This window comes from Rhamphochromis sp. 'chilingali' (genome assembly GCF_963969265.1).
Source record: "Rhamphochromis sp. 'chilingali' genome assembly, chromosome: 16".
In the NCBI taxonomy this organism is placed as follows: Eukaryota; Metazoa; Chordata; class Actinopteri; order Cichliformes; family Cichlidae; genus Rhamphochromis; species Rhamphochromis sp. 'chilingali'.
The window spans coordinates 11,212,122-11,284,210 of NC_137943.1; the positions used below are offsets into that span (position 1 = coordinate 11,212,122).

At 43.9% G+C, this 72,089-nt stretch overlaps 1 protein-coding gene across 1 annotated transcript; it reads left to right on the forward strand.

The window, feature by feature from the left end:
- The first annotated feature begins 3,976 nt into the window (after positions 1 to 3,976).
- Positions 3,977 to 43,371, forward strand: ephb3a (eph receptor B3a). Its single transcript, XM_080906612.1, has 15 exons — positions 3,977 to 4,549; positions 10,281 to 10,345; positions 13,364 to 14,036; positions 16,105 to 16,260; positions 19,464 to 19,799; positions 20,546 to 20,670; positions 26,987 to 27,143; positions 27,330 to 27,438; positions 27,747 to 27,799; positions 29,386 to 29,508; positions 30,186 to 30,433; positions 35,004 to 35,219; positions 35,509 to 35,658; positions 38,450 to 38,643; positions 41,605 to 43,371. The coding sequence occupies exons 1-15, from the start codon at positions 4,486 to 4,488 to the stop codon at positions 41,714 to 41,716; spliced, it is 2,781 nt and encodes a 926-aa protein (XP_080762738.1). The 5' UTR covers positions 3,977 to 4,485; the 3' UTR covers positions 41,717 to 43,371.
- Positions 43,372 to 72,089: the final 28,718 nt, after the last annotated feature.

Here is a 72,089-nt window from a genome sequence, read left to right on the forward strand (position 1 = left end):
ACAAGCTTAACTACACTTTAATGCTCAGCTGAGGTTTATTCTTTCCTAGTTGTAAAACAGTCTAAGCACATGGTCACTTTACTGGGCCTTCTGAAGATTACACACAATCTTCATCATTAGTTTCCATCAAGTGATTAAAAAAAAAGCATCTAGAGGGAAAAAATTATGTTTGATGACAGTTCTTTACATCTCTACAAACTCTTCAGATCAAGAGTATGAGACTAGATTAAAGCGTCCTTCAGCTACAGCCTAATGATGGCGATACCGTGGGCGTGGGTTGAGCATTTGGATCCAGGGGGCAGATTTAAGCACCGGACACATCATTTCCTGCATTTTGGTGATTTTTTTTAAATGCACCAGCTAACATCTTCATTTATTTAAATCTGACTGGCAAGAAGAAGGATAGGCAGCATTATCTGAAGATTCATTAGCATGCTGGCATCAAAAACTTACACATAACTCTGCTTTCAGAGCTCCTTCTTTTTTCCTGACTGATAACACAACACTCTGCCTGTGTGTGTGTGTGTGTGTGTGTGTGTGTGTGTGTGTGTGTGTGTGTGTGTGTGTGTGTGTGTGTGTGTGTGTGTGTGTGTGTGTGTGTGTGTGTGTGTGTGTGTCACCAGTGAAGTTCCAGTAGTTGTCTTGAAGTCAGACTTTAAATTCAGATTCCTTTTGGGATCAAAAAGAAGCCCTCCCTGCAGAAGCAGAAGAAGAAGAAGAAGAAGAAGAAGAAGATGAAGAAAACAATTGCTCCTTGCTGGGTAATGTTCTTCTTCTCCCTCGTATTTGCCGCGTGTCTGCATTCCTTGAGCATCTGTTCTGTTATGGATCGAAAAGAATGTATTGGAAGGATCCCCAAGGTTAACTTACATAAACCATTTGCTCCCCACTGTTTGATGCTATTAATTATGCATCGTAAGTATGAATATAAATCGTTTTTATCATTTGCATTTTTTTATTCTCATGATAGAAGAAAAAAACACACAAAAAAGCTGGAAGATAAGCGTGCAAGACATCTCAAGAATTTGCCGCATTCATGTAAATTTTATTTGGAAGCCAAAGTAAAAAAAACAAACATCTACATGTGTCTGACATAAATCCCTGAGTGCACACGAAGCTCTGTGTGCACATGCCTGTTTTGTTACACACACACACACAGAGTGAGCCGAGCTGGACAGACTCCATAATTCACGAGTAGTTCACAGGAGACAGTCTGGCTTTGTGGAGATGTTCTGTCATCCCTTCTTGTCAACTTAACACTGCTGTCCCACAGAGCTCGTTTCCATCCCCTCCTCCTCCTCCTCCATCCTCGGCTCTTCATGTCTTCACTCCATGCTCTGTAAAATATATATTTTCTCCCCTGAGTCTGAGAGCTGATTTCTCATCTGCGAGGGGATAGGAATCCTCTCCAGAGCGGCAATTCTTTACTCCACCTGCAACAAGTGAAGCACGCACAATCCAAATCCAGCCAGCGACTCTAAAGACTTTGCCTGCCAGTTCATCATGTCAGAGTGGGGAGGGAGGGCGAGAGGTTGCTCTGAAACAACACCTGAAGGTATCACGCGGATGAACTTGGCACGACTCCACGAGCCTTTTTTTGCAAGTCAAAGACATACAACTAGAACCGCTGCAGATTAAAAGCAAAATGGGTTTGGCACACTCTGCAATCGCCATCAGTCTTATGCGGGCTTGTCAGGATATTTCAAAATAAGAGGAAGAATGAGCACCACGATTATATTGGATTTTTCCTGCCCGTTAATGGGTTGAAATTCCTCCCCGCACTGTGTACTTTAAGATACCGTGGAGAATTCAAGGACTGTAGCAAAGCTGAATTCAAAAGCAGATTTGTAAATTTTCGTCCAAAACTCTCTCAGTCTCTTGGGAGCCTCTTAGAAAACACACACACACACACACCACAAACAAACAACAAGCAATCTGCAGCCGATGAAGGATGTCAAAAACAAGAAGAGAAATTAAAAAGAGAAGCAGCAGCAGTTAAATTCTGCACTGCCACATTTCATTATTTATATCCTCCTCTCATCATGACTCCAGTGATGCTGCCGGAAGCGACAGTGTCCTTTGTCGTCGTCATTGTCGTTTTCTTAGTTTGAATATAACTAGTTAAAAAAGGCTGTCTGTCACTGGTTTCTGTAGTGGAAGCTGACCCGAGCCTGCTGGGAACTGAACTGTAGTTAATTAGTACACAAAGCCTGAGGGACAAAGAAAGTTTAAGGGAGCTGAGGGCGGATTGGAAGTGGTGGGTGAGGATTTGGGATGGGGGAGTCTTAAGTGTGTGGCACAGAGGGACTTATTGGGGGGGGATGCTTTGTGTGTGTTCCTGTGTGGGGTACAGCAGGGGTGGGTGGAGGCGGAGGGATGAAGCAGAGGGAGCTGAGGCGCACAGACGGATGAATTGGCATCGTGAAGGGGAGCCTTGTCCCTAAGCTGAGAGCTTCTGCGAGCCAGCACACAGACACACACACACACACTCTCCCTGCTGGAGCCCGTCAAGAAACAAAAGGCTGGGTGGGTCTGGTGGGAAAGGACCTAAAAGGAGAGACTGCAAGACAGAGACTGCAAAAGGTCAAAGTATGGCATGAACTAATGAGGGCAGGCAGTTTGTCACGACGCCGCTTTGCTCTGGAGATGACACTTTGATGAGCGGTAAACTGTATCGTCTTTCTGAAAGCCTCACAGGGAAACAATTATATGTCCCAGCAGTATTTCCCAAGAGGCCTCAGTAACTCTCCCTGCACAGCCCCACTTTTATAGTAGGATTGATCAATTGATGCATTAGGTAAAGATGAACTGGGCTGATGGGACCAAGTAAAACTGTCTCATGCAGCTCAAATCACTTCTGGTTATTATTGCAGTGTATCAGCCTCAAAGGCTGCTCAATAACCCACGAGAGGCGCTCTCTATCCATTGTTATCAAAGCTCATATTGACGTCCTCCAACCAGTACGACCACAGTCCACTTAATGCCACAATTGATCGCCACTTAACGGCAATGAGCGGGGAGTCCGGGCTGGTATTACCTGCTGCCAGCGCGGACAAACACTTTGGGCCAGTGGCTGCTGGCAAACCAGCTTCCTCCTCCTCCTCCATCTCCTCCCACCTCCTCCCTCCAACCCGCCAGCTGCGTTAAACCACACGAAAACGTCCAGGTGAAAAACGGAAATGTGGATGTTTTGCCTTCAAAATAAAAGGCCCCATAGGTAAAACGCCAGTAAAGCAGGAGCTAACGCTGATCTAGCCTGTGCAGTGGTTAATTTAGCTGATGTCACTTATTAATGTTTATACCGAGAATAAAAATAATTAAACAACAACAACAACAAAAAAGCGGCCCCTTATTTACAAAAAGGATGTCCACAATACAGAAATGGATCAGCATATTTAATTTAACATAAATTTTACATTAGATACAACCCCTCCCACTTACCCAAGCATTACTGGGAGTACTGTGTCCACTGAGGTCGGGTTCATCCCTCCTTTCAGTCTTGAACCGGTGACAGTGATATATAAGGAAACTGTAATAAGTACTAGACCACGGAGGAATAGAAGTGGCTTAAATAAATAAAGTTTTGTGAACACAGGTTGTTGTAACTACATGATATAAAATAAACTACAAATTCAAGAATTTCTATTAGTAATAACACACTACATCACAGCTTTTGCTGCTTCTTTGACAATAATAACAAAAACAAAAATAATAATTTATTTTGTGCTATTCATTTATTATTTATTGTAGAGTGTAGTATTTTAATTATTTATCCTGCTGCTGCTGCTTTGGGATTAATAAGGTATCTATCTATCTATTTATCGATTCATCGATTTTTATGTCTATCCAGTTGTCTTTAAAGACATGCTCTTGTTTTGAAAGTGCCTACCAGAAGCTGAGGGTTCACGGAGTCTGCCTTGACGCCACCTCGAGCTCCCAGCCCCCCTCTGTGTGTGTGTCTGTGTGTGTGTCTGTGCCCCTGTGTTGCCATTCCGACGCACATCTCTCGCAGAGGAGCAACAGCCGCACGGAGTTGGTCAGAGCGGACTTCACAGATTCCTCTGCGGGCGGAGAGCGCTTCACACTCCGGGCTTCCACCCTCTTCTCCCGCGGGGGGCAGCAGCACAGAGATGCGCCCCTGGACCGAGGCTCCGTGTCGGTAAAGTCAGAGAAAGAGAATGAGACTGAGAAAAGGGCGCAGCGTAGCGGTCCTGTAAGCACCGCATCCACAACTACACTCCGGGGAGGATCTGGGGAGCTGGGTGAATGCAAACATACAGACGCGCTCGGCTACCTCTTGTTCTTTTGAGGATTTGGGTTGAATGGGGCGGCGAGAGCCCTCATCACAGCTGAAGACATGAGAATGTGGAGGGGAACAAAAAGCTCGGCTGCGGTGCTCCGTGGTTGAGTCTCCATCCATCCATCCATCCACTCCACTCCACTCCAGGTCTACACACCTTTATTCATGTTGCAAAAGCCTGGTTTATGACAATGGATTACTTGCTGTGGGTGTGCAGCCTCGTTGTCCCTGTGGTCCTGGCTGTAGAAGGTAGGTCGTTTGATATTTTTCATCACTACTTTTTTGCTCCCCGCGGATGAACAATGGGCTGTTTGTAGGCGCTATAAACTGACAGCGAACCATGTTATTGTCAGGCAGAGGGATACAAAAATCAAAAACATACAATTACACACACTGTGCCTCCTTTTCATGACAGTGTGAATCACGCTGAGGTCAGTTTGAACACCACATCAGTGATGCACGCTGTCTACACCGGAGAGATTACATGCAACACGGCATCCGTGTGTTCCGTAATTACGGCTGTAAATATAAGGCGGGCTCCTGGGCTGAGCGTCAGTCTGCAATTCATGCACACATGCATCAGAACGCCCCAGTCCGTGTGTGTGTGTGTGTGTGTGTGTGTGTGTGTGTGTGTGTGTGTGTGTGTGTGTGTGTGTGTATTTGTGTATGATTACTCCCCTGTGTTTCCATTGCGGCTGAAGGACTGCCCTGTTGCTATTGTCCTTGTTGTCACACCCACGAGCCCGGTGAGGATGCCCACCTGCCCCACCTTTCTTCCCCCCCACAGCTCCACAGAGGTTAGAGACGGACTCCACGGAGGAGAAAAAGAAAGGGCTCCTCCTGTGATGCGTGCGAGAGGTGCAGACATGCTGTGGGTCCTGTTAAGCGGGGCTGCTTTAACAAGTCCCGGTGTGGCTCAATCTCTGGCCCCCGGACAATGCCGCTGGGACGCTCATGTGAAACGTTTTCAGATGACAAGTGTGAGTTAAAGGTCAGCGGCTTAACAAGTGCGCTGCGAGCCCACCCCGGAGCCCCACCTCCCCCGGGGGGAGAAGCCCACCATCGCCCACATCCCTTGCTCCCTCGCCCGTGGGCTCTTCTCTCCGAGCTGTAGCTACATTTCTCTGCTCTGCCTCGCCTCCCTCTCTCCCCTCCCCGTCCAATCTGCCTCTCCTGGACCGTGGCCAGCCCCTGATCCCTCATCAATTCTGGTGTCAGCAAGTAAATCAATGCAGCGGCAGCAGCACTCCCCGAGTCCCAGTGGGCTCTGACGCCAAAGGTGATCAGCCCCGCTTTCCCCCCTCAGCCCGACCACTAAGTGTTACTCAAAGCACGGGGGTTAACTAATGTTTGTCCTCTGAGGGTAAACATGAAGGGCAGATCATCACTCGTGTTTAAATGAGAAGTCGTGGTGATGATGGTGTGGGCGGGATTACATGTGCCTTGAACAGTGGGGTCTCTTGTTGTTGTTGGATCCACCTTGGCAACTTGAAAGTGTGCGCTTTAATTGCCAAAGTGATCAGGATGACTTATCTCCGGTTCGCGCCAGCAGATTGCAGTAAAAGCCTGGGCCAGCTGTGACGTTTTTACGTTCTAATGCTCTCATTTACAGTCGGCGTTTACTGTACTCTTTTTTAAAAAAAAAACTCGTAAACGAGATGGATGAGCGCTCAGAAAGCGTTTTACAAACGCGCCCTGCAAGACTGCGGTGCAAAACGCTCGAAGGGAGGACCGGGGGGGGGGGGGGATTTTCATATTAAAAGCGAGCCTCATTCACATTTGTTTTTCCTTCCCTACTTCCTACACACACGAATGTCAACAAGAATCGTTATTTGTTGACCTGTAAAAGCAGCTGCATGTGTTTAAATTAGGTCAGCAGCACAAAAAGGTGCTCATCATCAGGCGTCAAACTGAGCGTCGCACTCAGCTGTGAGCCTGTAGAGAGAGAGAGAGAGAGGTGCACTGTGAGTGAAGTTCTTATTATTAACACCTGCAGCATTTACAGATCTTCACGGCGACGACGACGATGATGATGTTTGGGCTTTTAATATTTCATGTGTTTGCTTGTCGGCAGTGTCTTGTGTAGTACAAGGGGGAGGGGGGGGGGGGTCTCTTTCATGATGCGGCCGCTCGTACAAAGTGAATAAAACATCAGCGTGTGTGAGCTCCCAGAGCGCAGAGCTGTGTGGCATTTTGGCGATTATAAAAAATACAAAAAAAGGGAGAAAGAAAAAGCCTCAAATGCCACGGGGGTGGTGGTGCTCTAAAGTTCCCACTGCAGAGCATTGTTTTTTTACCCCTGGGGGCAGAACGACTCCACTGCTGCTGTAGTTTTATGGGAGAGGTGGTGGTAACGGTGGTGGAGGGGAAGAGATTTCTGGATTTGAGTTATAGCAGTTAGGGGATCTCAGAGGCATTGTAAATTTAACGGGAGAAGGGGTGGGGTGAGGAGGGGGAAGAGGTGTGGAACAAATGGGATCTTTTTCAGCGGGTTTCTGGGAGTCAGTGGTTTGATGATGAGGAGGAGGAGGAGGACGTTGACACACTCCGGTGAGGAACGAAAACCGTGTTCACGCTGCAGCTTTACTGTTTCGAGCAGCACGTGAGCCCAGACTGCACAGGAGTCCACGTCTTTAAGATCTCGGTAGACATATTGTCTTCCTCCTGCTCCGCATGGAGGTCAAAGGTCCACCCACTCCCCTCTTAACCCCCCCTCCCTCACATCAGCTGGGTGCAGTCCTTGCCTTCACAGAGGGGGCTTTTACAGATATGAGCTGGTCACCTTGCTGCCCCTGCTTGTTGCGCCGTGTGAGGTGAAGCCTGTTTTAAAGAGGCATGAGCTCGAGGCTGTGGTTAGCTGAGGCTGAGCGGATCTGTCTCCTGTTGCCTCTGGGTACAGGGGATAGAGGGAAGGGGAGGTGTGGGGGGTGGATCAGACACTCTGGAGACGGGCCTGCATCCACGGATCAGCAGCGAGCCGTCCAGTGCTCACTTGGCTGTGCGCCGCGAGGGCCCGCGTGTAGCCAAGCAAAGACAACAGGCGCTGATTTCACTGATTAGTCCCTCCTCTCTCTGGCTCGAGTCGTGCTAATCAGTAAAACAACCTTGTACACGAACGTGCATTCGGGCTCGACAAGTGAAGTTATTAACCGCTGTCGCTCATGCCCTTTCGCACGTAAAGCTCAGAAAACTGAGAATGCATTTGCCCTCTGCGCAAATGTTACCTATTAATTATCATGCCCAGGTAAATGGGATTTCTATTGTCAACACGCAGACACACAAAAATGGAAGCAGCCACTTATTCCTCCTTAAATTAAATGATTTTTTCTTTATTGCAGAACCACTCGTATGCTTATTCCAACCTAGCAGCCTACTTTTCATTTCTGAATGTACTGTACATTAAATAAATTCTGCTTAAGCACAAATCCCACACTTAAATGTGGCCTATTATGCTAATTTCCCGCACTTTGATTTTTATTCTTGGACTGGGTTGGAGTACCTCCTAGCTTTAAAAAATCCTAATTTTCCTCTTTCTGGGTCTTGGTCCAGCTCCTTATTTTCTCAGTCTGAAACAACATGCTTTAGCTCCTTGTCCTTTAAGCCAGCATGCCTCTGATTGGCTGCCTCTGGTATACAGAAGGTTTAATAACAAGGGGGTGGGGCTTTAGTGCTAACCATATTAGGGATATTCCTTCTTGCTGACATCACACAGAGCCAAGAACCAAAAAAAGCTATCTAAGTGATTGGTTCATATAGCTCAGAGGGATTTCCTGCACATGCTCACCTCACTGAACTTTGACCGTGCTTAATGTGAGCATCTACCACTGTAACAGAATATAAAATTTAAAAAGGGTGTAAAGGAAAACATTTTAGTTCTTCTTCAGCTAATGCACGACTCCTCTTGCTCTCCATTATTTCAAAATTATCAAGTCATTATGAGTTTATGTGATTAGTGAATGCCTAATTAACCATCGTTTAGCGACGGCTAATGCACAGTTACGTCTTACATGTACACGGCTAGATTAGCTGGATCCCAGTCAGAAAGGGAAAAGCTGCTCCCATAAGTGTCTAAAATGCTGCTACGTGTCCCGAGGATCACAGATGGCGACTGATCAATCAGGGAGCATAAACTCATTACATAAACTCTTAGTGGCTGGATCCGATCACACGGGTGACCTACAGGAAATCGTGATGCATGGTTGCACTGAATCATCATGAATCATGCTTTAGATCAAACTGAGACACAGCACACCCACCCCGGTTTCAAGCTTTATGTTAAACTTGCGTGCTTCATCTTCACTGACTTTTTGCAGTCTCAAGCATTTTATTAGTGAAGCCTTATAGGATTTAACTCTCAGTTTATCGCTGCACATCAAGCGGCTGTTATCATTTACACACACATCCAACGTTACCTAGCATAAAAACGCCACATCGGGATGTCTGTTTGCTTCCCTTTAACCACGATGTGAACGTAACTGTATGAAAGAGATCAGTGCAGGGGCGGATCTACAGGGGGGGCAAGGGGGGGCAAGTGTCCCCCTGCTGTGGAGCCTTCTATTAGTCCTGTACAGTAATTTAAGTTGTTTTCTGTATTTATTTATTTATGTATTTATACTGGAGAACCTTTTTGCGTCTCATTTATTGTCTATTTGTTTTCTTAGAAGAGATAATGATACAAAAGTAGTTTTAAAGCGTTTTTTGTTGGCTTCATTAACATATAGGGGATTTTCAAATACCTTTTTAAAGAGAAATGTGCCACCCTGCCTAAACCCCCACCCCCAGGTAAAATTTCCTATATCCACCAATCACTGTGTGTCTTTCATTCTGAAGTTAGAATGAAAACTAGTGTAATCTTGCATCTCCACTGGCACACTATTGACCACCACTGAAAAGTAATCCATCCCCGTGCATGTATAGATCTATGTCCATTATCTCCCATGCTCTGAAAAAGAAGAAGAAGAAGAAGAAAAGCCGCTGTGGTTTTGCCTGAATAACACACATCGCTCATATCAGCAGCCACAGATGGACGACCGATTTAGACACCCAAATGCAACTTATTTTAGTTAGTGACACTCAAAAGCCAAGGACACACTGTGGTGTAACCACTGTCTTCAGCGGGCTCCACCGGAACAAAGCCACCAAGTGCTACTGTTGCTCCACACAGGACACGCTATTTGTTTTAGCCTCTCACACCCTTCTCCGGCGCTGTTATCAACAACTTGTGAGCAAATGGTGCACAGCGGGAGTTGTGTCATTGAGTCTCCGTGAAGAAAAGTGTAATTGTTTCAGTAATTAGCAGCAGGGGAACAATGGGAGCCTGCACGGCCACACAGCTGTAAGAGTGAGTGAGGTATCAGATGAACTCAGCAGATCACCCCCACTCAGGTAAACGTGTGATTGACAGCCAGACGACAGAGCTCATTGATCCTGCTGTTTATTCTCAACTTCTCCTCCCCCCCCCCCCCTAAAAGATTGTCGACTTGGCTCTCACCAAAGTTGTAAACAGCCAGGTGACGTAAGCATCTGCTCACCTGAGAGAGGTCACAGTTTTTTGTGTTTTTGCCTCAGAGAACAATATATTCCTGCTCATGTGACCCCCCCCCCCCCTTCAATTCCCCTGGGATATTTCCCCTCTGACGAAAACCCTGAACAGGCTTTGTTCTTTTAGTCCACAAGTGAATATTTGAAAGAAGTGCATCTGTGGGTGCCAAACGCAGAGAAAGCCTTAATTAGGCAGCAGCACAGATATGCCACGATTGTCAGAGCTTTCAAAAAACTGAACGCATGTGGGTGGAGGTTATGGAGCGAGGGGTGTGTGTGTCATTTTTACCTGCATCCGTTTCTGGAGAACAGAGAACTGTGTGTGTGTGTGTGTGTGTGTGGTCTTTAAAGTGTTGCAACACTTTTTGTTTTGTTTTTATCCTTCTTCACACCATTTAATTCCCAGTTTGTGAACCTTACTCCTACTCTTAATTTGCAGAAACCCTTATGGACAGTCGGTGGGCTACCACAGAGCTGGCTTGGACCACATTCCCAGAGAGTGGGGTGAGTTTGCGCATGTGTTTAGCTTAGTTGTGTTTTTTTCTCCTGGCTTTTTAACAGCATTTGTTCCATTTGCTTGTTAATAGAGCCCAGTCTGACTTGAACAGCACACCTCCTGCTGCTTTATGGCTTTGTTTTTGCAGTGTATGTTTGCTTTCTCGGATTCTATAAAGCAAATGAGAAGCACACTGTGAGACATTGTGTGGAGGATATCAAAGATTTTCAGACCACATGAAAAGATCAGCAAAGGAATATCTTTTTTGTGCTTTTTGTGCATATTGCACTTTAAACATACTAATGAGCAAGCGCACAAACAGGAGTCAAATCCCCGCCACGTTTAAGGACTATTAGCTAGACTTTACCTTGAATGTCTCCCTAGGATAGAGTAGCCTGATAACTGAAAGCATGTGTCTTTTATAATGTGGGCCCAAGAGCGCATTACAGACAGAAATTAAGGTTTTCAGCTGATACCCCCTATAGGAATTGTGAGAAAATAAAACAACATGAATTTGACCCCAGGGCTAACAGCCTGACAGACCTCCCCCACACTCGGCCAGTGTAATTTGTCTTCGCTACATGAGCGCAAAGTCAGTCAATGGAAATGGTGGGTTTCCATGGAAACGATCTCCGGCAGCCCCGGCTCCCTTCTTCCCCCCCCAACCAAACAAGGGCCGGCTCTGAAATGTCCCAGCATCCATGAAGTCATATGTCACGACTGGCGAGGCAGCCCCTCTCCTCACGCCTGACAAGCCCATACGTTCAAGGAGGCCCGGCAATTATCATATTTGTCAGGTAGTGCATCAGCGGGGTTGCCGGTGATTTACGACGCCTAATGCTGACTCTTGGGCTCATCGTTTGGGGATAAATTGCACGCGGGGAGCTCAGAGACGTGAGATGAGTTATGCATTATTTTCCTCCGGTTGAAATAATCAATTTCTGGAACGCTCATTTGTTATGGAAACGAAGCATTCAGTCCGACGTGGAATTAGAGGGTGGGGCGGCGGTGGTGGGGAATCAAAACAATTGACTTCTCACAAGGTTATTTCCTAATGGACTAAATTTATTGACCCACCGATACATTTATCATAGCTGCTAATGTTAGTTACCATATAGAGACGCAACTGTTAACAACACATAAAGCCATAGATGGTGCCCGTGTCACACCGGGCCCCTAAATCACTATTTCTACAGCAAGACATCAGACTCGCAGGGACACAAACCGAAGCAGATGCAAATGTGTGCTCCTGTATTGTGTGTGTAGGCATAAGAGGATATATATAAGAGTCCATGTAACCTGAAATGCTCCAGAGTGCTGCCATAGTGCAATCACACTGAAAGCATTGCATTTAGATGGCCGTTTTAATAAATAACTCACTGTTTGCATTATACATATATGGAGGAGAGGAGGTGGTGGTGGTGGGGGGGGGTTACAGAAACCGAGTCTTCCTTCGGGGCTGTTTCGATTGCAGCGCAACAGACATCGATGCGAGCGCTGCCTTCTATAGGTGTGTCTGCACCTTGTTTAATAGCTACTGAAGTTGAGCTTTGACGGAGCCCCGCAAGTGACTGATTTGCTGATGATGATCTGAGCTGCGACACACGATCGGTATCAGAACTCGTCAAACAGCCATAATGTGTGAAATTTGTTTTAATGGGAAAATGTTTTCTATTGAAAGTCCATAATAATTAGAATTTTCTGAATGATTCATAAGATAAGATAAGATAAGATAACCTTTATTAGTCCCACACGTGGGAAATTTGTTTTGTCACAGCAGGAAGTGGACAGTGCAAAAGTTATGACGCAAAAATTAGAATACAATAAGAATAAATACAGTACACAGCTGTACAGAATAGAATAAAATAATATACTATATACAGTAGAATAAAATAGAATAAAAATATACAATAAGATAAAAATAGAATACGAATGCTATATACAACTGAGTAAAAATACAACGATGCCAGAAAAGATTATTGCACTTAGTGTTATTGCACATGTGTGGATGTGTGTGTTTGTTCAGTTAAAGTCTTTGTTGTGGAGTCTGACAGCAGTGGGGAGGAAAGACCTGCGAAATCTCTCCGTCCCACACCGTGGGTGCCGCAGTCTCCCACTGAAGGAGCTGCTCAGTGCTGTCACAGTCTGCTGCATAGGGTGGGAGACGTTGTCCATCAGGGATGACAGCTTAGCCGCCATTCTCCTGTCACTCACCACCTCCACTGGGTCCAGAGGGCATCCTAGAACAGAGCTGGCCCTTCGGATCACCCTGTTCAGTCTCTTCCTGTCCCCAGCAGAGATGCTGCCGCCCCAGCAGACCACACCATAAAAGATAGCAGAAGCCACCACAGAGTCATAGAAGGTCTTCAGGAGTGGGCCCTCCACTCCAAACGACCTGAGTCTCCGCAGCAGGTACAGCCTGCTCTGCCCTTTCCTGTAGAGGGCGTCTGAGTTATGAGTCCAGTCCAGTCTGTTGTTCAGATGAACACCAAGGTACCTGTAGCTGTCCACAGCCTCAATGTCCATACCCTGGATGTTCAGTGGTTGCAGTGGAGAATGCTTGTGCCTGCGGAAGTCTACCACCAGCTCCTTGGTTTTACTGGCGTTGATCTGCAATTAGAAGCTTTTTAGCTGCAAATTATTCTGCACAGGCCACGTGTACGCGCACACGCACGTCGTGGGAATGTGTGTTGGTGTGCACGTGTTGTATATTCGTGCAACCATGTTTATGCCAGACATCACTTAGCTGTTTTCAACATTCTCTATGGGTGAACAGTTTGCATTAGGATGCACTGCATTTAACACTATTTAATATTAATTATCAGCGTATTAAAAATTGAGCTTCTGCCGCAGCTCGGTCGGTGCTGAGCGAGAAATGGAACTGTTTTTGTGTTGAGAGAAAGCATTAGATAATCACGGGGATTTTTTTCTCCTCATTTAATTCTTAAAGCCGTTCTGCTCCTTTCTGCACAGTATTTACAGTCATTACCTCCCCTCATCGCAGTGTCTCCGTGTTGTCTCCACAGTGGGAGGAGGTCAGCGGATACGATGACTCCATGAGCCCAATCAGAACCTACCAGGTGTGCAATGTCAAACAGCCCAGCCAGAACAACTGGCTGAGGACGGACTATATACCCCGCAAGGGCGTGCTTCGCGTCTACGTGGAGCTCAAGTTCTCCGTCCGCGATTGTGCAAGCATCCCCAACATCCCAGGCTCCTGCAAAGAGACCTTTAATCTGTTTTACTATGAGTCAGATGGGGACATGGCCACGGACACCAGCCCTCTGTGGAGGGAGAACCCCTACGTGAAGGTGGATACTATTGCCCCAGATGAGAGTTTCTCTCTGCTGGAAGCGGGAAGGATCAACACCAAAGTGCGCAGCTTTGGCCCCCTCTCCAAGGCAGGCTTCTACCTGGCCTTCCAGGACCTGGGAGCCTGCATGTCTCTAATCTCAGTCAGGGTTTTCTTCAAGAAGTGCTCCACCACCATTGCCAACTTTGCCGTCTTCCCCGAGACCGCTACGGGAGCAGAAGCCACCTCCTTGGTGATTGCCCCGGGGGCCTGCGTGAACAACGCCATGGAGCTGTCCGTGCCGCTGAAGCTGTACTGCAACGGGGACGGCGAGTGGATGGTTCCCGTGGGCTCGTGCACCTGCAACGCCGGCTTTGAACCTTCCGCAGACAGCACTCAGTGCCAGGGTACGTGTATTTAACAGACATTTCGACTTTTATTTAACCAAAGCTCCTTTATATGCTCGGCGCAAGTCACCTCAGTCTGTGCCCTCTTCCCTGCATTTATTGTGTGGCTCCTGAAAGAGGGGGTGGGTGAAGGAGGGTGGAGGAGAGTATGAATTAATGAGCTGTTGTAGAGAGGAGCCGCATACAAATATTGTGCGGGCAGGACAGGAGGGAGAGAAAGATAGCGGGAAGGCACAGAAACAGAAAGGCAAGGAAAATGCGCATAATAGAGGCGGAGAGATATTAACAGAGAAAAGGGAGATAGCACGATGTACAGTAAAAAGGGTTGAATGTGCCCAAAAAAAGAAAACGGGACCGAAAATGAAAAGGGAGGGAAGGTGCAGAGAAGTCAAAGACAGACAAGCAAGGCTTCCTCTCACCTGGGTGTGAGAAATGTTGTCTAACATTGGCTGAGAGCTCATTCGTTGCCATTTGGCTGCTCAAGGTTAAAAGCTTGCCGCCAGCGCCTGATAAAAAGCTCTCCAGGGCCTCAGCCAGCGGTTGTGATGAGGAAGTGTAATTTCCTCCGCGGCCTCCTGTTAGTTAATCTACAGGCGGCCACACTCATTAACACCATTCAGACCAACGTGAGCCAACACTGCCACGCTAACATTAATCACTCAGACATTTCATTTCTTACCTCAGTCTTGCCTCTCGCTCACAGCCAAACACGGGATGAGATGGAGAGGAGGGGGAGGCGAAGAAGAGAAAAGAAGAGGGGGATGAGGCACAATAAGAGCGGGGAGAGGGAAACATTAAGTGTATCAAAAACTGGAAAATCATGGTGCCCTCCAAAGAGGTTAATGGATTGGAGAAAAGAGCGCCGGGTGATTCAGCACCCTCTCGAAAAGGAGTGGGGGAAAACAAACAAATAAGAGAAGATGACAATGCAGCCCTTAACACGAAAAAGAATAAATCAGATCACAGACTGTAGAGCCTTAAGGTCTCTTCGGATTGTGAAAGTGTAAAAAAAACACACATTTTCGTCTCGTCTTTGGCTTTTTATTGCACAGCGCCGTTGCGGTGTCATTAGCTGCGCTGATTTTTCCTAAAAGTGTCATTGTTGGGGAATTAGGGTGGAACTTGAGTTCAAAACGAGAGACCACTTAACCCAACTAGTTAATCACAGACTCTCCCTCCTGTCGGAGCCCTCATGCTGACACGACAGATGTTTGCCAGAGACCGCCACTTTTACAGCACCGGTTAGGAATGTGGCAAACAGTAAAACAAGGGGGGCTGATATATCCGGACCTTTTGCTGCTAATCCCCTTTATCTGAATCCTTCTTTAGTCTCGGCTTATGCTGGTTTTATCCTTAAGACTTGATATCACGCAACCTTCAGCGTGACGCTCTGGAATTCAAACGAATCGCTTTGGACACATCGTGTGAGATAACCGTACTTTTCGTATGCTTTCCTAATAACTCCGCTCGGCTAATTCGCGTCTGCTCTGATCATTCGGATTGATTTATTGGCTTATTACGGAGCCGTTCCACATGCGCGTGGAGGCCTTGTTTGTATTCCGCGGCGCGGATTCGGAGAACCGAGGACTGAGCAGACACTGATTGATGGGTTTAGGGTGTATCCCTTTTCTCAGAAGCATTCTCCATCCCTGTTTGTCTGACAACAGCAATCTCCTGTCAGCAGTCGGTCTTCATCTTTATCCTCCTTTTTCCTTCTCTTCAACATGAAACTTTGCTGTCATCCCGACTCTCTTTTTAGGGAGATTAATGTCACCTAGCCGAGAGAGTGAAAATGAAAGAGCAGATGCAAATGTATAGATAAGCCCTCGTGCTTAAGTGTTCGTCATTTCTCACGTACGTATCAGCGCTTCCTCCATAAATATTGAGCTTTGCTGCTACTTCACAGGTACTTTGTTCTCTGACAGATGTGACAGCCCCTGGTCTTGTAGATAAGTGACAGCCCAGCATGTTTTTTTTGTTCCTTTATTTACTTATTTAGATAGATCTATATATATTTTTTTGCTTTTGTTCTTATTGTCCTTTTCATTTTTCTCGCCCACTCATCCAGCGTGCATCCCCGGGACCTTCAAATCCAAATTCGGAGAGGGATTTTGCGCTCCCTGCCCAGCCAACAGTCGCACCAGTGCACGAGGAGCCAGTATCTGTCCGTGCCAGAATGGCTTCTACCGCGCTGACAGTGACCCCCCTGACTCCGCCTGCACCAGTAAGTCACTCTCCGCTGCACAGACTGGAAAAATAGTCTGAATTTGGAATATCTTTGGTGCTCGTTGTGACTTGTTTGTAGGGGCTTCATTTTAATCTGTTCATACCAAAAAGAGAAGTAGTGATTGTGCCCAATACACTAGTGCTCCCTGTGGGGTGTAAATCTTTCACTCTGATGAAAGTGTCACTTCATCGGAACAATGTATGTAAATAGGCTTAAAGCCAGCTTGGGGGAAGATGCTAGGATGTTGCCGTTTTCGCTGCTGTGTGCTTCTGCACACTCTGTCACTTTTTAGATTGATGCTGCTTGAAATGATTACATTTTTGGGTTCTGTTTTAGCAGAACGGCACACGAAACTGCACAGCTTGTCTGCACACTTCAGTGTCGATTTGTCATGATTGTAGGAGTGGACTATGTTAACATGTTTTTTTCTCAAATCACGTGATTGTGTTTGGTTTTAGTTGGTGGTTATCACCACAGCAGAAAGAGAAATGGTGAAGCCAGTTAAAGGTTTTGCCAGTTTCCTGCAGCCAAACCTGATCAAGCTGCAGGTTGTTTGCAGACAACTCGGGGTCTCCCATGATAACCACTTCCGGTTGCAGCACTGGTTTCACTTAGCAGCAGCCAGCAACCTCCAGCAAACACTTTGGCAACCTGTCGGGTTGCATTTTTCCTTAACCGAACCGCCTCTATCACCCAGTGCTAGGGCTTGTTCTGCCTTCACGACAAATCCCAGTGCTGGGTTTCAAACATGATTACATCAAGAGACCCAGTTACAGCGCAACACCCTGCTTTGTGACAAGATTTTTAAAAATCTGAGAAACATATTCTTTGTTTTTTAAATCTTCCACTGGCATGGAAAGAGGACTTTAATTGCTGCTGAACTGCAGTGTGTTCAGATTTCTCGTGACGCAGGAGTTGTCCACTGTGCTGTGCACGATACAACCACCAGTCAGGAGAAGAAAAACGTATATTTAATGACCGATAGTGAAGTGGTTTCTGGATGCTGCTGGCAGTCGATGAGTAAAATTGCAAGTTGCAAACATTGATGCTGCACCAAAAACCTCCTTATGCTTGCTGAAGTCAGTCGCCAGCAGCTCGCTCCTAGTTTACATGGAAGGCATTGAAAAGTTCAGTGTTAACCAGAAACAGAAGAACGTTCATCATCATCATCAAAGTAAAAGTTGTGCTCAGCGTTGCAGCTGAGGCCTTTTAAAAGGTGCAACTTTTACTTTGAAGGTAAACAGCTTCTGTTTCACGTTGCATTTGTCACCGTTTTAAATGCTGCTTTGGAAATAGGAGACAAGTTGGCGTCCTCTATGCAAACTAAAGGTGACTGCAGCAGTCTGCTAGTGACCAAAGCATTCGCCTAGAGGTTTTCGCCAGCTGCTTGAGGAAGACATTTTTCCTAGTGATCAATGGTTCAGGGGGTCATTGAACAGTCTCTAATCCCGTGTGACTGAGACGTTATCAGTTTCACAGCGCCTTCCAGCAACCATTCGCCAAGATGGTTGCTGGTTTAATAGGAATGTTAGACTGGGTTTTTCACATGTCTTAAATGGCAGATGATTTATCGCATGGTTAGCAGTCATGTGACCACAAAGTCTTTATAGTTGGAGTGGGAACATAAGGGCGGAGCCATTGGGGGAAACACAAATGGAACAAGAGCTGGGTTACTTTTGGGGCTCTTCTTTATGCACCAGGCAAGAAATATGTATTCAAGTTAGTGGGGATGATCTTTATTCAGTTCTCCCTCAATAAAATTGAAATAGTAACAGGACCAACTCACTTTCTGAGTGGAAAGTAGCAGCAGGTGGGCCTACCTTGGTAGGGATGTAGTAGAATAGTAAAGCAACATAATGTTACGTGCTGAAATTATGAAAAAAGAATGTGTCAACAACGTACAGGTCGATAAAAAGCTCCACTTGGTAACGCGTCAGTAAAATCGTCAGGGCTCTCAAATGTCAAACATTTTCTCTTTCTAGGCTCTGAAGCCGAATACACAATGCTCAAAACTCAGTTTGACATTAAAATGGCAAACACGCGTCTGTCAGCGTTTCAAATTTAACGGTAGTTTGGTGGTAAGTAATCGGGTCTGGTGCTGACCGCGGTGTCGGTGCCTGTTCTGCATGGAAGGGCCTCGGAGAGGAGCCGCAGCCCCAGTCGTGCTAATGGAGAGCGACATGTGCTGCCTTGACCGTGTAAAGTCAGGCCCCAGGGGCCTTTCGCTACGTTAAGTGACACACACGGCTCGCAACTGTCTCCCCCAGATCCTCGTCACAGGAACACTGTGGACTCTGACACCGACCAGTGTGTGCAGACAGGCGGGCAGGGACACAAACACCGCCTTCGACTAAACATGCAAACACACACAAACACACAGGCCTGACAGTTCTGTCCCTGCGGTCTGTCAGGGCTTGTGCCAGGCAGCCTGCGCTTTGTGTTGGAAGCTGTGTGCGTTGCACAAGAGAGGCTCAGCCAGTCAATGGCCGGCAGCTTGGACTCAGCGTGTGTTTTAGATGGGTCTCCAATTAAAAGAGCCTCCACTCTGAACTGTGCCTGCCTAATTAGAAAGGACAGGGTGAGTGAAACCCAGCTCAGGGCGAGCTGGCTGAGCTGAAGTCCGTGAACAGGCGGTTTCAGAGCTGATAGCTTGAGAGAGCCCCCCCCCCCCCCCCCCTTCGCTCTCTTTCTGCTGTGAGACAGGTTAGACTTTCTTCTGCTGGAAGCTTAGAGGCAGAGAGCTTCTCTTCTCTCCCTGTAACAGGATGAAAAGCACGTCTGTTGAACCAATCTGTGTTGCCTCCCTCCTAGTTTATCATACTTTATCCAGGTTTTAAAGGCTCTTGACTCAAAAACGTAGCACTGCTTATTGAATTGCGGTGGCCTTGGGTCATACTGGCACGAGAACATGAATTTCTATCAAGAGTAGATTAGCTAAGTTCCATAAGCACCGAGAGTGTGGTTATACATAGGAATGGACTACAGGGCTGCTGGTTTTCTGTTTGTGTTCTCTTAACATGTTGTCTGTTTCAGTACACTTAGCAGCACATCTTCTTCCTGAGATATTAAAGGATTTTTACACCACTGGGGAGGATAATGCCAGCATTGCATAGGGAGCATGACTAAAGCCTCACTGTGTGTTTTTATTCTCTGCCTGCCCACCTGTTTTAACACCTACGTGCGCGTCTGTGTTTGTGCAGCGATCCCCTCGGCGCCTCGCAACGTCATATCCAGCGTGAACGAGACCTCTCTGTCCTTGGAGTGGGAGGAGCCCGAGGACACGGGTGGGCGGAGTGACCTCGTCTATAACGTCGTGTGCAAGAAATGCCTCCGAGACCGGAGCCCGTGCACGCGCTGCGATGACAACGTGGACATCGCTCCACGCCGGCTGGGGCTGAGGCAGAGGAAGGTGGTGGTGAGGAACCTGCAGGCTCACACCCGCTACAGCTTCGAGGTGCAAGCTGTCAACGGGGTTTCCGGGAAAAACACAACCCCACCCAGATACTCCATAGTCAACATCACCACCAACCAAGCCGGTTAGTAGAACATCTGTCAGTGACACTGGATGTTTCCACAAGTTCATTCATAGAGTAGCTCCAATCAATACCACTTAGCATCACGATGAAACAGGCTGGTTAGTGAATCCCACGTTCAGTCAATGTCTATGAGTGTCTTAATGAGCTTTTAGGATACAGAGCGGTGCTAACACCAAGAGTAAACATTGCTGAACAAGCTCATTGAAAGCGACAGATGGACAGACTGAGCAGGAGCTCAGCCTTTCTGAGGGGGTTACAGGAAAAGGCAGATAAAATGTAAAATGTACACTATATCGCCAGTGTCAGCATTCAGCCCACTGTCAACCAGGCGTCTTACGTTACATCACTGCCAATGTCACCTTTCAGCATCTCCACTTAATATTTGCAGTGTCATCATCAACCAAACTGCTGAGCGCTTTTCACACGCTGTAATTACTTTCCCAGTTAACCTGCGCTTAATCCACCTTACTGCAGTTTATGGGCCCAGGACAATGGCTGTCAGTTGAGTCTTCTTCAGGCCTCACAAATCAATAAACTGCAGAGCGGTGAAGGTGAATTGCGTCCCACTGTTCTTTAACCGTTCAGGTTGAAGAATTTTGAATAATAATTATCTTACTTGGATGGTTTGTGACTTCAGAAGAGGAAAAATCTTGGCAACTTACTGTGAGGACCCGCCAACTTGGATATGAACACACTTTCCAGTACCAGTGTAATAATATACTGTTCTCTCTGATGTCCACCCACAGCACCTTCAGCAGTGCCAACTGTCCATCTAATGCGCTCCACCTCAGACACGCTCAGCCTGTCGTGGCTGCCCCCGGAGAAACCCAATGGAGTCATCCTGGACTATGAGATTAAATACCACGAGAGGGTAAGCTCTGCCTTTATAGCTGCTGCCTTATGTAGGTCATAGTGGGTGTCTTATTTACTCTGACCAAGATTATATTTTGGACACTGGTGTAATGCTGCGATGGAGGTGGACGTTTATATTATAAGCGTTTATGCAAACTCAGCAACTGGTTGTGGAGATGCTGCATCGCTTGCATTGATCAAATTCCCTAGGGCCATTTTATAAACTCGGATGGCTAAACATCCGAGTATACTGCCACCCCTATATTAAAAGAATAAAGCTCTGCAATGGCTCTGCTAAGTCCAGCGTTTGGTACCAGGCCCATTATTTTTTAAAGCTTTACAGGCAAAAACACCACGGAGCGTTTCTAAGCCTGACAGGGAGAATTTCATGAATATTTCACAGCAGCATCATCTCTCTGTCGTTTAAACCTCCATCTCTGCAATTGTCATGCAAATGTTAGAATTACTCCATTCATGTACACAAAGTGATTTGCATGCATTTGATTAGCTTTGCTGGATGACTTCACATTCAATTGTGGGAAAAGTTGAGGCAGGTCCAATATTTTTCTGGACGGCTCTGAATGTAGAAATGATTGAGCTTCAGAACTTTAATATGCATAGGAATAAATCTTTAGTTAAAAAAAGGATCCAGTAGGTGCTAGGAGTGTTAGCCATAGTTAGCATATTACTTAGTGAGCCGCTGTGCATCAATAAACTAAATCTGTGATTTAAAAGTGTCATTTCTAAAGTGCAGCTTTTATTTTTTTTTCTGTGCTAATGCTGAACACTGCCTTCGCCCTTCAGTTAGAGTAAATACTAAACTGTATTGTAACAGAAGCTCAGTTAGAGCTGTGAACTTCATCTGTGGCGTTTGCTAGCAATAGCTAGTTTGCTAATAGTAGCACCATTAGCCACAGTAGCAGGTTTTTTTGGTTAAACTGGAAAATTTCAAACAATGAATTAAAGATGTGTGCTGCCTGTTATTTTTTGTTCAGCAAGATAATCTGTATAAATGAACACACCTTTTATTATTTTTTTAAGCAAAAATTGAATTAGTTAATGTTATAAACATACTACCACTAATCTCCTGTGTTAAAACATTTCGAGTTTCACTTGTTGGTAGATGTTTACTCTCAGATATGTCATGGGTGTAGCACCGTGATGTTACTTGTTTGTCTTGTGCTCCACTACAGGTTACAGAATACATGCCCCAGAATGTATTTTGTAACGTATTCCGTTACGTTCCTCAATGAAAGTAACGTATTCTGAATACTTTGGATTACTTTATATATTATCAAACTTTTTACAACTACATGAATGTACTATTGCTGTGTGATTTATTACTATTACTGAAGGTTACTTGCCATACCAATACCAACTAGATTTTTAAATCGTGATATAAAATGAGTAACAGTAGGGTGGACATTAGGTAAGGCTGCACTTTTTGCTGCGATCTTGTATTGAAAACTATTCCACGCGTATATAAAAAAGGTCCGCGGCTCCGAACCGTAGTAAAGGCACCTCTGGCTAATACTTCGGATTCCGTGTCGGGCTCGTAGCCGAGAAATAGCTTTACTTTGTTGTCCGGATATACTTTCTAGCAAGAGAGAGGCGTTGCAAGGCTGCTCCAACGGAATTTATTGTTTCGCAGAAAAACACGAACACAGTGTACATTCGAGTCTTAATAGCTTACTTACAACTGGGTTACACTGCCCATGAGGCTACATTCTTTAGGGCTATGCCTGTAACACTCTGCCTATTGCCTTCATGTTAAATAATTTTTTGAACAATAATTTTTAAAAATATTTTTTTTAACATCATTATGCGGGCTGCAAGTAGAGGTGACATGTGCTGCGAGATTGAGACCCAGGCATTAGAGCCTCTGCGTGTTTTGTTTGGGTTTTCACCGGCGTGAAATGACCAGAAATAGAGAGAGGGGACAAAAACAGAGAGAGGACAGCCTAACATATGAAACAAGAAAAGACCGCAGTTTAATCCATTTACTTCAACAAAGTAACTGTATTCTGAATACCACCTTTTTAAACGGTAACTGTAACGGAATACAGTTACTCATATTTTGTATTATACTTTATGCCGGTACATGTATTCCGTTGTTGGGGTAGTAGTGTATTACTCATGACTCATTACATTTCTTAAAAGTAATGCTTTGTGCTATCTAATTACTTGTTGGAGAAAGTAATTTGTTACACTACTTAAACCTGCTACATTAATCCATGTAATAACTTAAAATGCATTATCACATAATTACCACATAAAAACCCGAGGCTACACCTCCATACAGCAACACAAATCCCCATCCTAATGAAGAGACATTAACTTTCTATTAGTTTTTATGCATGAACAAGAAACTAACACCACAAAGCAAAGTTGAAACCTAACCCTAAGAGACTTTAAAGGGATCTCCACAATTGCTACTTTAGAATTATCTATAAGGAGATATCAAGGCTAGAGTGCTGGAAACCCGAATGCTCATCACCGCCTTTGTTACCTGTTGAAGTTCAGGGTCTGGCTGCTGGGCTGTGATCAGCACTTACTCAGCTTTAACATCATTATGGGTTCTTGGCTAGCTTTGTGTTAGCTTACTCTCTGTGCACACACTTCCAAGGAGTCGATGTTGTGTTAGCGTTTGTTGCTGTCTGGGTTACAGTTTGCATTTCACCATCACGATGTTGTCGCTTCATGCAATAAAAAATTTAATTAAAAAATTAATGCCCATACAGGGAGTGCAGAATTATTAGGCAAGTTGTATTTTTGAGGAATAATTTTATTATTGAACAACAACCATGTTCTCAATGAACCCAAAAAACTCATTAATATCAAAGCTGAATGTTTTTGGAAGTAGTTTTTAGTTTGTTTTTAATTTTAGCTATTTTAGGGGGATATCTGTGTGTGCAGGTGACTATTACTGTGCATAATTATTAGGCAACTTAACAAAAAACAAATATATACCCATTTCAATTATTTATTTTTACCAGTGACACCAATATAACATCTCCACATTCACAAATATACATTTCTGACATTCAAAAACAAAACAAAAACAAATCAGTGACCAATATAGCCACCTTTCTTTGCAAGGACACTCAAAAGCCTGCCATCCATGGATTCTGTCAGTGTTTTGATCTGTTCACCATCAACATTGCGTGCAGCAGCAACCACAGCCTCCCAGACACTGTTCAGAGAGGTGTACTGTTTTCCCTCCTTGTAAATCTCACATTTGATGATGGACCACAGGTTCTCAATGGGGTTCAGATCAGGTGAACAAGGAGGCCATGTCATTAGTTTTTCTTCTTTTATACCCTTTCTTGCCAGCCACGCTGTGGAGTACTTGGACGCGTGTGATGGAGCATTGTCCTGCATGAAAATCATGTTTTTCTTGAAGGATGCAGACTTCTTCCTGTAACACTGCTTGAAGAAGGTGTCTTCCAGAAACTGGCAGTAGGACTGGGAGTTGAGCTTGACTCCATCCTCAACCCGAAAAGGCCCCACAAGCTCATCTTTGATGATACCAGCCCAAACCAGTACTCCACCTCCACCTTGCTGGCGTCTGAGTCGGACTGGAGCTCTCTGCCCTTTACCAATCCAGCCACGGGCCCATCCATCTGGCCCATCAAGACTCACTCTCATGTCATCAGTCCATAAAACCTTAGAAAAACCAGTCTTGAGATATTTCTTGGCCCAGTCTTGACGTTTCAGCTTGTGTGTCTTGTTCAGTGGTGGTCGTCTTTCAGCCTTTCTTACCTTGGCCATGTCTCTGAGTATTGCACACCTTGTGCTTTTGGGCACTCCAGTGATGTTGCAGCTCTGAAATATGGCCAAACTGGTGGCAAGTGGCATCTTGGCAGCTGCACGCTTGACTTTTCTCAGTTCATGGGCAGTTATTTTGCGCCTTGGTTTTTCCACACGCTTCTTGCGACCCTGTTGACTATTTTGAATAAAACACTTGATTGGTCGATGATCACGCTTCAGAAGCTTTGCAATTTTGAGACTGCTGCATCCCTCTGCAAGATATCTCACTATTTTTGACTTTTCTGAGCCTGTCAAGTCCTTCTTTTGACCCATTTTGCCAAAGGAAAGGACGTTGCCTAATAATTATGCACACCTGATATAGGGTGTTGATGTCATTAGACCACACCCCTTCTCATTACAGAGATGCACATCACCTAATATGCTTAATTGGTAGTAGGCTTTCGAGCCTATACAGCTTGGAGTAAGACAACATGCATGAAGAGGATGATGTGGACAAAATACTAATTTGCCTAATAATTCTGCACTCCCTGTATGTTCAGTCCTCAAAAGCTGTAAACCGCTAGTTACCTCTTCTCTTAACAGTAACTGACGTAGATTTCTTACTGAAACATAGTCTTTCCGGGCAGCTTTGACCTGCCATGTAGTTAAATTTCTTGGGAGAAAAGATATGTGGAAGGTTAAGTGTTAAGAGGGACTTCCAGTCATGTTGTAAGATAGGATGAAGATTTCCCACAGAAGTCTAAATCAAGCTTAAAGTATTACTTTCCAATGCGTCACACCCAAACCCTGGATGTGATACAACAACCAAAAAAATATATGGAAAAATATGCCAGGGCCTTCCTGGACAGACAGGAGAATTGTGGGGGGATGACCAGTGCCCCCCCTGAAACCACCCTTGGTGGCGCCCCTGTCCTGAAGGTTGAAATCGATTGAAAAGAAGATACTTCACAAAAATTTTTCTAGCAATTGCTTTAATCATTAACAGCAGCAGTAAAACAAGAAAAGTCACGATGCAAATCACAAAACATTTTTCACTTTTTAGGTAAAAGCTTCATCAGTGCAGCCTGCAATTTGCATTTTTTGCTGTCTATATGTTGTGTTGCTCTTTTCACAGTCTCACTACAGCTCAGAGTGTAGTTGGACAGTGTTTTTACACATGTCTGTCGCTTCAATTTCTAACTACGACTGCAGCAACATAGTAGTGGCCAAAGAAATCGCAAGGAGGCTTTTTCCACCCAGTCATACACAAGTGTTTGTCATTGACCAGCCTGTAGGCCTGCGTGACTGGAACTTGTTCGCTTGACCCTGCATTGTCCAAATGACAGTCAGGTTAGTCAAGTAGTTAGAGGTCATGTGTCTCCAAAATCTCACTATTTTGATGCCATAGTTCGAACAGTGCTAACAGTGCAAACACTAACAAGCTTGTTCAGCAGCTGCTTCTATAAACTGTATTAATGCAACTCCAGTATTCGGTGGATACAGTTATAACAAAGAGGGAAACTATCCACAGAGGCCCAAACTGTTTTGTTTTTTTTAATGCCAGGCTGTAAACATGTGTTTTTAATGCTGTAAAGTTGGACATTTTGACATGGGTGTCTATGGAGATTGAGTCACTTTTAGAGCAAGCCTCAAGTGGCCATTAAAGAAGCTGTAGTTTTTTTGGCTCCTCTGTGTTGGCTTGGGTTGGTTACAGTTTCAGAATACACAAGAGGGGTATTAACTTGGATTTTTCTATGTTGTAGTACAAAACGTGACTACCACTAAAGCTTGCATTAACTGCAGACCGTATTTCAGTCGTCTCACAGAAAAAGCCCAATAAAAAAAAAAATCTGCTGACTTTCAGATAAAGGAGCCAGGGGAGGAAAATGCTAAGTCATTTTAAAATTTTAAGACCTACTCCTGCTACACTGAATATCAGCACAGGTTTGATTCTTTCTTTATGAGTTCATCTTCAGCTGTATTTGTTTTAAAGAACACTTATCGTCTGAATTTAAAACATAACAGCAATTTTTGTTAAACACCAAGTACTGTGGTCACAAGTGACACTTCCAGGATAATGTTATATACTAAAAAGAACTACAGACTCTTTTACTGCCTACGTAATCACTGTTTACAAACTGTAAAAGGGTCTATAACACTAAAGCTAGAAGAAAATTGCCAATCTTCAGCTAGCAATGGCTCATTTATTAGTAATAAAAAACCAGCTGGTCAGACCAGGGATGTCAAACTCATTTAAGTCCACAGTGTGTATGTCCTCCTTCACATTCTCCAGCGGACCGGATGAGAGTCTTCGCCAGGCCAATTCTGGCCCCCGTGCCGTATGTTTGCCACGCCTGTAATAGACTAAAGAAAGCAGCAAGAGCAAAACTTATTAGTCTGTTAGAATAAAAAGAAGGACTGGCACATCCACGAATAATGAATTCATCCTTTAATCCCTAAGAAGAAGATTATGACACGACATTTTTTCAAAGTATGATATTAGTTTGTGAAGCTAAGCGAGGATAGAAAGATGGAGACACATAACCCTGCTGCACTAATATTTAATATTTATGTTTTTCCTTCAGGGCCAGGCAATGTCACACACTGTAACTTCCCAGCACAGCTCAGCCAAGGTGGAGGGGCTGCGGGCTGCCACGCCCTACGTGGTGCAGGTCAGAGCACGCACCGTTGCTGGGTATGGACGCTACAGCAACCCCATGGACTTCAGCACCAGCCTCCACAGTACGGACTCGTTCTCTCCCACTTTACCGTCTGTTCCTGATGATCTGCTGCAGCGGTTCTCTTAATGAGGGTTCAGACTTGATAGTTTTTATGGCTGCCCTAATTGGTAGCCATTATGCATGCAGCGCGAGCCACCCTTTAATCTCTCTGCTGTTATGCATTCATTTGTGTGTCTCCGTGGCCCAGGTGACCCTCAGAAGTCCGTGCAGGACCAGCTGCCTCTCATCATCGGCTCGGCGTCCGCGGGTCTGGTGGTCATTGTTGCCTTGGTGGTTATCGCTGTTGTCTGCCTTAAGTAAGTGTTTGATTTTCATTACCGACAGGCTGAACTACATGTTTTCACTTTGTCCGTTAGACTTTGAACAAAGACGCTCATTAAATTTTAACATGCTCTCAGAGGATGTAAACTGTTAGCCGCTACAAATCAGCTCCAAAAGAGGGGAAACAAAGAAAGGAAAAAGCAGATGTGCTGCCAGGAGTTTCGTCCTCAGCCTGTGATTATCTGATAGCGCAGTTAGACGTTAGCTTGATTCACTGTACCTGGAAAGCTGGCCAGGGCTGATTATGTCAATGTGACTTTTCTCATGTGCTTCTTGTTTACAGGAAGCAGCGCAGCGGGTCAGAGCTGGAGTACACTGAGAAACTGCAGCAATACAGTAAGTTTATGTGCTGAGCTTGGAAACCGTCTCCTCTGTGCTACTTTTGCTCATGCCAGCACAGTTAGCCCACTGATTCAATCAATTATCCAATCACCTGTTTGAGGCAGGAAAACATTTCCCTGTTGTCTCGGAGGAGGTCCGAGCACACAGATCATCTGAGTTGAAGTAGATACGTGCGCAGCGGGAAATAATTCCACACTGGACGAGGAGGGGCTGCCCACACACTGAAATGTAAAATATTTGTTAATGCAACATTTTTCCGAGGTCTTTGCTTGATGAAATTTCAGTCTGCGGAAAGTCATTTGTTTGGTTTCTATTTTTTCCCCCTGAAACACACATGGCATGAATTGCAAGCTCCCCAATGTCATTCAAGTTCTCCACTTTTCTGTCTGCCTGTGGACGGGATGCTGTCATTTGAAGGCCAAAAATAAAGCAAAATGAATTGTTTGTTAACTATATTTTGTTTTGATAGGTTTGATAGATTCTAATGCAAAACATCAGCCTCGCTGCACAGATCTTAATCAAGGCGCTATCAGTAGGAGAACAGGACTAAGAATCTACTGCTGTGCTGTGAGTCTCTGTCTGAGCACAATAGTGTCACTTGCAGTTATTATAAACTAAACTCAGTGATTCAATTTTACCAAATCACAACAGCAGTCGCCTCAAGGTGCTTTATATTATAAATTAAAGACCCCCCAAATCATACGATGCCCTATGAGCCAGCACTTGGCAACTGCGGGAAGGGAAAACTCCCTTTTAAAAGGAAGAAAATGTCCGGCATACATCTGCCATGACCAGTTGGGAATGAGTGGAGGAAAACAGGATAAAAGACACGCTGTGGAAGAGAGCCAGAGATGAATAACAGCTAATTATTAAATGCTGAGTGGTGGATGCGGTGGCGGTGGCTCTGCCTCCCAGTCTTCTTTTAAATACCGTAGGAACCACAAGCAAACCTTCAGTCTGAGAGAGAAGTGCTCCCAGGATGGCACTATAAGGTCTCTGAAAATAACATGTGGTGTGATTATTAAAACCTTGTATGTGTCGAGAAGGAAATTACACGATTAGGCCTTAAATTTTGACCTGATCCTGGGATTAACTCACATGTGGGCAGATGCCTACAATTTCCTACATCAGTGTAAATGTTCATGTAGGAATTAAGTGGATTTTTCCGTGTTTTATATCTTATGTTCTGTTTTTGTATGTTAGAAATCTTCTCACTGCAGCCATATTTCGATTCACTTATTCAATATGTGGCCACTCTGTAAAAAATGTCCACTCGTGCATCAGAAGAAAAGTCAGACCGATCTTTAGGATTAGGATTTATCCTTTTCATTACACGAATGCTGAATCTCATAGCAGTTCGCCACAAAGTTGTTGAGATGAATCAGTGTGGATTCATCATCTGGCTTTGCTATCCGTGGATCAAACACAGCATAGCTAGGAACATGTCTTATTTATACTGCAGCATTGATTTCACTCATATTATTCAGCCGTTGCCGTATTCAAAGCTTTGCTTTTAACAGATGAACTCATATGAACGACATTAAAGATGCAGATTTTTTCCATTTTTCTCTATTTTTTAGTTTCTCCGGGGGTCAAAGTGTACATCGACCCTTTCACCTACGAGGACCCCAATGACGCAGTCCACGAGTTTGCCAAAGAAATAGACATCTCCTGTGTAAAAATAGAAGAAGTCATCGGCGCAGGTAAAGAACCCTGATGTTTTTTGTCCAAGTGGACAGAATAATTTACCTTTATTAAACATTTATTTGAGCAAGAGTATGCCATCAAGGCCGGGCGCTGCTCTGTTAGAGAGTCCTCTGTGGGAGAGCAAGGTTAGGATTCAGAGTGCACATGAGAGCTGTGGGTGGGAAGGACTTCTCTGTAGCTCTCCGCCCCTCCTTCCTTTATTTCTTTCTTTCTTGTCTTTCCAGCAGCATGTTGTGTCCTAACTTCACCTCAAATGACAGTCTGCTCCCGCTCGTTCAACCTTCCTGTCTTCTCTGTCTTTCCTTCCCTTGTAAACATTCGTACTCAGGCACCAAATGCAAAACCCTCAAGTACCTCGCCCACCCTCTGTCTCCCTGCACCCCTCCCAGGTTGCACACTCGATCTATACCAGTCACTCCCTCTCTCCCCAACATCTTCGACCCCTGACCCCACTAGCGACCCCCGTCTTCTCTTTTCTAATTCTCTCCCACAGTCGAAGTCGACCCTCAACTCACTCCCGAGTCCGACCAGTAACGCTTCCTCTCCCCGCACTCTCCCTGACGCTCTCTTTCCCGCCACCCCTCCTCCCCGTTCATTCCTCTGCTCACTCAACCCCTGCCCACCTCCATCACCCCCCACCCCTCCTCTCGCCACCTCGTTCTCCTCGCTCCAGGTGAATTTGGCGAGGTGTGCCGCGGGCGTCTCAAGCAGGCCGGGCGCAGGGAGATGGTGGTGGCGATCAAGACGCTGAAAGCCGGCTACACCGAGCGTCAGAGGCGGGACTTCCTCGCCGAGGCCTCCATCATGGGTCAGTTCGACCACCCCAACGTGATCCGTCTGGAGGGCGTCCTGACGCGAAGCTGCCCCGTCCTCATCATCACCGAATTCATGGAGAACGGAGCGCTCGATTCCTTCCTCAGGGTAAGCTTGGCGGGAGGCGTGCGCCGCCCAACACCTCTGACAGAAAAAAGATTGCTTTCTGTTTGCATCAAAGCTGAGAGGAACACATACACACACACACACAGTCATTCACGATACCTCTGGGTTATCAGAATGTTTTACTCTCTGTAAAACACCCCGAGGCTCTTTACTTGCTGAGTGATAGAGATTAAATGCGCAATATAACGCCTGGAGACAAGCATAGTGTCTCTGCTTGACGTGACTGAGTGATGCTGACAGGCTCTTCCCGTGCACAAACTCCTGGTGGAAAACTGTCACACACGCAGACCTTTGCATAGGTTTGCTTCAGTGTATTAGAGAGTCTTTGTACCACCGCAGAATACATTAGTGATCAGAGTTTTTGGTTCAGACCACCTACACAAAACGCTGAACAAAGGCGGGATGAGAAATGAGGTGTCACAAGGTACATTTCCAGCTGCGTGGGGACTATTACATGTCATTTACATCCAATAAAATGTGTTTTCTTGCGTGGCTGTACTGTGAAGAAGACTACTGCAGCTTTTTGACTAAATGATAATTCTTCATGCTTGCGATGAATAAATGCTCTGATGCTGGTATTAATAGCAGTTTTCGGGGGATATTGTTAATGATATTGAAGAAAGGCGACACTGACCAGCTTGTCGAGCTGGTTTCGGTGGGTTTGATGCCTGGTGTGATGTCGGTTCTCTTTTAAAGAGAATTCGTCACACAGTTTAAAAAAGTATTGCTCAGTACTTTGTTGAAGCTGCTCAAGGCCACTCTTGGCTGTGTGCTCAGGGTTGTTGTTGTGTTGGAACATGAGCCTTTGCTCCACGCTAAGATCCAGAGCGCTCTGGAGCAGGTTATCATCTAGGCTGCATATCTCTGCATTCATCTTACCCTTGATCCTAACTAGTTTGCCACTTCCTGCTTCTGAAAACCTTCCCTACAGCACGCCACCATGCTTCACTGTAGGGATGGTATTAGCCAGGTGATGCTTAGTTTCCTCCAGATGTGATGCTTGGCATTCAAGCCAGGGGTTCGATGTTTGATTCATCAGACCAGAGTATTTTGATTCTCATGGTCTTAAAGCCCTTCGGGTAACCTTCAGTCTCGCCACTCTACCAAACAGGCCTGATTGGTGGAGTGCTGCAGAAAAGGTCCTTCTACCCCAATCGCTCGGACTGGTCAAGTGGCCAGATCTAAGAAGAATTTCAAACTTCTCAATACTTATCAATGCAGTACTTTTAATACTTATGTACATGTTAATATTGTGCATTTCAAACAAAATAAAATAATCAAAAATTTCACTTTTTTCAGTTTTCAGGATGTTAATTGTTAAGCACAATTTGATCTCTTTTTAAAATCGTTCTCAATTCAAAGCCTTTTGGACTTTAGAGTGCTAATATATTTGTTTTAAAAAGAAGCGGTTTGACGTGGTCCTCTCTGACTCTGTGAAAGATCTATCGGAGTTTACAAGGATTCATTAATTACCTGAAAACCAGCTGATTTATCAGCAATAAGAATAATAGCTGCAGCTCCACACGAGAGCCCTCACTTCCTTTTCTCGATCAGCGGGGAATTAATCAGTTTTGATAATTATTTGTCGAGATGGAATAAATGATAAATATTCATCAGTCGTAGCTTCTGAGATTTAATCACTCAAAATCTTGTTCCTTTTTTACGTTTAGTCGCTGTGTAACTAATTAATAACATTTATAAATGTTGTCTGAATAAGTAGCTTTACAGAAACCGCTGACATGAGGGGCAAGTTTACCGTCGTATTGGCGATGAACGGCTGGCTCTAGTTGATTTCCACGCTTTTCTCCAACCAGTCGGTAGAGACCGACTTATTCATCTGAACTTAATATGTTTGGTGACACTTTAACGGTTCTTTAAGAGTGGGTTACTGAGCTCAGCTAACCTCGGCAGTGCCAGAAATTAGCGAGCGGGGGCTAGCTGGTTTACATTTCGATACAGGGAAGGGGGCATTGGGCGGTGACAGCCACACTCCAATATGATTGTGACACCACGAATGCTATCAGACCAGAGTGCTGTTAAGCTTGCATTACCCAACATCTAGATCGGACTGATAACACTGATATGATATAAATATGCTGATTTTAGTTTGTAAATCTACTAATATATGATGCTGTGTTATTATATATAAAGCATTTCAGCAGGGTATCGGTGATTAAACTCCTGTCCAGCTGCCACATTAAACCGATGTGCACATTAATGAGTCAATAATTTAGGCAAATCATTAAAATACTTTAGATTTACTTTGTGCAGCAGCACTTTTTAAGTACATGAACCTGAAAATAGTGACAAATATCTTCTAAACCTCTTGATGCATGCTCAGTCATCCAGGAAAGTAAATCTCCAAAAAGTTGATTCTGTTCATCTGGACGTAGCGTTTTGTGGGAGAAACGTTTCATCACTCATCTGAGTGACTTCTTCAGTCTCAGCTGACTGCAGGTTTCCCCAATCTTATAAACAGTACATTTGCATAATGACTGAAACCAGTCCACTGAAGGAACAATGGGCTGGGAGGTCAGTTCCTTGATCTTAATTATGCAAATTCTCATGACCATTGATCAACAACCACTGATCAGTGGTCATGAGTACCATTCACAGAGAGTTGGGGAATTAAGGAACTGACCTCCCAGCCCATTGTTCCTCAGTGGGCTGTTTATAAGATTGGAGAAACCTGCAGTCAGCTGAGACTGAAGAAGTCACTCAGATGAGTGACGAAACGTTTCTCCCACAAAACGCTACGTCCAGATGAACAGAATCAACTTTTTGGAGATCTTCTAAACCTGTTCTTTACAGTCTGTTTTTCAGAATCAAAGGCTCTGATTTATTTTCTTTCTCTCAGTTGCTCAGTTAAAATAACATTTGTTGGTTCTAATCTTAGTTATCAAGTAATCATCTGTATCATTACTGCGGACGATTTCAGATGTTTTTATGTATAAAATCTTTGGGTTTTAGGATATATGTTTTTATTGTATTTCGTCATTTTTATTCGTTTGTCAATCATCAAGCCAACTCGCCGTCTCCTTTCTAAGCATTTTGGACACTTTCACAATTTTCAAGTTAATTTTCAATTTATAAATAATGAACTGATAACGCCAACACTCATTATTTGCAGCTCCACATCTGATAGTGCAGCCTGAGCTTTTTTTTTCCCTCCTCCTCACCCACTCCTCTCAGCCAGCTGTCCTACAGATAACAGAAAAAGTGCCTGCTCTGTGCTCTCCTCACCCCTGCTCTCTCGCCAGTGTCACACTGCCTGTGACTCAGAGGAACTCAGAGTCCTGCTCTAACAAGGAAACTATTGAGTTAATGCACACACACACATGTGCACGCACACATGCACAAACTGTCCAAGCGTGTCACCCGCAGTGGAGCTTCAGACTCCCCCCCGGACATGTGGACATATGCACATGTAGAAAACTTTATAGAAACACAGAAATAACACACATGCACTCATGCCACCGTGGCTTTGAAGGCCTGCTATGAATCACGGCTGTTTACACATCCATCCATCCCGGCTTGTTTGCCTGTCAGACTTCATTGGAGTGTGCAGACTACAAGGCAGGATGTTTATGGGTTTGCGATGGCACGTCCTGTGTTCTTTGCTTTCTCATCGCGGAGCCAAAGAAGGAATTGATTATGTCGAGAAAAAAATTCTTATTTTCCCCACCCCTGTGACTCCCTTCGCTCGGATTAGATATTCAGGTCATGAGAGAAAACCTCCCACCGTAGCTTCGTTCAATTTTGCAGAAATTTCAGATCATTTTTTAACTGGTTAATTGATTAGTTTTAGTTCAGCTCCCACACATCAGGGTACACGCGCCTTCGCGAGTCAGGAGCGCTGATTTATTGCGATCTCGAGTATGTGACACGCGTCACAAATGCGGAGAATTGTAAATTAAACCCTGAAAGCCCTCATCTAAGATTACTTTCATGCTTCTCAAATGTTGCACGAGAGGGCAAATCTCTGCTTCTCGAGGACTTTGCCCTTTTTACAAATGATCTTTGAGCAACATGACATAGTGATTTTGTTGACGAGCTGATTTTATTCTCATGTCAACAGGAAGAAGAAAAAGCAAAGCCATGTTCAGCCTTTAACTGCTACTAGTTTGTCAGTCAGTGAATGAGGGGAAAATACCTGCAGTGGTCTGGTTTTGATTGCAGTGTTTTGGCTCCCATTATTATATTGTTTTGTTGAGTCAATGGCGAGCCATACCAGCTTTAGTATGACAGTAAAGACTCTAATTAATCAGCTAATTGGACAGCATGCATGAAAAGGTCAGCTGTCAGTGACTGTCAGCGGGAGCCATGAAGCACTATGACAGATGTCATGTTTACGTGGCCTCGGTGACTGATCTCCTGCCTCTGGTTCTCCTCTTATCTCCCGTACTCGCCCCTATCATCTGTTTCAACACATCTTTTCTCTTTCTCATTTTCCACTCCCTGTTCATTAACCGCCTCCTCTGCTGCACCCTCCCCGCTTCTCCCCCTCTATCTCTGACTGTGTGCATGTGTGTTTTTTTTTCCTTGCTTGCAGCTGAACGACGGGCGCTTCACAATGACACAGCTGGTCGGGATGCTGCGCGGCATCGCTGCAGGCATGAAGTATCTGTCAGACATGAACTATGTTCACCGAGACCTCGCCGCCCGAAATATCCTGGTCAACAGCAACTTGGTCTGCAAGGTCTCCGACTTTGGCCTGTCGCGCTTTCTGGACGACACCTCCGCTGACCCCACTTACACAAGCTCTCTGGTTGGTCAAATACGCGTGAATGTGTGTGCCGCTGTGCGTTTGTGTACACTGTGCTTGTTTAATTGGGCGTCTTAATTCGATCCCCACTCACTTGTTTCACATGTACACATAAATGCATGTGTGACTGTTCACGTGTGCCAATATTTACGTTGGCGCACGACACCATCTGTGAAATTTGCATTTGCTGTTTTTTTTTTTTGCATTTGTGTGCTGCTGCTTGTGCCTGCGCTTATAGGATTGGAGTATCTTTCAGAGTGCTGATACCATCCCCCTCTGTCTGTGTGTGCAGGGCGGTAAGATTCCCATTCGGTGGACAGCACCAGAGGCCATTGCCTTCAGGAAGTTCACCTCTGCCAGTGACGTATGGAGCTACGGCATCGTCATGTGGGAGGTGGTCTCCTATGGAGAGCGGCCATACTGGGACATGAGCAACCAGGATGTAAGTCAGCACAAGAGTCTCACGAGAAAACGTATATCTATAGCCTGAAAGCTCATGGAAGGAGTTTCATGTCTAAGTTTAGGGCCGGCTGAGAGTTTCTCCAGGCTGCTGTGGCTTTGATTTCCAGCGTGACATGTTGGACTCGGGCCTGTTCTACTGTCTTTATCTCCTCACTGCAGATGCTGGTTGCAGCTGCGTGCCTATGTTCTAGTTTTTACCACCTTATTTACGGCCCTGGCCTGCCCACCCCCCTACAAATCCATACTGCAAAGCCTCCCTCCTCACACTTACAAAGGCATACTCAGGATTGGCTTTTTCTCTCCTTCTTCTTTACGTGTGTTGGTACCTGTAGGCTATCTGCACTGCACAGACATTGTAACTGCAGCAGTGAGCTCGAAGGAAAGAAAAAATAAATCTCTTGGTTCCTCCTCCCTGAACAAAGTACTGAAGCAATGTGTACACCTCCACTTCACTCTCTGAGGAATATCTGCTCTGTACTGAGCTTCAAAAAAGCGACTTATAACGCTGATACCAATAAAGCAAAGGAGAAAAAAAAGGATCAGAAATGAAAAATGGCAGTAATGTATGTATAACTTTCACAACAGAACCCACATGCAGTAATGAAAGCATCAAAGTAGAAGCCCACTATTGTTCCCAATAGCCTTTGTGCCACAGTCATCGCTCAATAAGCAACAGAGTCAACAAATACGAGATATAAACAGAAGTACTCGCAGACTAGAAGCACGACATAAAAATCAAAGAACAAGCGGCGGGAGACGAGAAGCGCTGCAGAAATGTTTTATTGTTCCCAAATGGAATTTTTTTATTGTTGTGGGGAGTTAAAACCCATACGCAGCTTACGGAGGCAAATGCAGTTGCTAGGCGAACTCGCATCCGTGAGCCAACGTGTTCTTCCTCCAGTTTATTGTTTCTCCCATCAATCATGCCAGTTCTGAAGTGACAAATTTGAGAATATTGTTTTTATAGTTTTGTTAAGACGCTGAAAGAAAGATTGGAATGTGTGACAGCACGAGCTGAGGAACTGTCTAATGCAGGAGATAATACAGGAACTGCCGATTATTCTCACACCACAACAACAAAGGCCAAACAGAATGAGCATAATACGAATGATTCAGAGCCAAATGGTAACACTCTGTAGAGGCGCCACATGAAATTTGCCTAAATCCTTATGCACAGTCTTCTGGGTTGATATTTATTTAGCATAGCAAATTTCAAATGTAATCTTCATTTGAATGTGTTTGTGGCGGAAATGATTATGGACCAGAGTGAGACAGGTTTACAATTATCAGAAAGCTTGCCATAAAATGTGTCCAAATGTATTGGTGTTCTTTGTCTTCAAAGGAAATTTAATGATTTCAGAGACCCCTCAACTTTATCCCTTAATGCAATAATTTCTGAAAACTCTAAGATAGGTTTCCATTAAAATTTCTTACAAGTATACAAAGGATGAAGAGTAATAGCTGAAACAAGTTTCAGATTTCTTTAGCAAATGATCAAAAACTTGCAAAACAAATGGTATTCTCCTCTTAAAATGCTAACAGCCTAAACATTTTAAACATTATTATGGTGTATTCTTTCAGTTATCTCTTGTAGTACACTTCTGCATAGTACAAAATACTTTTTGCATAGTACATGAACAGGGTAGTGTTGTTTCAAATCCAAAGACGGCTAGTAATGCGCTTGTTGAAAATGGCGATTGTAGCTAATGACCATTATCAACATTAGCTGCTTCATTTTGCAGAACTTTACAACTCGTCAAGCCTCCGACCCTTTTTTACATCAAAGACCTAATCAAGACACTTCAGCATCCACAAACATCAAATCATGCCACAAGTATAACATTAATACCTGACAAAAACAAAAACAAACCAATGTTAGCTAGCTTGCTAGCTAGCGTTGGCACTAACTAGCTAGCTAACTTTAGCGATGTCGGTGTACCCTCCCACTGGCTGAAAACTGGTTGATGGTCACATTTCTCCTACCTTGGAGACAGCTTGGCAAGCACTGAGGATGAAACATGTTTACACCTTAGTTTTTTACACCATCTTACACTTGTAATAAAACCCTTGTCAGTGTTGACATCAAATATACTACATTATTGCTTTTAGCTTCATTCAGTATTTAGTGGAGACTCAAACAAAATTACCTTACAGATACAAATTTTTGTGACCGTTAAGTTACGTGCACGGTTAAAATTATTTAAGTGCCAGACTTAGACAGACAATTCCAGTATAAACTTTTCTCAACTTAGAGCTGAGTGATTGAAGCGACTACCAATGAGAGTGCAGCATACTGGATATTGTAAATAAATGAGAGGATTACCATTCATCAGTCAGGAGTAAACTGTCAGCTTCAAACTCCCAACTCCCAACTCTTGATCGTGGCTCAAGAGTTGGGAGTTCGCCTTGTAATCGGAAGGTTGCCGGTTCGAGCCCCGGCTTGGACAGTCTCGGTCGTTGTGTCCTTGGGCAAGACACTTCACCCGTTGCCTACTGGTGGTGGTCAGAGGGCCCGGTGGCGCCAGTGTCCGGCAGCCTCGCCTCTGTCAGTGCGCCCCAGGGCAGCTGTGGCTACAATGTAGCTTGCCATCACCAGTGTGTGAATGTGTGTGTGAATGGGTGGATGACTGGATATGTAAAGCGCTTTGGGGTCCTTAGGGACTAGTAAAGCGCTATATAAATACAGGCCATTTACCAAAGTGATGCACAACAAGTGAAACACTCCCTGTGTGGACAAGCCAGTTGTTAAGATTGACTTCCTTTGCCTTCAGGTGATGACAGCAGTAGAGCAGGACTACCGGCTGCCCCCACCCATGGACTGTCCCATGGTGCTGCACCAGCTGATGTTGGAGTGCTGGATGAAGGAGAGAAACCTGAGGCCCAAATTCTCCCGAATCGTCAGCACTTTGGACAAGCTGCTTCGCAACGCCGCAAGCCTCAAGGTGGTGACCAGCACCTACTCAGGGTGAGTCTACAGTTAGGTCCTTGATTTGTTGCAGTGCATATTAAGTTGCATATTAAGGCAAACAGTCAATTCATCTTGGTTTGATTTGTCCAAAGATTTTTTTTTCAGAACTGTGCAGGTTGTTTTAGATTTTTCCCTTACAAAGTTTAATCTGGCCTTCTTGTTTCTTGTGTGTAACCAGTGGTTTGCACTTTGTGAATCCTCTATAGTGATTGAAAAAACTAGTTCAAGGTTGTTGTTTTTTTTTCCTTTTTTCTTTTTGATTTGTTTAGATGTTTTGAAGATGTTTCTGTTAACCATGTAAATAACTCTGCGATCATCCACTTTAGTTCACTTTTGGTCTTGCTGAGCTGACCAGTCTCTTCTTTTCTTTTTAAGAAAGTACCAGATTGTTTTTCAGTGAACTGATGGCTTCCCTCTCTTCCCTCTTAATGAACTTTGTTTATTATGTTTTCTTCATTTACCGTGAAATAACAAGGAGGGAACCGGTCTCACCCGCCTATTAAAACTGATTGCCAGTCAAACGTCCAATTAAAAATGTGGGGCTATGTATAAAAATGGCTGCAATTCCTGAACAGTTCATTCAAATATTTAGTAAAAACCTCTTGAATTAAATCTGAAAGTTTGCTCTTCAAATCTAACTGTATATGCAGGATAAATTTAAAGTAGATGTCCATGTGACATGTCAGAGTCGGGCTGATTTCAGTATGGTTTTTCTGTCGGTTATAGGAAGACAAGTAAGTTCGGTTAAATTTTCTCTTCCATCCAGAGATGGTATAGATCTGTTAGAATCACAGACTTTGATTACCTTGTTGGAAGGCTGGAGGTTTCAGACACTTTCCCACCACCCAGCAAGCACTTTGAGACAGAGTTTTCTCTTTTTCTAGCTAAAGATCAATGTTGAAGTTGAAGTTAATGTTAAAGTAGATGAAGAGAAGTTGCAAAGTGGATGGAGAGTGTTGCTTTTAGAAAAGTGTTGCGTCTCAGTCCTTTGTGGAAAGAGCAAAGCGCTTCACTGTCACCACCTTGGCAAGTTTTCCGCGAGATTTAGCAACTCTTCAGAGAAACTCGCTGAATTTACTTTTCTTGGTAGCTGCTACAGAAAAAATAAATAAAATATCAGTGGATTTCCATGCACAGGAAGTTCTAAACGAGTGTTTGGGGCTGCAAATTTAGAATCCAGCTCGTGTCCGTTTTGAGGATTCCTGGGTCACAGCAGCAGCAGCCAGAGTTTACAGTAAATGCAGAAGCATGGACTCTAATTAGAAATAATACCAGCTGTGTTGTGGCAGACTTGGCACCTGATGTATAACCGAGGCATAAAATGCTTTTGAGGTCTTTCTGCAATAAGAGCAGAAATAGTGCAAACACAAGGAAGCAGTGATGCAATTCCTTCTCTTTCACCTTGTGCGAAATTGTCCTCTGTATTGCATATGATGGCTGTGAAGTGCAGGATGAAGACTGGTGCAGGGACGAGCAGCGCCGCGCCTCTGGGTTGTGGGAATGAGATGTCACAGTAAAGAAAATTATGGCTGGCCTAAGGAAAGGCACAACAGGGTTCATGCTTGTTGGCTTCGGTTTTGTTTTATGCTTTTGGGGGACTTGGAGGATGCCTCTTTGAGCTGAAGGCCTTTGCGAGCAAACAGCGGACTCTGACATTTCCCGTGGACGTGTAAAGATTTCGCTTACTCGTAGGCGCCCGTCTTCGATTTCGAGCTTGTTCTCACTGTTGAATTTTAATGATTAGTACTTCTTTTAAGACGTACCAGATCCCTACATCTTAACCGATGCGTAACGAAACGAGCACACGTCCTCGAGCCCCTGCCTCTGACGTCGGCGATGGCACCCTGTTTCAGAGTCACATGAGGCAGAAATTGTACGCAGAGGATCCGGGTCTGATGCCAGCTTCTTGGCTCACAATTTCACTCTAACACTGAGCCCCAAGGGCGATTCTTATGCCAGGATTTGGGCTCGGCGAAGCTAATTGTGTGTGGAAATGTAATGGCTGACCTCAGTTTAATTCCCCCTATACTTGGCTGGATGCTGGAATGTAGGTGATAGGACAGACAGCAGCCAGAGCTGCTGACGTGGAAAAGCAGGAGGTGATGAAGTGTGAGTAATAAGGGAGATTGAGGAGAAGCTAAAAGAGAGGAATGTGTTTAATTAGGTTGCTAATGAGCTTTTTAATGCATCAGGGGAGGGTGCACCCAATGCTGTGATGAGCAAATAGGAAGGCAATGGGTGTGTGTGTGTGTGTGTATGCATGTTGTGCTGTTGTTGTGTTCCGATGACATGCCAATGATTAATTTATGGCCTCATCTGTATGCAGCAGCTAGAGATATAGATGGAGAAGGAGCAGGAGGAAGAGGAGGAGAGGGAACGGATCATGTTGTCAGAGCATGATTTAGAGAGCGTCTCCCGTGTTTGCGCGTGCGCGCGCGAGCCGTCGGAACGCTCGCTGCTGCTCACCTGCCATTGGCTGCTCAGTGATGTCGGGGCAGATAACGGAGGGAGAGAGAGGATATGAGATGCGGCGCTATCTGTGGAGTATCTTGTGCCACGAGGGCCTTAAAAACAAGGACACTGGCCGAGGAACAAAGGACACTCGGAGGCTCGCGGGGCTTTTTCCAAGATAGCCGAGAAATGTGTTGAACTTTTATTAAAACTGGAAACGCGATGAATAGATTCAGGCTTGGCATTTGAGTTGGATGCTGTTTATAGCAGATGAATCTCCGGATCAGCAATTTTGAGCTCATTCTCCTGGCGCTGTATTTTTTCATTGTCCATAACCAGGAGATTTAAGTGTATAGACTCTGCAGAATTTAGCTACGCTTGACACCAAGATGGATTAGGCCTTTATCCACCTTCAGCGAGAGCACTTAGAGGCGCGATAATGAGTTGCACCTTTTGTTTAAAGTGGCCGTGAACTTGGCGCTGACCTGTGTGGCTTTGTGTTGGCAGGGACCTGCTGCGGCTGGGAGGAACGCTGCCGGGACACAACAGGAAGAGTCCGGACAACAGTCAGGAAATCATTCGGCAACAGATGAGCCAAACTCTCCCGATCAGGGTGTGAGCTGGAAGGACTAGCTAAAAACTACCTAAAAACTCTTGAGACGAAGAACTGATGTAAAATAAATTTAAAAAAAGAAGAAGAAGTAAATGAAAAGGATGGAAGCTCCGGCGACACAGCGAAAGAGGACCAATCTGGAGATTTCTTTCCCACTGGAGACTCAGTGTCTGTTTAAAGAGAACTCTCCATTCCAGTGTGTGTGTTCATTACTTGACACTTGTGGATTTGTGACTGTTGACATAAAGCCAGACTTCTTATTGCTCCCTCTCAGGTTGTGTTTGCATGTCTGCATGTGTTTTCTGCTGGTTGGGGAATCAGTCTTTTCCTTCTCTTCACCCTCCGACTGAGGACAGGGCGGGCAATTTCACGCAGATGATGCAACAGTGCCAAGATAAAGCAATCGTTTGCTTAAAACCAGCTCAAAGACAGCTGTGGACCATCTCTCCAATCAGCGATTCCTTTTCTTTTTAAAAGAAAAAAAACCCAACCAAATATGTTCATTCATTTTGCAAATTTTATTATTCTTATTTTTTCCTGTAAAACAAGAAAAAAGAACTACACACTTTTCATCCGCTTCCTCTTAAAAACCGTCTTCCGTGTGTAACGGGAGACGTTACAAAACCTGTACAAAGCATCCGAGTCTTCACACCGTCTCTCTCTCGGTCCGAGGGGAGGCGTAGCTGACACTGTGCGGGACACGTCATGTGCATGCCAAAGTGGAAACGTCTTCACGAGAAAAGGATGAATAACGGTCCTCCTTAACTGTTGCTTTGTCGGCATCTTGCTGGATGGGCTTTAATGTCCACGTTTTTTCTTAATCTTGTTTGACTCACGGACGCATTGTTTTGAATGCTAACTTATTATCTGGCGAAGAGGTGATTCCTACCTGGACTTACCTTCTTTTTTTTTAATCACTTGTTTTCTGACATAAACAAAGCAGACAGACATGAATGGGTGAATTAGGAATCAATAGTTCTGCTCACACAGAGTACATTACCTTTAAACCCACTGAGCAGACATGTTCAAGGGCCTGTCTTTTCATTTTGTTTTTGGTTGTTGTTGGATTTGGGGATTTTTTTTTTCCTCAAATTAAAAGCGCCTGTGGTAATGCTGTGTTGTACATTAAACTCTGGTGTTGCAGGTCAGTGTGAATCTAAAAGGTCGTTATCCAGATGATAGCTTGGTGACCTTAATAGCGACCAGACCTACAAACACGGATGTAAAATCGACCGCTCGCTGGTTCATCTCTCCTCACGTGTTTTCTCCAGCACGCCGGCTCTCAGCGCAGTTTCCTATTAAAACGACTGCCTGTATATAACACTATATTTGTATTAGACCAACCTGCTCGGCATTTACAACTATCTGACCTGACTTTGGCCTCTCTATGACCCTCGTTTATATGCTTGTTTGTTTAATGTTGAGGAGCAGACAAATAGAGGAAAATTACAGTTAAATGGTCATTAAATATCTGAAACTATATGTCACGCTGAAAGAAAATGTGTCTGTTAGGGCAGACTCTTTTTTTTTTTTTCCTGTGCAAGTAAAGGTGTATTAGATTGTAAAGAAGAAAAAAATTTGCCAGAAAAACTAGAACAAAAATAAGCATTTCTCTTTCAGTATTTTTACGATAATCATATGCAAATAAATTATTAAATGGATCTCTGGTATTCTCTTTGATTTCTCCGTGGGTTCACTAGGCCGAAGTTCCCGGCCTCCTCTCATCCAGCCGTGGGATGAAACTAGGCGAGAAGCGAGCGTGTTTTACCTCCTCGGTCGGAATATCACAGCGGCTTTGGATGAATTAAGATTTAAGATTAATCAAAGCCCCGTCCGCACAGCTCGCCAATTAGCGAGACCACAGGACTATTCTGGGGATTTTGCAGTCTCTGTTGCTGCTGGAGAGGCTTCAAGGAGGCAAAGTTAATCTGGCTTCACACCAAATGTCAGCGTTATTTGGCTTTAATCTGTCTGCCAGGACACAAACCAGGTCCCTGCGTACTGCCGCGGTTGAGTGAAGCTGTCACCCACTGTTTTTATTGACTGAGAGGAAGCTCGACTGTCGGGGGGTTCATACTTAACCATCTCTGACTCACAGCTCAGGCTGCTGCTGTATGATCAGCCACCAAAGGGAAGACTGCTGCCGTGTTCTCCACATGTTCTCTAATCATCTCTGCAGCTCCCACAGGATGTGCACACAGCAGTCAACACACAGCCCCGTGGCATTTATCAAGTGTGTCAGATTCTCAGGTAGATAAGGTAGATAGATGCTTTGTGGTGGGGTTTTTATGGATACATCAAAAAAGGAAAACAAAGAAATAGAAATGCCCGACCTTGGGGAGCAGTGTTCTGCACACGGGCCTGCAGAGGAGGAAGTCTGTCGGGGGGAAGCTGCATTTGGGGGGGGCCTTGCTTTTAATCACGGTCTCTTGGTTTTCACCGCTACATCTGAGATCTGACACGGTGTCAAAAGTGAGAATTTGCATCCTGTTTATCATCAAAACCTTTGAAGCGTTTCCAGTTTTTGCAGGCCGCTTCAGCCTGCTGCTCACTATAAACCAGCCTTCACGTCCCTTCCAATCACAGCAGAGCTGCTGCGGGGCCCTGATAGACGACGCAGGACGGCAGCAAACCTAAAGGAAAATATCTGGATTTGTTGTACCATCAGCTGAAACGCTTCCTCACAGAGATTTTAATGAGCGTGCTCCGTGGAGGGGAGGGGGGGGGGAGCCGAGGAAGCGGTGGCAGGATGACAGGCAGGTTTTTATTTCGCAGGCTGCTCGCTGCTCATCACTAACCCCGACCGTCTGCGGTTCAACATCAAATCGCTGCGTCGCCGCAGCGATCCCAACGATTACTGAAAGATTAACACCAGCCCAGCCGTTATACTGGATGTATATAATCACACGAGAACACCAGCCAAGACAGGACCCACAGAAGACATGAAAATAACACACACACACACAAACACACAGGCTCACTACAAACACGCCCGCGTCGCTCACGCTCAGATCTGCTGGATTGGCAGCGATTAGTCAGATTTAGCTGCATCTACTGCTGTAGCCCTTCTGAATGCAGCAGTCAGTTCTCTTCCAAGCTCAAAGCACTCATTTGCCATCCTGTCCAAAGCAAGTTTAATGCCTCCAATTACAGGGGGTCTGCAAGCAGGCAGATTTGGAGCGAGGCGGCTTGGCAGGAGTGTTTGCTACGCATCAGGGCCTTTTAACAGAGCAGTGATTTGCTGTTGCTTGCTGCTGCTGCTGCTGCTGGTGGTGGTGAAGCCGCCTGCGCCGGCTCATCAATGGAAAACTACCCTCTTTATGGTGAAGCGCATGCAGCACTAAGCCAAAACTGTGAGGAGACACACACACGCACACAAAGGACAAAAAAAGAAGACGAAATCTCGGGCTTTTTAACGAGTTGTTGCTGGCTGTTTCTTCACACTCTCTGCGTGGAGGAATTTCTGCATCTCTGCACCGCAAGCACAAACGGAAATCAAAGTCTTTTCAGCAGCCATTTGGATGTAAAACGGGCTCTATTTTAATTGATACTGTACAGCAGAGTGTCAAGGGTGTAAAGCGAGCGAAATGAAGGAATGGGTGCAAGAGGATAAGATAGTTGGCGTAAGACTGACACGAAGCACGGGATGTGCTGCATTAATTATATATGATAGTCAAGGAAAAAAAGAACTTTTCATCTCCCCAAAATGTATATATATATATTCTTTATACTAAAACTGGCTTTGATTTGATTTTTTCAAATTATATAGTTAAACGGATTAGCTATATCCTGTTTGTATGTACATATATATATCATGCAGTAGTAGATTTGACTAATCCATGTCCATATTATTAATGTGCACCACCATCTGCAATAAAAAATTCAAGGGGGCCTATTATGAAGAGCTTTACATGATTTACAGAGCAAAATCTCATATCTCTTATCTCACACTGAGTCTTGGTGACTTTCAGACTTGCCTCTGATTGACTGCTCCTAGTAAACAAAACAGAACTGGAGGTGGGCGGGGCTTCTGATATGACCATATAAGGGATATGTGCTCTTACTGACATCATACAGATCCAAAAGTAGAAAAAAATGTCTGAGATGGCACAATTAGAGCTTTCATTCACAGCAATTACTTGTACACATGCTAAGATCATTATGTCAAGCTCTGGATATTTTTATCATGAACATCAACTATTCTAAGATTATAGCAGCCATGTGAAAAGGGAAGTTTTCACAGCAGCAGTTTTTTTTGTATTACTTTCTTAGTGTCACACATCTTTGGAATTTGCATTTATTCATGCACTGCTCTCTTAAAGTTCCACTGCAGCATTTCAGACAGGTTAAAGTCTGGAGTTTGACTGGGCTGTTGCAGATTTGCTGCTGTGCTTGGGACTATTGTCCTGATGCATGACCCACTTGCAGTCAAGCTTTATCTGTCGAGCAGATGGCCTCACATACTTTGGTATTGAAGTTTCTCACGTTACGTCATGCGCTCGTTGCTCAAGAGTCATCACCCATACTAGACGTAATACAAGGACCGGTTGCTAGGGAAAAATATGTATTTCCCGACTTCCTGGCGGTGGTTTCTTGAGGTTTCTGACTGTCGGTGAGTGAAATTGGTTGCAAAAAAAGGTGCTGCACTAAAAACCTCCTGCTTATTGACTTGGTTGCTAGCAGTTTGCAATGGCTGCCTGTAATATCCCTGTAATTTGTCATGATTGTCTGCAAATGCTTGCTAACTACTAGCCGAGCAATAGCAAAGCTTGAAAAACCCCAACACAGACCAGAAATTGAGGTTTGTCTTTAAAGTGTTTTAAAAATGTGTTGAAGGCAAATGCTCTCCACAGTTTCACTGCACCTCGAAGAGCAGCTGGATGTTTGTAGATAAGACTCACTACCATTCAAACTATGACCACAGCAATATGCTAGCAACTAAACCCAAGACAGATTTTACCACCCAGCTGGAGAATACATATTTTTTTCCCAGCAACATGTGGTTGCCAGATAGTCATGGACTGGTCACAAGGCCTGCGTGACAGAAGTTAGTCTCATGTGGTTAGTAGGGTTGCCAACTCCCTGAAGAATAAATAAGGGACACCTCGTGGCCAGGGCCGGGCAACCCAGTTGTCTTCACCCTTCCCAGTGTGGTAGCTCTTTTTTTTGTGTGTGAAATTATTTTTTAACCATTTGACTTGAATTTGATTTAAGCAGATGCATATTCTTTGTGATATGACCATATGGGAAACAAATGATCATTTAGCCATTTATTTTTAGCTCAAAATGACAACATTAACACAATAAAACAGGTCTCTTTCTTAAACAGAAGCCTGTCATGCTTAACTTTTGAGAATATAAGTAAATCTTTCTTTAAAAGAACTCTGTCCTGCTTAACTTAAAATTATATAAATTAATAGAAAACAATAGAACAAAATCATTCTTGTAACTGTGCACATTTAGTGCATTTAGTACAACTGGCTTCAGTTGAGGTATTATTTCAGCTTTTCTAAAGCTAATCAGGTTTGTAAACCCACTTGTTCCCATGATTACGCATCATAACTCATCATCATTATTCATCTATGTATTACTTTTATGTATTAGTGATCTATTTGTTGTAATCATCTATCCTTGCAGTTGTTTATTACACAAAATAAGTTATATTATCACACTTCTGGCCACATAGCGCTGATATTCACTGCACATGCCCATATTAACCTTAACCAGAGGGTTTAAACAACAAACCAGTGTTTACATACCATATCTGCTTCTGCCGTGGCCTGGTGGACAAAAAATTGGTTAAGGGTTCCCCGAGCTTTCACGCCCCTCATGTTCTTCATGTGCCCACCACTAGAAGCATGCCTATGGAAAAAGTGCGCCGGCACACAGTGCAGTGCGCTTTAAAGGTGTTATGGTGTATTTTCCCAGCCAGGTGTTTCCCTTTTCCCATTCCTCCCAGTACTTTTGCAGCCTATTTTTCTTTCTCTGAGCGAACAAACATTGCTGCTCTAATGCTGGGCTCACACTGTGCCATTTTTTCGCCCATTTTGAGCCGATTTTTGAGTCGTGCGACCGATTTGGTGATCGGCCAGATTTTGGCCTTCATCGTGCATCGTGTAGTATACGTGGGGTAACGAGAAGCGATTAACACCTCGAGCAGCTCCCGATCATCAATCGCTCGTGAGCCGCTCACACTGCTCACGCGCAAACACGTAAACGTCGGTGAAAAAGACGGAGCAGCATGGCAGTGCAGCGTGTGATCTGGACACAAGCGATGGAGGCACAACTTGTAGAACTTTGGAAAGCTCATCCGAGCCTTTTCGATGTGGCATCACAAAATTATCACGACCACAACAACCGTGAAAATAGTTGGATTTACATCGCTGCTCAATCACAGCTGGCTGATCAATGTTTTTCATTAGCAATTTAGCAAAGTTGGTGGTGGTGGTGTGTCTGTGTGAGTGAAAGACGGAGAGAGAGAGTGACAGATTTTCTGTTATAACCTTAATTTTATGGACGCACAGTGTGAGCACTCAGGTCTCATCAGAGCATCGGGCGGTATAGTGTGAGACCTGCATCGTGACCTACCAACTTCTAACCCCTGCGAGTCAATCGTGCAGTTTGAGCAGGAGCTGAATAACGTGACTGAAAATCGCACAGTGTCTGCCCAGCTTTAGGTGTACTGTCATGAACTTTAACATTCAACATGCTAACTGAGGCCTGGAAAGTCTGAGATGTTACTCTGGGTTTTGCTGGGAATTTGCTGGGATGTCTGCTCCGGCAAAGATTGTGACCTTACAAACCTGAATGCTCCAGACCACACAACTTTTGCTTTTATTGAGGTGTTCACAGTAGCAGCACCTGGCTGCTACTTACCATCTTAATTCCTATGAAAGCAGTCGGGTGTAGTTAGTTTTTCACTTCATAGAGTCTTGTGAAGGACTTTCTTTTTCACTTGACTGTGTATGACAGAAAATAAGAAAAATCCTTAAAGGTCTGTTTGATAGCTGCAGTTATATTTTATTATTAAAATGAAAAAATGCCTCGGCAACACATTCCGTATTTCAACAGTATTACTAGGCATGAAATTTTCCGTACTGATAGACACTAATTCATCATTAAGAACCTTTAGAAAATGAACAGAATTTCCCAATCTGCCCACAATTTAACACTGAAATCTGAAACTCATTATAAAGCTATAAAGTTATGTGACATTCGTCTTCTTTTAATCCAAATTAATGGATTACGTTTAACATTTCTTGTAACCAGATTATTGTAATCTTGTTAAAGATAATCCCTCACCCTGGTCTTCAAGTAGCCCATTATATCTGAACATTTCTGCAAAGCAGCTGGCGCTAAATGCAACTGTAATCTGAGCTGCAGCCTCGCACCTAATGAAAAATATATGGGGAGCTGCAGAATATCTCATTACAGAAATATTCAATTTTCCCCTCAAATGATTTGTTCACATTTAATTAAAAAAGAGCTACACAGAAACTCTCACACGTACACACACATGCACATCTGGGATAGTAAATAATGCTTTCCAATTTCGCCTTTACCTCCCAGCACTTTCCCTATAAAAGCCCTCAGTGTTGCAGGGACGGGTGATTAGCATGACAGTGCATTTTGTGCACAGAAAGGCTTCCCCACCTCTGCCAGTCTCTGGCTCTATCTCTGCAGTGTGAGCCATTAAATGGCCTCTGAAGCCCCAGCCATTGATTAACGGGTGTCAGTACCCTGTTGGGTTTGAAGGACGGGATGCATGTGCATTAGAAAAGTGCCTGCTAGCTGCTAACCCCCCCTCCCATTCTCTCGCCACCTCCACAATCACCACCCCCGTTCCACTACTGTTGCTGCCAGGGCTGCTGATCTCTGGGCCACAGCCGCCACAGTTTGAAGGGAATCAGAGCTGGCGAACGAGGTCAGGAGGAGGAAGGGAGTGAGGGAAGACTTAGGAGCGGAGGAAATGTAAAGGATGAGGAGGGATTGGGGATAAATCGCTGCAGTTTAAAGCTGCGCCGTATTAAACATTTTCAGACTCACGCTTATTCACTCTCTAGCAGAAAGTTGATTGTGTCTGTTACGTGTGACGCTTTATTCACCCTAGCTTGGCAGGAAAACTAGATACTTCAATTGCCACACAATATTCTGCATGCACAGTAAAAAACGAGTGCATGCTGTTTTAAGTGCAGCTACATGTTGAAGTCAAGTATCTTTTCCATCTGGCAAGATAAACAAATAAGGCTCCTATTATGTTACTTATTTCTTCGTAAGCCCAGAAGGTTACCATTATGTGTGCATGTGCAGAGGAGGGATAGTGGACATACTGGGGAAAGGATGTTGAAGCTGCCGGGCATACTAGAAATTGGAAAGTAAAAGACAGAACCATGCTTTATCATTTTTTAAAGACTTTCAAAATAAATGTTAAATTACAGGTGACATATAGGTTCTAAAACCTAAAAATAACACAACTTTAACTGCGTTTAACTGTAAAAGTAAAGGTTCCTGTTACATTACATGAATAAAAATATAATCAGTAGATGTTTTATGACTTTTTGATATACTTTATATAAGACATTGACAATACAATGCCACTGTAATATAACCCACTTGGTTTTAGAGTCCACAAGCTAGCAGGCTAAAGTGATTCATCCACTCATAATGCAACACAATAACTGTTGTGTTCACTTAACAACACTCCCTGCCCAGTATTATTGCAGCTCTCTTGGATTGGTTTCTTCCTGTTTAAAGGGAGTTTTTCCTTCCCACTGTTGCCAAGTGCTTTCTGATAAGGAGTAGTATCTGGGTTTTCTCTGTATAATTGTTGGGTCTTTACCTTACAATATAAAGTGACTGTTGTGAATTGGCGCTATACGAAATGAATTGAACTGAACAGCAAAGTCGTGCGGCTTCCCAGCTTGAGAGAGCCTTCTAGCTAAAAGAAAATCTGACTTGGAACTCAAGATTTCCGACTTCCCACTTCAAAAGGAACACGGCATGTTGACAATTTTAACCCTCCATTTTTTGGACTGGGCTGTAAACATGTTTTTTAATGCTGCTAACTTGTAAATGGGACTCACTTCTAGAGGAAGTGCAGCAAAACTCTGGGACTTAATTTTTTAGCTCCAGGCGTTGCTGCTTGGTTTTTATGCAGGCCTACATGGATGACAAGCTTCTCCATCTAAGCACAAAAACAAATAACTGTATTTCCTAAATTGTTAGCTGCTATCTGTGATGGATAAGGATCTAACATTTAACAGCTCAGTTGTGTGTTTGACTGAGAGGCCGTGACTGCGCTGTCACGTTGCCATGAGATGAAACATCACAGGGAACACTGTAACAAATCTCCATTGTCCAGCATAAAGAAAACAAAAACACAAACAAAACCAAGCCCGATGCAGCATGTGAAAGACCACATCTGACTGCCAGGGCGTGTGTGTTTCAAAGCCCTGAAGCAGTGAGCTCTGTGTGAAAAGAGAGGCCAGCAGAGATCATTAGCATGCATGTGAATGGATGGAAAGAAAGAGCAGATTATGCATTTGTATGTTTGCCGATGAGATAGAGGGGTTTAGGTCCCTTAACCCAGTTTGAATCACAAATCCCCCACCAGGGGAGGAGAGGGGCTATGGATAGAGAGAGCAGGAAGAGACCGACTTTAGGCTTTTGAGTAAACGTAGAGGGGGTATGCAGTGCTGTGGTCTCAGAGCAGATGTCCCAAATTGGCAAAGAAAAGAAAAGAAGACCAAAAGGGATTGGTGGTTCCCGAGCTTAACTCCTATCTCAGTGAATCTGCAAAGTGTCTGCGCGGAGCATCAGGGCGGATCGCATCACCAGGCTGCCAGTCAAAGTTTTGAGAGCTTGTTTTCAGAGCTGCTTTTGTTGTGGCCTGTGGGGCGTGTTAGCAACAAGGCCGAGAGTGAGAAGGCCGAGAGGCCGACTGGCTCCGGGGACTCTTCCCCCTACATGTGGACGACTTTACAGTTCGCTGCAAAGATGAGGAGAGACAAGGAGCAAAAACACTTCCTCGCAATCCGCGCAGAGAGCGGCGACGAGCCAGTGCGTCACACTGTCTCGTCCCGTTACCGGGGTCAGCGGTGCCGATGCTGACAGTGATGGGTGTCACTGCGGGTTTGTAATTAAATGGCAAGAGGCTGTTTGAAATTCAGTGCCATTTCTTTCTTCTTCTTTTTTTGCCTATATCACAAAGAGACACAAACACACACACACACACACACACACAGGCTGATTCTTATCGCCCGAAACTACCTGTATATTCGAAATAAATGGCCTGCCAAGCAGTTGATGGGTTGGCTAGAAATCCCAAATGCTTATACTGCCTTGGCTGCTTTCAAGTAATCATCCCCATGGTAACACCTGACACCAGCTATTCATCATGCAGCCCATATAAACTCCAGCATATTCACAACAACAAGTCAGAGTCAACTTTTTATACCAGCCGCTGACAAGTAGCCACACAAAACATGTCAGCGCATGATGACGCGTTCAAAATCTAACGATCTGCCGCGCACGCGTGTCGCCTTGCATCATGCTCTTCCCTCGGCATTAATTGTCAGTCGTTAGAGCTAACGTGACAGGGGGAAAGTGAATTTGTTAAGATGGAGCTGACTCTCATGTGCCGCCACGGTTCACATCAGTCAGCGGGGGATACCGAGGAAGCAGGCCTTCATTTAGCATTTATACAAACAGAAATGGAAATTCTTTGGCTTTAAATTAAACAGGATGAGGATGCGCGCACGGCACAAATAGTCAGACTGTATGAAGATGTTATTTTTTTTCCCTCCCTCACTCTTGCTGTGCTTCTACCATCTGTCAGAGATATTGATGTTTCTCACAAAGGGCTAAGGGGTGCGGGATGAAGGAAAGGAGCGAGCGTGAGGAAATATTTGTGGGATGTAGACATACACATCTTCTCGTCACTCCTGGGGACAGATGTAGAGACCTGGAGGGTTTATGTCGACGCTGGACCGCGCTCGCTCAGTTTTAGTCAGCGGTGAATTGATCTGATACCAAGTAATTATACGTCCAGTTTTGCAGATACTTTCAACTAAAAGGCAGCTTATGTAGGGGAGAGCAGTGTGTCATGATTTATGAGATGACTTTGCAATTTCCACAATAATTACTTAATATGACATAAAACACCTTTCAGCTTTTCATGTATTTTGAAACATGGGTGTTATTAGAGACCTGGAGGGCAAAAATGTGCCTGTCTGTAAAGAATTTTGGGTCAACTTCTGTGGTTTGAAAGTGCTGTAGGCTATAAATTAAAATAGAGGTGACAGTCAACACAAAAGGGTTCAGACGTTTTTCATTATGCATGCTTGAGGTATATCGTTTCATTTCCAAAAAATAATTTATTTTAAAGGGTTCAGTGGGCTGTATGCTGAAGCTTGGAGGATAGAAACAAAGTATCGATCATATCGCCCTAGTAACAATCCGATATTAGTACCAGTGTCGGTATCGATCAGCCCTCCTATAGTTCCTGCATAAGAGCAGAGGAGTTTGTGCAGACGTGTCTCCCTTCTGATGAACAGGAACAGCATATTGAAGCCGATACCAATACCAACGATGCATCGATACTATCCATACTTGGATCGATCCGCCCACCCCTCGTCATGGGTGTTGCGTGTTAATTTCCACTCCTCGTTAGCATTGCAAGCGGTGCAGTTTTAAGAAATATGCAATGCCTGCCTTCGGTCAACCACTTTGGTTCGGGCTGAAATATATAAACACTAAACATGTGGACAGGGGATCAAGCCGTTTCAGTCAACAAAGCCTCAGCTCACCCGCACTGCAGCATCCGCAAACACAGATTTTTCTCCATCCATGGCGGCACATAGATGCTCCTTGTGGTTCAGATCTCGTTTCTGGCCTAAATCCCATAGCTAAGGCTCGAATTTCTCTCGGAAGGGAAAATATTCTTTCAGCGTGTGGCTGCTATCCTTAAACACTTCAGAGTTTATGCTTCCATCTATAAATACAAGTTCACCTAAACCGCTGTAAGAAAAACAGCACCAGACTTTGTTGTTCCCACCTTCTTCCACCACTATACCCTTAGTGCAGGCTGGTTGGAGCTCGCGCTTCACAGAAACTTTCTGCCTACAGATCAGTCTAGGTGGGATTTGGTCTCATCTCAAAATAACTCATGTTCACATGCTGCTATTGTGCAGTTTTTGTGTTTTTGTGCTTATGAAATAGGCTTCCTTTGCTAATAGCTTTAACTGTCCATCTATGTTTTTTGGGGGGAGAAACAAATGATCTTATAGTGGAGAAATGGATGAGTTTCAGCTCTGTTTGATGCAGATATTCATGTTCCTCTAAGGGTGTTTTCACACCAGTCCCATTTAATCTGTTTAAGTCAAACTCTGGTTTGTTTTCCCCCTTGGTGCAGTTCATTTGTGCAGATGCTTGGACCAGAGGAAATGGACTATTGGTGTGAAAATACCCTAAAGGTGAGCTATCATTAATTGCTGGTTCAATCCCCGGCCTCTTTCACATACTGAAATGGAGGAGAATGACACTGAACCCAAAGTTGCTGCTTCTTTGCCGTGCCATTTCTGCCACCATTGTCATGAGAACATACACTGTATATAAAATATGGGCATAATCACCACTGTCTGAAAGCAGACGTCACTGGCTTGAGACTCAGGCTCGGGGAGAATGTGCTCCGCGCAGAAAATCTATTTAATCTATTTAATATGAGGCAACAGTGTTTGAACAAGTACATGATGAAGTTATCTCTCAGCTCTCTGTTGTAGAGTTAACTAGCACATTAACACATCATCTAAATCAAAGATGGGTCATTAATTTTCCAAACGGGGCACAATTAGTGCCTGGCTGTGCTGTCTTCTGTTACCGGTAGCAGTTTATAAAGAGATTAAATTAATATTGAAGAAAGTTGAGTTCAGCTTATTGGTGCAGTTCTGGTTCAAACCAGTTCTAGTTTCTCACGTGGCCTCCTTGGTAAAATTAATTTCCCACCCTGCTCTGAGTCCAACATGTAAACACAATCATTTTGCACATGTTAGCATGGATGCTAATAATAGCATTAAATAGTAAACGGACTGAGTCTTATAGCGCTTTTCTACTCGACTACTACAGTACAGCTTCCCTCATTCACCCAGATGTACAAGCACTTTTTAACCATCTTCACCCTCCGATGGATGCACCAGAGTTCAACTTGGGGTCAGTATCTTGCCCAAGGATATTTGGCATGCAGACTGGAGCAGCCCGGGATCGAACTACCAACCTTCCCACTCTGCCTCCTGAGCTGCAGCCACACATATTAGCAGTTCATCATCAGATGGCGAGTGCAAAGATCTGCGTGGACAGTTGCTTGCCTTCCAGTTTTTTGCGGCCGTGCAGACTCCTCCGCGAGGTCACATCATCAGGAGGGAACCAGGAGTGGGCGAACACACCACTTTCTCACTTTCCTCACTTCAGCTTTTTTTTTGTTGTTGTTGTTTGTTTGTTTGGGCCAAATACAAGAAACAAAGCGGCTCTTCTTTCTCGTGCATGGATGTCGCCAACTGACCCGAGAAGCAGACAATGACAGCGGTGAGCAAGGTTGGAGGTTTTATTTACAAAAGCAGAAACTTTAGAAATCAAGGTAGAGGGAACGGAGCAGGAACTAAAATCTAGGCTGGTGGTCGGGGAGGGTCTGTGGAGATGGGAGAGACATGGTTAGAGAGGGTGGATGGACAGGGGCCATATGGATAGGTGTGGGTTGAGTGGATGTCTTACTTGCAGTCCAGGAAAAGGTACTTGAGAGAGGGGTGGTCAGAGGGCAGGCTGTTATCCGGTGGTACCTTGGAATGAGCAGGCAGGTTATAATCCAGAGAGAGGTGTTTACCAGAGTGAGGTGGCTGGCTGGGTGGACGAGTGGAGTTGGATCCATCTCAGCATAGAAACCAGAAAAAACCCACAGCCTGCCCGGACCCTGACAAAATCCTTTGCTTGGACTTTTGCAGGTCTTTGTGACTGCGTCCATGTAATTGTTCCTTTATGCTGCAGACTCTTAGTATTGTGTAGCTAATAGATATTCATTGTTCAGTCAGTGAATATACAGACAAGCTTTAAATGTTATCATACTCTGGCTGATGATAAAGTACCTGCAAAAATGACTTTCCAGTCAATCTCAGCTAAACTTTAGTGTTAGTGCGCAGCAATTAGCAAGCAAGCCTTTAACTCAAAGAGCCCCACAGCCTCGTCAAGCTGCTAGCGTGGCTTCAAACTCTTTAGCCCTTTTTCCATCTGGATATATTTTTTTTCCTTTTCATAGCCTGCAAAGTATTTTAAATAAATTATTTGGCACAAAAGAGAGCTTTCTTTGCACGGAGTTCGTCAGGCTGAAATTGTGGAGTTCATTGTTTTGGGTTTTTTTCCTTTTTTTTTTTTTTTGCTCTAGCTTCAAAGAGCGGAGCAGAAGAAAGCCGGGCTTCTAACTGCTAGAGGTTCCCTATCTGTGGACTGCAGATAATGAGGTGGTTGGTATCTGTTAGCTTGAAGAGAGCAGCCTAGCCGGACCGGAGCATCTGTCCGCAGAGAATTGACTTCTCGTCCGGTCACAACGGTAGCGCGAGGTTTTGTTAGGTATATCCTGAATTCCTCCAGGTTTAATGTCTCCATCAAAAGGAGATCAAAAGGATGGGATTAGAGCTGCATAACAGAGGTAAGTGCGGAGAGGAGTCTTCACTAAACTCCGGCGCGCTTTTGATACCACTCATCCCTGCCAAAACCGTAGCCATGGCAACAGTGGAGAGGGAAAGTGTGCAGCATTGATAAGAGTGCGACAGGGGATGAAGGGGTTGACAGATCATTTTGGAGGAGTCTGACCCTTCCGCGGAAGGACCGTCGTCTTGTCTGGGAAATTAATACCATACGCAGATGGTGTGTAGAGATTGACAGTCTTGGACCCAGTTCTCTCTGTGAGAGCAATTTAACACATATCATACTACAAAGTGTTAACTTCAGACACTAGTGAGGGTATTTTCACACTGTAAATGCCTGTGACTGTGGGTCTCTTCTTCAAGTCCTTTAGGATTTATCTGCTGTGCCGAGCTTACTCTGCCTCTCATTGTTAGGAAAATATGCACATAACTCCGCTGCCATGCCTTTAGCTGGGCTTTAGCACGCTGCCACGGTAACGAACGTCACGCGGAAACGGATGTTCGGCTTCTAGTTTAAACGGGATCAGGTAAAGAGACAAATTAAACATCAACGCTTTTTCCTTTCACCTAATTTTTTTTCCTTTTAAACTTACTAAGTTTGAGTTTGTGTCAACAAGGCCGGTACATGTATATGTGTATGTACCAGCTCTGGAAAACCGCGGGGAATTCTTCATTTCTTCTCTTCTTCTCTGAACACATGAAGACAGATAAAAAAGAAAAAACAAGAAGAAGAGAAAGAGCAATGTACAGTATAAGGGCCTCCAGCCTGCCTCAGGGGCAGCAAGCCGGATACAGCCTATGATTTGACAAACAACGTTTTTGCACCACTGATTCAGACGGAGTGTACTTAATTAGCAAAAATGGACACTAATTGAGCCCCAGCTGTATGTGTGGGGGGAGAAAAAGGAAAAAAAAAAGATGTGAATCTCTAAGCACACACCAACCCAAGAGCTCCAAGTCTCTCTGATCCTCTTCTCCCCCCCTGAGCTCCGTCTGTTCACTCACTGAGCGTAGCGGCTTGTTAGCACACTGGGAGATTTGTAAGGATAATGAAAAGTCGAGAGAAAAGCATGAAGAAGAGGGACTTCAGGATTTGTTCTTTGCTAAACAACACCTTGTCCTGCAAGTCTTGACGAAGCGCTAAAGAAAGAAAGAAAGAAAGAAAGAAAGAAAGAAAGAAAGAAAGAAAGAAAGAAAGAAAGAAAGAAAGAAAGAAAGCCTTCATTTTTCACTACCACTCTAGTGGATGATTTAATCCCAAATGTTTAGCCCTTTATATTGCAATAAAGCGTGGTATTGCATTGAGCATTTCATAACACGCGCAGAGATTGTTTTGCTGCATCATTTGCACAATTTTTTTTCCTCTGTGAAGGAGTGTCCGACTGTAAATGCGATTCCCGAATCTCAGCCAGACTGACTCGGGCGCTGCGGATAAATGAACGAGCACAACAAACTCAAAAGCAGACTTCACTAAAACATGTAAATGAGCTTTTCACTATGCTAATGAATATGTAAATTTCCCACCCTTAAAAAATAAACTATACAGCCAGAAGGCAAAGTGGAAAGAGTAAAATACAATAAATTTGTCCTTCTTCTTCTTGGGAATCCACAGGGGCAGGATTCATGTTTTTACACAAATCCCTGGAAATTATTTAAATCAGCTCCTGCTTCGCTCTAGCATGTAGTGCATGTTTGTTTTCACTTGACAGTGGGCTATACGTTTTAGGCTGGCAGATGTCGTCATGTTCACGCAGACTAATCATGATGATCTTTGCATTTGTGCCACAGCTGCTTGGTATTTTTCAGTCTTCTGTTTGTTGTGATCATGCACTACATAGCCTTATGTGTCCCTTTAGAGGCACAAACCAACAAGCAAATATATTATTACAGCATACACTTTGGACCAGGAAGAAAATACCAACAATACGACCAGTTCAAGACGTTTTGAGCCACCATTCATTTCTCCATATTTTCCTGCCAAGGAGCCAGACTTTCTTGTCTTGAGCAGTAGTTCTCCAGGATGCCTGAAGGTCTTTCAATGTTATTATTTGGACATTGGCTGCTTTTTCACTCATTTTCAGTGCACTCCTTCTGCCTGACCATGTTAAGAGGAATGTTTCGATATTTTTTAACCCATTTAACTCTGACCTATCACTCATCCAAGCATAAAAAGGCACCTAACTAAAAGTTTGAACCAGTTTTATGTACACACTTGGCAAAGAACCCGTTTTAAATGGTATCTTTAGGTGCTTTCTTAGCAGCCTGTTGTAAAAAGACATCATTTGTTCCCATTTGTTTTGTTGAATCTATGAGAAATGCCAAAGACAGCACAGTTTGACGGGCATAAAATGGCATTTTTGCACCAACAAGGTGATTCTCAAAGAGATGAAAACTCCTATACCTCTGCGTGGTGTGCAGTGTGTCCTAAAACAACATCTAGAGCTCATAAAAAGTCTCTGAAAGTCATAGTGGCTGTCAAGAAGATGTTCTTTAAGAAGGAAAGCAAAGAGAAAACGCTGAGGTATGCCAAATTACAGAAATAGTGGACTGCATTGTCAACATGTATGATGGAGGTCAAGAAACAGTACAACAGCGAGTGTCTAAAGCAGGGGTGGGGAACTCCAGGCCTCAAGGGCTGGTGTCCTGCAGGCTTTAGATACCATCCTGGGTCAGCACACCTGAATGAAATGATTAGTTCATTACCAGACCTCTGGAGAACTTCAAGACCTGTTGAGGACATAATTTAGTCATTTAAATGATCTATGTTCGATCAAGGACACATCTAAAACCTGCAGGACACCGGCCCTTGAGGCCTGGAGTTCCCCCATCCTTGGTCTACAGCAATCTGTAAAACACTGAGAAGCTTCTGGTTTGGATCTGCATTTCAGCCAGTGCTGCTGGAGAAACTCATGGAATTGTGAACATAAAATTCAATTCAATTCAATTTTATTTATATAGCACCAAATCACAACAACAGTTGCCTCAAGGCGCTTTATATTATAAGGTAGACCCTACAATAATACATACAGAGAAAAACCCAACAATCATATGACCCCCTATGAGCAAGCACTTCGGCGACAGTGGGAAGGAAAAACTCTCTTTTAACAGGAAGAAACCTCCGGCAGAACCAGGCTCAGGGAGGGGCGGGGCCATCTGCTGCGACCGGTTGGGGTGAGAGAAGGAAGACAGGATAGAAGACTTGCTGTGGAAGAGAGACAGGGGTTAATAACAGGTATGATTCAATGCATAAAAAAGTACCATCAAAATTTTGATTGACCATGTAATACATCTGGTCCAGATGAACAGAATCAACCTTTTGGGACTTACTTACCTGGATGATTGAACATGCATCAAGACCTAGTCATAGATTGGCCTCCCCAAAACCCAAACCTCAACAATACTGAAGCAGTGTGAGATCATCTTCACAGAGAACAGAACAAAAAGCAGCCAACGTCCAAAGAAGAGCTTTAAATGTCCTTGAAGAAGCCTGGAGGAGTATTCCTGAAGACTACTGGAAGAAATGACAAGAAAGCTGCCTGAGAGAGTTCAGGCTGTGTTGAAGTATAAAGGTGATGATACCAAATATTGACTCTCAAGTTTGTTGGAATGGCAAACTCTGTTTTTCTTTATATATTATATGTTTGCACAGATTTATTGCACCTCTTTCACGTTCTTTTAGCAAAACACAGAGGAATGAGGAGCGGCTCGAGACTTTTGCACAGACGCCGTAGTCTTAAAAGAGCCATCTCTTTAAAAATCATCGTACAGATGTGTGCGTGTATAGGTCAACTAACTAATCTAATCAGTCCTAATAAGTTAAAAAGCATAATGCAAGACATGCTCACAGTTAATGATGTATTTTTTTGTTATTAAAGGAAAGTCCAATTAGTAATATCCCAGAAAACCTGTTAAATCTGTCTCAGTGAACCCAATTAAACTAATTCACATCTTTAAAATGAAATATTTATGGCAGATATTCAGTCCAGTAGCAGCGCCTGCTGTTTATTCTTTCAGTTTACTGAATGAAATATATCAGCGATGGCCAGTCTGGAGGACATCTTGATGCTAACTGTTGATAGCTTACAAGTTTCTCTCAACAATGCTGCAAAAGCAGACACTGTCTGTTCCCCCCCCCCCCCCCCCCCCCCCCCCATAAGAGTCTAAAAAACCATGTTTTCTTGTGAGTTTTCTTGTCTTCTTGTCATCAAAGTATTGGCAGGAATACAGACTCTGTAATCAGATTTTAGGAGGCCAGGAGAAGCGGAGACTTTCCTGCTGGTTTTGGTATAAACAATCAGAAGGAGAAACAGTAACTGAGACAACACAAGCCAGACTGTGCGTACAGACATGTGTTGGAGGAGGTAAAGATGCTTTTCATATGTGAAAATTTTGAGAAATTGTCAACATTTGGAGCTCTGTAGACACATGGTGTGTACATTTTTTTAAATACCTTGTTATATTCATCTTGATAAATGGTAAATGCTGATTAGGAACTAGGCAAGATTTCTATTTTAACTTCAACTTTATGTAGTAAATGTCACTCGACGGTGTAGTGGCTATAAATTAATAACATCTATAAGCCTCCTTTTAACTATTCACTTGTCTTTCTAACGGGCACTGAAGTCTCCTGAGATAATGAAGGCTTTATTGTGCTACCTGAACAGGAAGAGGAAAGCGCTTCTGTTTTGCCCAGCAGCCATTTATATCTTTCCCCAGGTAGCTGAAACCGTGGACAGCAAAACAACTGGGGTACCCGTGGAAACACTGCCTGGAAAAAAAAAAAAAGAAATCCATTGTCGGTGTGCCAAAAAAGGTGAGAGAAACTGAAGGTAAAACAAGAGTGAACTTCAGAGAGCTCAAGGACCTGTGAGGGCTCAGAAGCAGCTTTCAGTCAGCAATATTCCTCTCAGTAACAACACAAAGCTTTGTAGTCTTTGCAACAGGGTCAGTGGGGGGAACGATGTCAATCTACTAATCACAGAACAAGCCGGTGCCACTGATCTTGGAGGTCACTGCAAGTAACTGTACGCTGGAATCTGCCACTTGTATCTACATCATCTGGTTGGACATTAAGCTTTTCATATTTGATTCAGTGGGCTGATGCTTTTATCCAGACCAAGAGACAAGAACTGAAAAATAAACCCAAAGCTTGAGGCTGTCTCCTAAAAAAGAGTCACTCCCAATAGACTCCCATGTTAAAATGTCCAACTTTTAACCATTAAAAGCATTTTTACAGCGTAGATCTCCATGGATAGCTTCCCCTTCATAACAACTATGAGTGCGGTGATTTTCTTTCTTTTATTCTTCTTTTTAACTCCTCCACCTGGATTATTGATTTAGTGGGCGTGGCTGCATTGACCGACAGAACACAGGCAGCGGGAATCGACTGGTGTGCTCCACCACATCCATTAAAATAGAGTCAGTCTTAGCACTAATAGCTGATATGTGTGTTTGTGTGTGTGTGCATTGCACCCATGCAGTTCATGGACGTATATCGCTAACCATGCAGGAGAGCGTTGGCTGATGAGTCACGACTAAAAACTTCGAGCTCTAAAAAGCATCACGTTGGTGGTCAAAAATGTGAAGTTCAAAACCAGTTAGGTGGCATCATAGTGGCTACATCTGTCTTTCTAAATCATCAGTTTTAGAGTAAAACATACTGTAGTGTTTAAGATGACTCAGGATTGCACTTCTCCTTATTCGTCTCCAAATGTATGAGGTTAAATATGTGCCAAAATTATGTTCCCATGGACACTGGACCGTCTCACTGCAGCATTAAAAGCTACATTTTAGCTATTAGCAGTGGCTCATGGTCAAAGTAGCCATTCGTTTTACCTAAATCCCCTCTCTTCCTTATGATATCACTCCATCTATTATCCTACCCCCATCTCTTCCTTGCAGCTAACTGTAACAACAGCAGCCTCCTGTGACTGCAGGGCCTGTTTCTAGTTGTTTCTGGTAGTACTGTTGACGGCGCAGCAGCTGCAGCCCCAACAGCTATCAATGCAGGTTCATTCGAAACATTTTGCTGCATCTATTTTTAGTTTAGTTTATCTCTTTGCTTTTCAGCTCCACCTTTTTTGCTGTTGTTTGTCTATATTTATCAACCACCTCTTCTACTCTGTTCCATTAGGTGCATGAGTGCGGTAAAGGTAGGGGAGGGGCCAGCTCGTTAAGAGATTTGATTGGCCAATCCAGTGCCAGTAATGAAAATGAACGAATGGGCTATTATCAGTGCATACAAGGCCAGCGCATAGTGGCCCTTCAATTGATCAATGGTCCTAAAAGTGCATCGGCCCACCAGGCAAATGCCAGATCACCAGTCCAGCCCTGTCCCCATGTATCACCTGACTTATGTTTGCATTGGTCTCGATATTCGGCACTTATTCTTGAGTAGTTGATGTAATCGACTGTACCGTAGCAGTTGTACTAATTTGTGAATGATACCTGGCATCATGTTCATTCTATTGATCATTTCATACTATTTGTAAGATGTTATAACTAATCTAATATTCTTATTTCTGCCTGATCCATTGTGAGGTGTTGATTTTTGCGATGATGGTTTTTGTAGTTATGAAGAAGATTTTTAAACTTGTATAAATGTGACTCACAATTACTCACATTGATGTTTCTGCTAATATCATCACCCGACTAATCACATCACATGATGTTTATTGGGTTTATTAGGCAGTAACCTCTAACTGGATGATTGAAGGTTTTCCGGTGGATGTGTGGGAATACACAGATATTCCCATTATGCCCGATGAAGGTCAGTAGGAACAAAACATTTTAATTTAATAAATGTATTAGCAGGCTGTAGGAGTTACATTGAAATGCAGGGGTTTTTTTCTGCAAATATGAGACACATGAGCACAACCTGCAGAGCAGCAAAGAAACAGTCAAACAACAGGAAGTGGAAGAAGACGACTCAAGTACTGACACAAAAGCGTTGTAAAGAATAGACAGTCTGGTAGTCATGAGTGAAAACGTACAGCTAAACATTAAAAATAAAAAGGTTTGACAAAATTAAGTAAATCAGAATCCCATTAAAAATTGTAACATTGTGTTCATTTAGTCCCTGTCATCTTCTGTCTGGGTGTAAAATAACGTGAACTACATTTCCCACGTATAATCCAGCCTTGAACGCCGGGTTCGTCACTTTGAGCGCTAGAACTGTTTGACAGCTTACATAGATGGTTGGAGACTTGATGAATGACTGACTTCCATATCCTCAGACTGAACACGAAGATAAACGCATGAGAAACACATGTTAAAGCAGCATTTCTGACTGTTATCAGAGATACATGATGAACACCTGCCACAGAGGGATGTTTTCTACAACCTGGAAACTTCTTCTCACTGATTGCCTGTAACAGATGGATAAATAATTAGTTAGTGTTTTAAATAAAACCAGGCTTTAGATGCTTAATTATAGCAACACTCCTCATAGGCAGATGTGCTGCTTATTAGAGGACAGAACTTTGATTAAATGCTCTAAATAACATTTTAATGTTCTCCTTTTAATGACTTTTCATAATGTGACGCTCTATATTTTCTAGAAGAGAATGAGGATCAATCTAGCATTTCCCTCCTTGCACAAAAAAGTGAAAACACGATTAATTAACTTGTTTTTAAGCCTTTCTGAGATTAGCTGGCTACGTTTATTTTATTTTATTTGAAGTCTGCATCTCATTGCCGCAGTTGCCAGTCTGAGGCCTCAGAGTAGTGGACCTTCTGTCTGCATCAAACCGAACCTTTCGCTCAAGTGATTTCCATTTAAGGACGCTGATGTAAACTGCGAGAAGCAGAGTTTAATCTAATTCAGGGACTTTATTTTTCAGACATCCTGTGCAGGTTACCAGCGGCCACCACGGGATCAAAACAAGATCTGGAAGTTTAGTGAAGTGAAGAGTACGCTTGATTTAATTAGAAGGGAGATTTTTTTTTCTTCTGTTGCTGGCTTGTTTCTCCTCTGCTGCGCCTTCCCATTATTCGCCAACATACAGTAATGAAAGTCTGTGCTGATTGCAACCACATTGGTGGATCCTTTTGCTCGTTTTAACACATTAACATAGTTTGCAACAACTAGATGAGCTCTTGATGAAAGCGATTTGATTAGAAAATGCTGGATGGTTATGAAACGGAGGCCGAAACACCTCAGTTAATTCAGCTTTGAAGTGTTTTATTTGACAGTCACTGATTGCACTCATCTTAAAAAAAGGACCCTTTAACACAGACAAATTCTCTCTTATTATTCACATTACTCGCAAGTTACCTAAAAAAAACACACACACACATAGCAAATGTTGGTTTTAACAACATGAGCACCAAGCCAGATTTCCAGGAATTGTTTCTGATATAATTAGTGCCATTTCATGAGGAAAATAACATTTGGGTATTATCGCAGCAGAGTGGTCCATTAAATAGAGACCTGATAACTGTTCTGTCCTGAGCTTTTGTTTCTTATAGCACCCACTTGACCACACCACCAGAGGGTAATTGCAAATGTTCGAGGGAGGAATATCACCAGAAGTGGGAAAAGTAAACCTCAGGTGGGTTGACAACACCATAAATGTCACTTATGGCCAAATTTCTAAAATTTTGACACCAAGGGCAGAGTTTCTATAAACTGTTTGGCAGATGTCCACTTGAAACTGCCAGTCATAGGCAAAATACAGCAGTCCAGAAAGTTGAAATAGACGGTCCACATTAGACACTTTTAATCCTACACAGAATTCTCCAACATTTAGAGACAGAGAGGAGTTCTAGATAAATATAATTTAGCAAACCCCATAGGGATTGGGGGGGTTCGAATCTATAATATTTTGAAATAACACCCAATAAAAACATTGACCATGTTGATTATGTTCATTCTAATGTGCAGAGATTGGCTAACCTGACCAGGGAGTGCAATAAACAGGACTGTCAGAACAGTCGGCGTTAAAGTCACTTTTGACAGTCCACAAATCCTTAATCACGGCAGCACATCAGTACATTTAGGCACGAGACAGGGTCAAGATGACCCGCTGAAGTTCAAATCTCACAAATCCCGATCTTGAAATCAAATCTTTAGAGGAAGAAAGGGGATTTAACTAATTTTGAACGCACAACTATCTCCACGGTTTAGAGAGAATAGTCCAAAAAAAGATCAGATACCCGTGAATGTAATGTTAATGTGGGAGCAGAATGGAAAGATGTTTTTGAGCTAACAGGAAGGCAGCAGTAACTCAAATAACTACTCGTTGCAACTAAGGTATGCAGAAGAGCATAGCAGATGGGCTACAGCAGCAGAAGACCACACAGAAATCTGAGGCTCTAATTCACAACTGGTCATTAAAGATTGGAAAACTGTTGCCTGGTTTGATGCGACTTGATTTCTTACACTTTTGGATGGCAGGTTCAAACTTTAGTCTAAACAACATGAAAGCATGCTGCTGGTGTGATAGTGTGGAGGATATCTTCTTGACATACCTGAGCATTGTTGCTGTCTGCAGTTTGTGTTTGTGGCCACAATTTACCCATCTTATGGGCACACTTGTGGGTACACTGAGTACTTCCAGCACGATAATGCACCATGTCAAAAAGTAATCATCTCAAACTGCTTTCTTGAACATGACAATGGGTTCACTGTAGTCAGATGGTCTTCACAGGAACCAGATATCAGACCAATAGAGCAGCTTTGGGATGTGACGAAACAGGAGATTCACTTCATGTTTCTCCAGCTGACAAATCTGCAGCAACTGTGTGATGGTATCAGGTCAATGTGGACCAAAATCTGTGAGGAGTGAAGTGACCTGTGAGTGGAAATGATCAGCATGGCCCACAAGGGATGCAGCTAATGTAAATTACAATTGCTTTTTCCACGCTTCCATTTTTCACACACTAAAACGTGCTTGTTATAAAGCCTTGTGTGAAGCGCTTTAGAAAACTGCTCTTAACTACATCTGCTGCTGCATAATTAATCCTGGTTAAAGTGCAGTTGGATCCTCGGAGAAAGACAGCCACGGCATTCAAAGTTCTTAAACATTCAGATTTTTTACTGACCTCAAGTCAAGGAAAGGTGATCAGAAAAGACACGGAACATTTTTCTTTTTACAAGTTGAGTCAAAATACTGAGCGTGACCTATAACCTCCCTGTGAAAGAGGGACAAGGATACCCTTGGGAGAGTATGAACACCAATAAAATTATCCACAGTGTAAATCAGCTGAAAGGGAACAAAACTATCAGTGTGTTGCTTCCAATTAAAATAAATTTTGTGGGGAGAATTCACTGCAGTCACTTAAACTAATAATCTAGTGATCCAAGTGGAAGATTTATATGAAATAATTGATTTTACAGTGATAAATAATCATCTCGAGGGCCTAGATGCTTGAACGGATCTTAAGTTTAACAAATAGTTTTTATTACTAGAAAATATCCCCTGATGAATGTTGTATTGTGCCCTAACACCGTTGTGTTGAAATTATTCAAGGACAAGGCAGCTGATACTCATTACTTTAGTCCAACATGTCCTTTAGTTTATGACCTGCAAATGTAATAGCATTCAGCAGTTTGTGCTTAGCATTAATTAACAAATGCTAACACGGTAGCACACTAAACCAAGCTGGTGAATCTGGAAAACATGATACCTGCAGCATGTTAGCGTTCTTCTTACTGTTTTTAGCATTTAGCTCAAAGCACCGTCTAATTACAACCTAACGGTGCCCCTAGCGCGCCTGCAGACACGTAGCTGCCAGTGTGCTACAATAAAAGCTAAGAGGTCAGAAATTTGCTAAAGCGGCTGAGCGCTGAACTTTACAGGGTTTTATTTGAAGAGGCCACTTTTAATGAGTAACTTTTCACCTGTGGATTAACTTGTATTAGTGCAGTGGCTCTGTGGAACAACTAATTGCAAGTTTGCAGCTCCCACGAGAAGCAAAGGCGACAGGAACGAGGGACTGAAGTCGTTCACCTCAGCCTCCCGCCACCACAGCAGTCGACCTCCTTTGAGACTGAGCAGAGAAAAGAGTTACATTGTTTTTTATTTAAAGATTTCTTAAAAAAACACGACTTATCTGAGTATCTTTGGGATTAAACCTGGGTTTTCAGCGTTCACCTCTTACCAGGGTACATCGCCATGGTAACTTAAGCTCCAGGTTTAACCTTCTTGGCAGCAGGTTGTGTTCCAGATTAGAGATCAGTCAGCTGTCCAGAAAATAACATCACCAGTCCTGGAAGATTCCTGTGTCTGTGCACAGATAGCAACAGGATCTAGAGTTTTCTATTTCCAATTTATCAAGAAGAAATATCGATTCTTTGACACTAATCATTTCACTGCAGTTTTTTTTCTAAGCTTTAATATATTGTACTGTGCAAAAATCTTGAGCTGTTCCTCTATTCTTTATATAATATTTCCGGAGAGCCAGACTTTCTTCTAATTTTGCAAAAATAGTTCTTTCAGAGTTTTTCTTTGCAAATTGGCTGCTTTTTTACTCATTTTTATGGTGGCGGTAGATGTTGGATTTGTTATTGATCTAATTACAAACACAGAAACATACAGTCTGAATCTGATCTAATATGCAGAACCATGTGGAAAGCATATGATCCACGGTGGCTTCATTTTTCAGCATGAAGATGACCCCAAACACACTGCCAGTGCGTATCAATCATGCCTTCTCCTCCACAGAACCAGAGCACAACATTGCTGAAGCAGTGTGGGATCATGTTGACAGAGAACAGAACAAAAGGCAGAAACATCCAAAGAAGAGCTTCAAGAACTATTCCTGAAGACGACTTAAAGAAATGACAAGAAAGCTCTATCAAATGCACATTTCAAATGCTGTGACGACAGAGCATTGATCCTCAGACACTTACATGCACAGTCAGCGTTTTTGCTGGCTTTCCTTCCTGGTTTCAAAAAAAACTTTATTAGTGTAGTAGGTCTTGTCCAGTGTTACTGACCAAAGCACAAACATTCATATAGCTCTTTGAACACTAACACTTTCACTTTGTCAGTATGTATCATGTGTTTAAGCTCTTCATATTTTCCTCATATTATCTCCTTTAGTAAAATCAGCCGCTCGGCTGCCAGCACACTTATCCATGTTTGTGATTGGTCACATCCTGCCAGTGCCAACCCTTTTCATGTGAACGTGCTGCAGCTAGACTGATAAACCCTGGATTAGCCTGTTGAGTTTATAACCACCTTCGTGCGACGGCTTCATCTGATGGCTGATGTCAGGGAAAGTGAAGCCAGATTGTGTAAAGATACTTTGGGTGTACTCAAAACCCAACTTTTAGCCTAAATTTGAGAACAGCCCACCCAAATGACTTAAAACTCGACACTGCACTTACTGTGGCCTCCAGCAATATACCTGCCAAGGCTGAAGTAAATCATATCACCCGAACACACACGTTCAGAGATTCCTTCCTTTAGATTTAATGCCCTAGTGAGTATTTACAGCAGCATATGTGGGACCGACTTAAAATAAACAAAGGGTTCGTGGCGGTTATAATGAAGGAAAACGCGTCCCAGTGCAACAGCATGGCTCACTGGTGTGTTTTAATAGTTTTTGAACAACAATTAAGTTATGACACAGAGGAATAAGTAATATCAGGCTACTGCTACGCATACAGTACTTGCAAGGAGACACAATTCTCCGTTGGTTTTCCTATTTTGGAAGGGATTTAATGACAATTAGAAAATATTTTTAATAATCTCAGAGCTTTTGAGGTTTCTGCACATGCATCCTTTTACTGATCGGGTTTGTGGGCAAAGGCCAGAGTATCTGCATTCTTTTCTGAGACTGAATTTATGCCTCACCATTCCTTTTCTATGAATCATAAGCAGAGCTAAAAAAAAAAAAAAAGAAGAATAAAAAAACGTTCTCAAGGCCCACAAACATGAAAACAGAAAGGTCAGTGTGTTTACTCTGCCGTTGGTAATATAAAGCTCATCTCAGCGCGAGTGTCTCCAATTACAACAAACCACTGGGCTCGCTGCTATTCCTTAATAGCTTCTTCCATATCTGACACTCTTCATTTCACGTAATGAGGGTCTTCAAGATGTGAATAAAGGTATGCATATGATTTGGTGCGAGGGCTGAAAATGAGACGTGCCTCGGGGTTCACTTCAAACAAGACAAAATTTGCAGCTCGAGAGAAACTCGGTGGCTTTAAAGCCGACATCTGTTCTTCGTCCCTCGTTTGGGGGCCAGAAAGGAAGCAGCCTGGGCTTCTGTGCCAAGGAGCCTCTTGTCTAAATCTCTGCCAACTTATTTGTCGCTGTGGCCTCATTGCCCGAAGAACCAGCCAGCCACTCCAGCCTAATGGTACGGTCATCTGTCGGTTCATCTCACAGCTCGCAGCTAAAACCTGGTGGCACAGAACATCAGAGAGCAGAAAGGAGGAGGAGGGAGGGAGGGATTGAGAAAGGGAGGGGAAAGTGAAACCAAATCCCCGAGACTGAAGTCGGTCCTCGCTGTTAACACCGTGAAGTCACCTAAAGTTTATTGCTTGATCATTTGCCAGCAATCCAAAGAGAGTCTTAACTCTCCCAGGAAGCCACAGAAAGCTCTTTAACTGCCTGACCTTCCTGTGTTTTTATGGAGCCGGGGAGCAATTTAACATGTTTTAGTTAGTCTGCTTCACCTCAGCGGAGATGCTAGAAAGTGATACGATGCTCGGAAATCAGCATTAGCCGAGCCTGATAGGCCCAAAGCCCATATCTGCCTCGAACATCTCAACTGCATTCACATTTCCAGCAGGAATTCATCATTAGACTGGCCTTGAAGTGCATTATACCGCTACCTTGAAGTCTAATGGCCTGTAATAGAGACATGTAAGTATACAATGAAGTTAAGGCTGCGAGACAGAAGCTGAACGGATCCCCCCAAAAAAAGAAGAATAGACGGGGTGAAATTCTGCTACCTCTGGGATAAAGAAACTGTCACACAGGCACGGCTTCCAGTTTATCTTTTAATTAACGTCTCATACACCGAGACAAACACACCATCAATAATGCAGCGGCAACATGCTACAATATTAATGCCAGACGAAATGAGGTAATTAGACGGGGGGAACTATTTCCAGCGCATGTGTGCGCCCAGCTAGCTAGCATCACCGAGCGGGAATTACTCGGCGGGATACAAAAGGGATACCGCTACAATGGAGTCATGAGAAGAGGGGAGCAGCTGATCCCATGTGTGCCAGGGCCAAACGGGAGGGGACAGAGGGCCAACGTTTTGTTTGTCAGGATGAACAAATGGTGACAAACGATAGCAAATTGGAGTGAAGGCCCCCTGCTGAGCTATGGTCTGCCCACTGAGGTCTCAATAGAGCAGAGGTGCTATGGCTCGGGAGGATAAAGACACACATATATAAAGTTATCGAAATGTAATAAAGTTCTAAGGCGTGCCGCGCATACAGAAGCAGGCCCAGCCACGACAATAAGATGCCAGAGACAGGAGCCATTGGAAGCTTGGAGACGACACACAGAAACAAAGGGCTCCCCTGACTATCTAATCCAATGTTTCACATGAAAGGCTTGAGCCTCTGCCGAGGACTAAAACAGCATTTGGCCTAATCCTATAAATCTATATGATCGAGACAGATGGAAAGTAAGTTCTCTCAGTCTGTGCCACTGGGAAAGAAAGAGAAAAAGCCTCATACCTCTCACCCCCATAGCCCTTGTTTCCAGCCTCATCTGCGGCAAGCTGCATAGCACAGCAGGCATATAACCACAACACGGTCTAAAATAGATTTCGGGGGCCAGCTCAAGCCACGTACAAAAAAAAAGTGTATTTCATTTAATTGGCTGGATAAGACAAAGATTTTTTTAATTTCCCCTGAGATACGGGTTGCCAACTTGTGTTTTTACACTGAAAGAAGAAGAACTGTACTCAGAGCAGTGCCAAGAATTTACAATGTTCTCTCTCTGTTTCTTTTTTTTTTCCACGGGCGATGCTGCGTTTTTTTCTCTCTCCTCGGAGAGCTCTGCAGATATTGGATTAATTATGCAGATGTTTAAATATCAACCTCGATCAAAGACTCCTTCTAGTCTGCGAACCTTAGTTTGTCTGCGCTCCGTCTCCTAAGACCTGTCGTGGCATATGCTCCGGCACGGAGGACACACTTTCAGCTTTTCCTCTCCGTTTCGTGATTCTCCTTCCCTTCCTCCCTCCTCAACACAGACAGGCCATTGTGTGCGGGCACAGATGAGATTTGCATGCATGTTAGACTGGATTACACATGCAGGCTCTGGGAACCCGGACCCCTGTGGTCTCCCTTCACCGTTTGGGCCCGAAAAACCGGCGAGTTCTCCTTTCAATCAGCAACTTCAAACAAATCTCACAGCTTAATTGGCTCAGGAAGATACAGAATCAAAGGTTACATTCCTTAAAATTTGAGAGAGTGGGAGAAGAAGAAAAAAGTTTTGCAGTCTCTCTGCAGCTGCCTGTTTAAATTTGTCTCAAAATCAACTGCAGTGAAGCGGGGCCCTCATCAAGTTTTACATCCATCAGCAGCCAGGTTCCTAACTCGGGGAGATAAGGGTTAATCCTCTAAGTGATACGTTTAATCCCCGATCTTAAGATGCTGTGTGTAAGAGGGTGGGAGATGCCAGATAAGAGAAGGCAAATCTCCTTAAAAATAGCTGAGAACGCAGCATCAATCTGCCAGGAGATGCAACAAACATTTGATGATTTGATTT

Coding starts and splice junctions, on each gene's coding strand:
- ephb3a (XM_080906612.1), top strand. CDS start 4,486: ATGACAATGGATTACTTGCTGTGGGTGTGCAGCCTCGTTGTCCCTGTG. Junction 29,509..30,185: donor AGAAGAAGTCATCGGCGCAG/GTAAAGAACCCT, acceptor TCCTCGCTCCAG/GTGAATTTGGCGAGGTGTGC. Junction 35,220..35,508: donor CCACTTACACAAGCTCTCTG/GTTGGTCAAATA, acceptor CTGTGTGTGCAG/GGCGGTAAGATTCCCATTCG.